The sequence below is a fragment of the Grus americana genome, chromosome 8, assembly GCF_028858705.1.
Source record: "Grus americana isolate bGruAme1 chromosome 8, bGruAme1.mat, whole genome shotgun sequence".
Classification (NCBI taxonomy): Eukaryota; Metazoa; Chordata; class Aves; order Gruiformes; family Gruidae; genus Grus; species Grus americana.
Genome location: NC_072859.1, coordinates 22103613 through 22165111, shown reverse-complemented (window position 1 = coordinate 22165111; position 61499 = coordinate 22103613). Strand labels below are relative to the sequence as shown.

Sequence of the window (61499 nt, the reverse complement as noted above, 5' to 3'; positions counted from 1 at the left end):
CTGTCTTACTCTTAAAAGCATTGAATAACTTTCTCACTTTTAAATTATTATAACCATACAGTTACGTTAAAGATTTCCAGAAATGTTTAGCAGCTTCTGCAACTACTTTATAGTGTATATAACTGTAGCCAAATAAGTTTTGGAATCTTTCTTAGAGCATTTCATAAAATGCTAGGCAAGAGAGTGTCATTCATACTGGACAGATGCAAGAAACAGAAATGTTTTCTGTGATACAAAACACTTCTTTTCATTACAGATTCATAAAGGTCCTTGGAATATAATAAGTTTCAACTGGTTCTTAATTTAGTAGAATATCAAACTAGTGAACTATTCATTGAGAAATTAGTATCCTACAAGCCACATCACAAGCTAACTGTAAGCCAGCTAGGTCAAGAAGAGACTAGAATTTGTAATGTAGCCAACTGGAGTGAGTATGAAATATTCTGTGAAAGTTTGGGAATTTTTCATGCACCATTACCCACTGGGATTAAATCAGAACCTTTTGAAATATTTTTCAAAATAAATGACAGCAATGAGGCCAAATTCAGAATAACTAAATTGTTAATCCCTTCAGATGTGGAAACTCCAGGTGAATTTCCAGCTATACTTCATAATGTAGTAGGTTACAAGGTATTCTGAGATGAATATTTCTCAGCATTTCCAGCTGGAACTGTTCCACTTCATATCAATAATTAAATGTTTATTGGAGCAAAGACTTGAACTACTGACTTCCTCTTTCCAAGTGAGTGCCTTGAATATTGGCTTTTGAATACTGCTGCTGTCTTTGTCCAATGAGTAAGTTACCAAAGATGGAATAGCACCAGGAAGAGCTGTTAAGAAAGTCTCACTCACACCGTCTCTCTCCAATGCTCTGGTAAAGCAAAGAGTGCACATTTAACCCTGCATGAATGTTCTGTTATGTATCAGTGAAAGTTCAAAATTATTTTAAATCTCAGAAATAAAACATCAGTTGTGATTTGAAATTCTCAACGCTTGGGATGCCTAGCTCGAAAACTCACATCTTTCTGAGATATTTTACAAAGAATAAGCATGCTACTTTATTAAGAAGGAAAAGTTTATCAATGGAAAATTCTTTTCTAGACTGCACCTAAAAGCCTACAGCAGGCCACTTTCCATTGCAGGGAACTAATTTGAAGACATCTGTATTCTATTTTAAAATAATACATTTGCTTGAAAACACTTAAGGACTGAACCAGATCTCTCTCTTCGTGCTCAGATCAACCTGGCTATGCAGAAGCCCTCTGAATTCACCTCTGAATTTGGTCCAGAGATTGGATGTACTGAATGCTTGGGAAAAGAGAATGGTCTATAGAAGCAACATTTAGAAGATAAACAGCAGGAGACTTTTAACAGCAAATTCAAGAAGTGGAAAAAATAAACCCAGAAACAACTGCTTGAGAAAGTTAAACAGTAGGAGACTTTTAACAGAAATCACAAATAGCAGTGAGACAAAAATAAGCCAGAAAAGCAACTGCTAGAAAAGCTAAGCAGCAGGAAACATAACAACAAAACAGGAGTAAAACAAGAATAAGTCAGGGAAACAGGAACTGAAGGAAGTTAACCAGTAAAAGATTTCAGACAATGAAAAGTAGCAGTTACACCAAAGTAAGCCAGAAAAAACAACAGCTAGGAGAAGATAAGGAAGATCATGGTGAAATGAAAGTAAAAAGCCTTTTCTAGAAGGAAAAAACCTTCAGTTGCTTTGGCATGGAATAGATGTATGTATTCTGTCAGCCTCCGATAGTGACAGAGAAGAAAATACTGTACAGAACTGCTTGCGTAGAAATGTCACTTTCAAAAGATAATGCTTTAGAACAGTTTCCAAGGTTACGAATGGAAAAAAAGAAGACATATACATAACATTTGTTTTATGTCTTCAGAAGATCCCCGCTCTACGTGTGGCTGGACTTTTAAATAAAACCAGCTTCCTCATACTCTACAAAGATTTCACAGAAGACCAGTATGTACTGGGAGAGCTCATTAACTTCCACTGTACACATCAAAGAAGCATCGCCATGAGAAAAATCAGCGTGGTTCCAAACAAGGAGACAGGCTGGAAGAACAGGCAGTGGAAACCCAGACATAGCATCAAAACCACGGAAATGAAGGAATCAGAAGTGGAAGATTAGAAGTAAAAAGTGGAAGGTATGAGTTTGTTTCCTTACATATTTTGGAAAAAAAAATATCACTATACCAAAACAAATTTGAGGAAGGTAGGACTGGAGTGTAGTAGGATGGCCAAGCAAAGCTACTGAAAGAATAATCAAAAAATATTTACATGAAGATGGTTTCTGTCATGATTCATCTAAGTTTTGAACAAGTTGTTTAAAATGTTACTGCAGGCCTGGGAAAAATGCAGAAACATACTCAAATTTCCCTTTCTGGAAGGGTAAACAGGTATCGATGCTGACATGCAGTGAGCATGTCAACACGGTGACAAGGTGCAAGTATTTGCATGGGAAGTATCTTGTACAGCTCATCTGCCTTGCTGTGCAGACAGAGCACTTTCAGCTCTGGATTCAAGTGGAATTGGGAGACACTACCTTGTACAATTGCAAACTACCACATATAGTCTGCTTGGACGTATCTTGCCTCTGTTGTGAAGAGGGTGGTTCTTTGTCACCAGATTCATATTTTTGATATTATCTTAATGACAGACAGACATGTGGAAAAGTCTTGAAAAATGAAAATACACAAACCAATAGAAGTAAAAAATACTTTTAATAATAATTTTGGTTCAGAAAAGTTCACTTATCCAAACCACGTTCCTGTCTCATTATATATACTTTTATGAATTTATGTGACATTATCTTTGATTATAAAAATGTGGTTTTGATTACAAGCAAGTATATTTCCCAATGGAGAAACCCAGTACCAGAGGGACCCTCACAATTAACTGAATGGAATTACTTGTTTAGAAACATCATTTAATTTTGAGAAGTTTTGTGACACACCACTTGAGAATAAAAAATGAAAAATTATGAAGGCAGCCTACACTTCTATAAAGAGGTTTTAGGGCTGCATTTTATAATCCTCCCTTAAAAAATTGTGTGATATTGTATAAATAAATATATGACACAAAATTGTTGGTCTCCAAATGATACTTCCTATCTGACACAAGTAGCAGGCCTGATGTTCTTGGCAGAAACACAATAACAAGCTGGCTTATTTAGACTTCATTCTGACTGTACACAGAATTCTTCAAAAGTACTTCGGGCCACAATTGCTAAGGGTCTTATGTCCTGCCTGTGTCACACGGCTAAATTACACACAGCCTCCCCTGGGAGAGACGACTTGCAACAGGTAGAAGAGTGTCCTGCAAAGCCCTGTTTCTACAATCTCCTTTGCAGATGGACAAAGACTAAGCCCTGGATTATTTTTTTTTCCTTTTAGAGCTCTAAAAAATACTAAACATATCTTTTAGCTTCTCTAAGATGCCTGTTTTCCACCTTTTCATTAATGGGTCAGAATTTGAACATCAAACTAAAAAGAATGAAACAGGTAAGAATTTGAACATCAATCTAGAAAATCTAGTTAAACTGAAAGAGTGTAAGCATTTGGGTAAAGGTGTAATGGTACTTATAGGAAATGGGACTGTTATTTGTGTAGGGGATTTCAGAATACAGCAGGGCAAAGTTTTCAATACAGTGCTTAAGACTGGGCAGCATTGAAGTGATTCCCATATGTGTGCTGATTTCACTTTTTGGTTGAAATAGTCAATTCAGCATTTTCTGAGTGATGGGTTTGGACATTATAATTATTTTTTTTATTTGAAAATTTTTTTATATCTTGTTTTAATTCCAAAAACTGTAAAAGCACTCATGATCAAAGAAGTAAACTTTATCAAATTCTACTGGCTTGAAATGTTGGATTATTTTTTTTTTTTTAACAATAATGTTTCTTCATTTCTCATTATTAAGCAGCGTGACTTGTCATTTGGTGTGAAGGGCCCAGTGAGGCAGAACAGGTGGCTTTGCTCAGCTATATGAACACAAGAGTACATAGGATAGAGAGTGAAGATTTGTTGCAGTGTAATTTTTCTATAGTTTGCCAACAGATAGAAGAAAGTTTATTTTCCATCTCACCTATTACGTGTGTGGGCGCTAGCAGGTTTTCAGCTGATCAGCTGGATAAATATGGATCTAATTCTGCATTACTGAAACCAAATGCAACCTTATTGTTAATTCAGTGAGAGCAACAGCATCTCTCCTTGTCTGAAACAGTTTCTTTTTTAGCTAGGTGATTTTTTAAAGGTTGAAGATGCAAGCTTACCTAATTGAGATTAAAAAGCATATGTATTTGGCAATCCATTCTCCTCTTTCACATGAATTATGACTTTTCTTTATAGAAAAACAAGTAACTAAACAAGCACACACACCACTCCCCCCAAAAAACACAACACAAGAAAAAACAACCTCTCATTTACTAAGTAATCAAACACAAGCCATAGTTTCAAAGTACTTGAGAAAAGACAGTTAAATCCATGGGCGGACAGACTTTGCTGCTCTTTGTGAGTCTAAAACCTCAGGGAAAATCAACATCCTAGGAACAGAAGAAATAGAACAATTTACTATTTCCTTTCTGGAGAGCAACCACTAAATAATTTTAAAGAGTTTTTAATTTGGGGTTTTGGGGGGGTTTGTTTGTTTGGGGGTTTTTGTTTGTTTTTGTTTGTTTTTTTAAGAGAAAAGTGTTGAAATCCTGACATAAAAGCATATTTTGTACATTCTGAAGGAAATCTCTACTAACTGATTTCTGTGGTCTGGGTCATCAGGGTACTAATTATAACACGCTTTGCAGAGCAATAGATATTTCACTGGTACCTAGTACAAGCAGACTATGCCTCTGGCTGCTCATAATTCTGCTTCTTAATAATAATGAGACTTACAGTCATATTATTTGTAGCAATCAGGATAGAAATGATTTGGCAGAACTGATGGAATAAATTTACGTCACATTACAACTTTACCCTTGAGTTACTAATTGGTCAGCGCTGTGTTCATTTCTATTGTTGCTTTTTGTTTCTGTCTTACTAATGTGCACTGACAGAAGAGAAGAGTGACTTCCCCAAAGGGTGGAAAGGGCAGTTTGGAGGAGGGAGCATGACTGCTGGATGACATTCATAAGCTCTCTCTATTGAAATACTGTAAGACTGGCTTCTGCATGCCTAGTCTCTTCCCCAAGAATGACAGCCAATTTAGGTATAAATCTTCATCTTGGTGTTTGTTCCCTGAAGTCTTCCATTCTATTTGCTGCTACACAAGACAAAATTGTCACAGAGATTCCTTTTAATCTGTTTTTGGAAATGCTTAAGAACATTTAAAGCAACACAACAATAGTGAATAAATGGCAATGAGTGAAATTTCCACAGTATCTGACATTATTAAATTGTATTAAAATGAAACTCCTTGGTGAAATTAGGACACTTTCTTTGATATTTTGTTTTCAAACAAGACTCCAAATCATGACAGTGTTGAAACATTGCTTTTGGACACTTACCAAATAGAATATCTGATTACTTTTTCTTAATTTTAAAATGACCTTTGAATTTGATTTTTAAACCTATGCCTATCTTTATATATGCAAACCCCCAAATGTACAGACCTCAAATATATCTGTATTTTTAAGTAAACTTAACTTTAATTTTGTCTTTCAATATGGACACACATTTTTAAATTATTTGCAAACAGAACTTTCATTTTAAGCACAGATATATTGATAATCAGACATTGGTTTGTATTTTATTGTGCTATTTTAAATCACCTTAACCAAGGAATATTAGCCACCTGAATTGAATTTTAATTTAATAGGTTTTCATTTTCTACTATGTTTCTACAAATGGTGTGGAAAATGGGCCCTAATATTTCTCAGTTTGGGCATCATTGTTTTAGCCTCCCATTTTCAAATAAGTCTTCTCTTATTCCCCTCAGCTTGGGAAGTTGCGATGTATTATTAAATTGTATCTTTTTTTGTCTTTTCTCAGGACGTGTGAAGTGTTTTGCTTTCTTTGTAGTGTATACTATGGAAAAATACACATATCAAAGTAATCTTTAAAATGATACAGAAAATGCACAAACACTAAAAACCACTTGGGTAAAAATTATAAATTCAAACAATATAATCAATAACATAATATTAAATTACATTCAAATGTAAAGAAAAACGTCTGTCTCCTGAAATCAGTTTCCTGGCCCTCTCTTGTCAGCACACCCAGAGATAGCTTCTCCCTTCTGACTCTCTTCTGTCTCTTTCTCCTCCCCGTAGGCCCTACCTTTCAAGCCCCAAACAGAAATCAGCTCCTCTGATATGCCTGTCTTATCATACTTCCCCACCAAGGTGTCTTTCCAGCTGTTCTGGCTTATAATATTGCACAATTCCTTCATTCCATAGTTCTTGGTGGGGAGATCCATAACTAGTTACAGTGGCAATTTTTTTCTTCTCAGCCTCAAGACAATTGTGTAATGTGAGGAAAAAGTTTGTTACTAATTCTTATTAATCATTCAATATTTCAATCAAGGAAATAGCTCCAGTTCAACAGATGTAGGAAAATAATGTGCAGACTTTCACAAAATATCCACAAAATATTCAGTATCCCTAGTGACCTGTATTAGCTGGTCACATTCAAAAGATTTCCTTATATTCCTCCACTTTACAAATCTAATTGTTTGAAATGCAGACACCAGGGTAAAGTTGATACTCATTTTAAGGCAAAGAATGGTGACAATGCAACTCACAAGCACACCTGTACAAATTCCAGCAAGCCACTTTTCAGGGTCATAGTTCCTCTTCTGTGGATTGGATAGAAGTCTCCTTCACTATCTTAAGTACAATACTAAAAGCAATTATTCTGTGTTTGCAATAGATATAGCTGTTACAGCAAAAAAGGGTGGATAAATTCCAAGTTATGTGGGCAGAATTTGGAAAGTCAACAAAGGTAAACACTGATTTCTAAGAATACCTAAGTTTTCACATAAGTGCTTTTAACTCATGAATGTCAACATTTTATATAGGAACAATTAATTTCTAATTAAAATATAGACAAATCTGTGATTCAGACCAATGAAGCCCTTTTGTTCAAAATCATTCATCTGTGATAAGCAATACTTGATCTACTACTTTTCAAACAACACTCAGTCTCAGTCATGGTGCAAGAGTCACCATTTGTTTTGCTCTAGTAAATTAGCTCTCCAACTCAAGAACATACTTACTTTATTAATACAGTTTTGAAGAGGGTAGTAGCTTTGCATGGTTCAACTTGTTTTGCTGGCCTGATCTCCTGAGTGCTTAGCACATACATAGCTTAGCAAATTGTGGGTGATCTCAACTTTCAATATCTTAAAAGCTATGGCTTATTTCGCTACCTCAGAGCAAATCAAATACATTTGGTTCAATAGGATATAGCCTCAAGTTTCTCCTACCAGATGTTCTATGTTCACTGGGTTGGATGCGTGCAGTTTCAAAGTGGATATCAATAGTAGGGACACCTTTAACCCTGTTCTCCTTTTGCTTCTGTTTAGATAGACTCCTGGCTGATTCAGGTGCCACAGTATAATTGACTTATTTGACTTCAGGATACAGATAAGTTCAACATGGACAGATTAAATATCTATCTCAATTTATTAGAAGGAAAAGTTATGACAAATTAAGCTGAAAGGCACTGCTGCTGTTTAAGAGAAAATTTTTTGTCTTATTCACAGTAATATTTAGTTTTTCTCCATGGTAGGTGACTTCACTTGACATTGCTATATTAAAAAGTGAGTACGTTATGTAAACTGAGCATTAACATGTAGCTACAAAGGAGTATTTTTGCCTTATGCTATATTTCTGCCAATGTTCAACATGTAAACTTCCAAGGACTCCAAATTCATACTTTTCGCACTTATAAAACAGAAGCATCCATAACACTGAGACCTGAAATCTCAGTGCTTTGCCAATATTACGTACCTTAGCAGCATGTTACTGTGTAATCCTTGCACCCCAAGACAGATTGGTCAGTAAAAGACACAGTTGTGTGGAGGATGCAAAAAATGAAGTAAGGGGTGTTTCAAATCCCCAAGTGCTAGTAAAGGCTAATTTATGTAGTCAGGTAATTCTAAGAGAATCTGATGAAATTTAACTTCCTTTCAACTCACTCTTCAAAAATCAAGACCCTAAATGTAGTTCCCTTCTTTCCTGATTTTTAGTTTTTATTCTGAGGCTGCAAACAAAACTAAAAAAAGCAGTTAATAAACTATTCTTCACAAATTATGTGAATTTTTCATTAATTTACTTTGGATGAAGTATGGAGGGCACTGGTTTTGAATAAAACATATGATCTAGTGATTAATCAAATCCCTTTTCTGATGGAAGCAATAATCTATCTGTCTGGAACCTGAAGGGTATACAAGGACAAAAGTGAATGCAGTGAAGAAAGTAGTATTCCCAGTCTGCAAGCATCTAACATTGACTTATTCGGGGGTGGGGGTGGGGGGGGAAAGGAGGCGGGAAGAAGATATTTTTGTCTTTAAAAAAAAGGATTCCTAAATTAAGGTTATCTTTGGAATAGATACCATTCTACGTGACCACTATAGTAAGTTAGAGAATGTAACTCTCTATCATTTCAATTGATCACCTGAAACAGTCAAACTCTTTCTACTAAGCGCAATATACCTTCCTTAATTTTAATTCATACCCTGATATGCTGTCCTTGGTGGTTTTTTTGTTCATTTTGTGTCAGTGTTAATTAGGTATGACCATATTTGAATCAAAGGGTTATGGCACTGTAAGGCTTGTGCAATTTCAGAATCGGATAAATTCCATAAATTCTGTAGAATTGTACAAAGATATTGTGGCAGTTTCTGTCAGCTGTTGTGGTGATTTTCAATGAATGCCATAAATGATGGGCAACTACCAGAAGAGAAAATGATACAAATATATTGTGTGTGTGTGTGTGTGTGTACATATATATGTGTCAACATGCACATGAATTTGAGTACAGGACAAAAAGGTAGTTCGTGGAGTGTTATACATTAGTATTTATTTTTTAAATACCTTGGCCCTCATTTCACAGTCACCCTAGTAGCAGTCTGTATAAGATTAAAAGGTAACGAAGTTTGCTTCCACTTAATGGTCAATAACATTGGCCTGTGTACACAAGTCGGAACTCCACAGTGTTTAATAACTGTATAACTCTGTTGAGGCACCTGAACACAGGCTGAGACGCTGCAGTTTTACTAATCTCTGTCTGACTAAGACAGAGTTTGTCCTTCTTCATGGCTTGGTATGAAGTCATATGGGATAGAATAGCATGAGTATAAAATGCCACAGTCATCAAATTCACAAACCAAGTAAACAGAAATGTAAACATGATGTAATTATGATGCAAAAAGCTTATATCATTTACAGGGCTATGTATTCCACGTACTTTACCCCTTCAGGTGCACACAATTAATAAAATTTAAATAAGGATTCGTAAATATTATTTAGTGTAATAGAATGCAGGAGGTAAATGGGTTTCTCATGAGTCATGGCTTTTAATCACATGCTTTATGCAAATTGTAGCTTGTACTATTAGTATGTCTACTACTTAAACCTCTATATGTCATATAATATACCTTTATAAACTAGAAATAAATGAAATCTTTAGTATTGTAGTATCAGCCAATGATCATCTGCATTTTACCATGTGCCTTATTCATCGTTTTTCCCTATTCTTAGAAAATTAGCAGTTTGAACATTAACACCAACAGGAAACCAGATTTTCCAATAGAAAGAAAACAGAATTACTACATTAAATCTATAATTTATAGAAAATGGGAAATAAATCACAATTAATTAGATTTACTTTAGCCACTTAATTAATAAATATTAATTTGCATAAGGATAAGAGGAGACTGTGTCTCCAGGACATTTCAACTTCCTTTAAAATTTTGATTCCACAGGAGATGGTCAACTAGATAAGCCATTTGAAGGAAGCATATTAATTTGTGAAATCAATGCCATGTAGATGTAGTTTAAGTTATTCACGTGCCTAAGTGACTTGCTGGATTCAAAATATTAAACCATATATATTTCATATAGTACTTATACAAAAAGAAATCTCTTATTCTATCCCTCTATTATCCAGATCAGTCCTCTTAAATGATTTTAGAACTGCTGTTATGATGTATTATATTTCTGGCTGAACTGATTTTGATTTGTACTGTTAGAGTCCTTACAATTGCTAAATTTGCTTTTAAATACCCTTTTAAAGCTGTAGTGAAAATACTGATTTCTGTTTAACACTTGCCAGTGAAAATTCAGACAGATTCTCTCAGCAGTGATGAAATAATTCCTTTGTCCAAGCAGCTCTGACGTCTCTTTTTTTTTTTTTTTTTTTTCCCTCTAGCATGGGGGTAAGTCAGTATGTTATAGTCATTATATCTTTTTAACTTTATTTATATCTGTCATTATTTAAGAAGGAATTTTACTACTGGACATTCTGTGGATAATAATCACCCTGTAGGTGACCTAAAGAGCATTAGTAATTTCTTACTTTTTTCATATTGCAGCAATGACTGGCAGATCTACAATGTATTTGCTAATGCCAATACCATGAGTAATTCCATGAAGACAAATAGAAACATCAGTTTAGTGTGAACTTCACAATAGATCTGCCTCAGAAAGGGCAACTAAAATGAGTTTCCATTATAGTCTATCATAATGTTGTCAGCTAATTACTAGCTTCACTACCTGAAAAAACTTTAACAGAAAAACATCTCTCCATCCTTTTGCAATGAACTCCAACTTTTCATATAGCATTAGTGATATAACAATACTACGTCAAACCCTAAATAAACAATTTAAAGCAGATATATTAAAGCATAATTACTAACATTTCAAATATTGGACATGAAAACTGTTCAGTAAAGTTATGCATAATAGTACAACACAGGACAAAGTATTTAATACTACAGTATGTCAGTCTAGGAGGAATAAATGTTGTTTTTCACAATCCATCATATTTCTCACAAAAAAATCTTTAGGTCTTGTAAAATGAAAAATAGGTATTAAGACCTGGAATACCATTTTCTCCAATTTCTTCCCTTCATAGTCAAAGTAGCCAGACTTCCTATTGAAAGCATTCTATTAAAAAAAAAAAATGCAAATGCTATATATATAGATACATACTCTGCATCCTAAAAGAAATAAACCACAGTTGTGATGATGGATTCATAAATCTGTTGAATTAAAACAATCACAAACTCAATAACCACATCTTAAAACTAGTATCAAGAATGACTTGATCTTTCTCTTTCTTACCTTCAACCTTTCAAAGAAGTAGCAGCCTCAAGTGCAAAAGTCAATCTGTACTCTCCCTTGTTCTGCTCCTGCAATTCAGTTCTTCAGGTACCCTCAGCCTCCCTGAGAACTTGCAGATACATTTGACATTGCATGTCTTTGTTCTACAAAGCTATGTAGTTGCACTCAGTGTTTTGAGGATGCAGTATATACACAATCTTTATAATGTTAGACAAATTTGTGATCTCTGTTAGCACTGAAACAGCTGGATTTTAAATATTAATCCAGTGAAAGTCAGTGGTCATTAGGTCAACTGCTAATTAATTACAGACAACTCAAAACATGATGTAAAAGTTAATCAAACTTTAAGGTGAAAGATGTCTCAAGCAATTGCTACTTCTAAAAGATCAAACCTTGAAACCTATAAGTATACATTTAAGCAATTAGGTTACTTTTTAACAGATTTTTTAAAGCTCTTGCCTTTCCCAAATTCTTATCAAATTTTTCAAGACTCAAAAGTAGCAACTCTGAAAAAACACGTATATCCTTCTTCAAGCTCTCGTTAACATGATGTACGCTACCCAACGATAAGAAAACTATGTATTATAGTGAAGAAATGTGCTTCTCATAGTCAACCAGCCTCAACAGGATTCATTATAAATACATGTCCTTGTCAAATATTAATTAACACTTACAGAATGAGCAGAAGATTAAAGTCACTTTAGTAAATGCTAGTTGTTACAAACATTACAGTTACAGTTGTTTTAGAAGCCTATTGTGAAGATTACCCTTCTAAATGACTTACAAAACATCCACTAGAGATGTTTTTTAGCCAAAGTCACCCCTGATACAGGACACTGCCGTAAATGCCAATGTTTACCCAAATATACTCTGTGCTATTAATATCAAATATAAGACTTTTAAGGAGGAAAAATATAACCAAAATCCTGTGCTGGTTTTCAATATTCTAATGGTTACTACGTTATTTCAGGTTATTTTAAGCTAAAGGACAATAGTATGTTCTATATAATCCATACACACTAAAGAATACTGTAAGAGCTCTTATTTCTCCTTAGGGTTTCTATCAACTAACCTTCTCAAGTTTACTTTTACAATTATGACATTATAGAAACCCTGGGAAAAAATAAATAGCAGCTTTAGAGTATCCCCTGACATTTACTTTTATTCTTTGTTATTCAGTTGCATTAGCTTGTTTAGCTACTGTGACATTTAATACAAGGAATATATCTTTTACATCTAGTTAGAAAGGTCTTCCACATACTTAAAGGGATGATGACTAGCTTCTGCTAATCTATATTTTAGAAGCTTTTTATTCACACCTCCAAAAAAGCTATCTCATGGTCCAGATTATAAAGGCATCTGCTGTAACTGAGGACTTGATGAAAAGTACCTGGCCTAGCTGATGCTATAATGGCTTTGGTGTAATACCATGTTTTTTTCCTGCGCTCCCTTTCATTCATTTTCCAAACAGCTGTATAATGTTTTTAGTTTTTTAGTGAGCAATGAAATTTCTTGATGTGGGGCAAAAGGAAGGAAATAGCTAAAATGTTACTATCCCTATGATACAAAAAGAAAATCCTTTCAGATTATAAAGCCTATCATTTCAACTCAGAATTCTTATGACCAAACTGCTTGAGTTGGCTCCTATAACATGACTTTACATGTGCCTTGGAAGGAATTACAATTCAATAATACCCATTGAGATTTAATATTATTCTTTCTGTTATCTGTGTTTATGTCTAAAATAACGTTCTGTGACCAGCACTTGATGGAAGAGCAGGTTGAGCAGTTGCCTCGAGTGCTTACAGCAATTTCAAGGAAAACTGTATGTTCACAAAAAAGTCTTTATATACCAAAGCAAGCTGAGCATTTGCAAACTCTGCAAATCTAGGATTTACTGTACGAGTAGGTGCTGCACCAGAAAATCACAAGTTTTGTCTCAGAACAAATTCAAACAGTTTTCTTAGGGAAAAGTTAAATCTGAGTGGTTTTTTATTATTCTCACCATTTGTAGCAGGAACCAATCCAGTTGTCATTTCACGTCATTCTTTATTAAACACTAAAGAGATCAGTGCCAAAATCACAGTTTTATAAAAAAAAAACCAAAAGAAAACAAAACAAATAAACCAAAAAACCAAAGGGAAGCTATTTCACACATCCAGCATTTTCTAAAGGTTCTACACTAAAACCCCCAAACCAAACACCTCCCCCCCCCAAAAAAAAAAAAACCCAAAAACCACCAACAGAAAAACCAAACCCAACCAACAACCCACAACCAAAAAACCCCAAACTAAACAGAAAAAGGCCCTTTGTGGATTCTGTATAAATTGTGGAAATATTAGCCATGAACTGGTGTGATTAATATTCTGAGATAGAGAACTAGAGAACTGATTGAAATATATTGGGAAAATAACGTTGAATCTATGTGCTAAGATCAGCAATATAATGCTACCAAACTCTGCATTTAGTAACATTAGCATGATTGCTATGAAAAAGTCTATTCAAAAATTTTTAAATAAAAATGAGGCATGCTGTCTCTCTCAGATTTGAGGCACCCCGACCCTAACCCTTGCTTCTCTGTGAGTTACATCTCTTATGTAATATTCCTGAATTATTGTGTTCTTTTTTAAGAGAGTGACACAGTTCACCGGTAATCAGTTTTCTCAAAGTTTTAGTACTCTTTTGAGTATTTTAATTCAAGAATCACTTCTGGCAGGTTACATTTGATGTGTGGGTGTTGGGGAAAGTGTGACTTTACTGACTTAATTCCTGAATGACAACCACAGTATTTCTAAGCATTCTTACCTTAAAGCCTGGTCCTTATTTCTTCAGTATGACATTAACGCAAGCAGAAAATATGTCATCACTTGCTGGGTAGAGACTGGTGCTCCAAATACATTAAAATAACACAACCTTTACAGAAAGAGAAAAGAGAGGAAAATCTTCTCCAGTTTAAGCAATTTTTGTTATTTTGGCAAGCATGACCTTAAAATAGCATTGCATGTATTCTTACCTGAAATCTCAGAAAGAATGAAACAGGTTTTTTACTCCAGGGAACAATTGGTCAGTATTCAGCCTGCAGGTGACAGAGAACATGTACATGGACTCTCTCCTATGCAGATACATCCATATTTTTCTATTATGTTTTTAATTTAATATTTTTGGTTAGTCTACAAGTCTGCCCACATCATTAGTTTATGGAATGCTAAAAACATGGTTTAATGTGCCTGCTGTTATCATACGGAAATTTAATGAAGGACAGGCAGCCTGGAACTGAAGAGCCTTCTTCAAGTACAGTGTTCTCCCCTGTTATGTGGTGCTGTTACAACTGTACACATTTTTCCCCATCTTTACTGGGCTGTATCTGCCCTGGCATAACTAAACAAACACTTTTAATCCATTTATACCTCTCTCTGCCACTCAAGCTCACTTCTTTTCCCCACTACCTCCCTTTTCAATTATAGCAACACAATGCTGTCTGTCACTAGAACATGTAGGCTATGTTTTCTGCATAACATTTTTAAGGCATGGCCTTTCCTTTCAATTTAAACAGGCAATACTCCCATTCAGATGTTCAACATTTTTCATCTCAATTACAGCAATATCCTTTTCCCTGGCCTCTTGAAAAATACAATCTTGTCCCACTCATATACTACTGAGATCATTTTAATGCTTTGCTACTTTGACCATTTCAGGTCTCTTTGCATCCTTCTACTAGCTCCCTTTCTCTGCTTAGCTTGCAGAGTCTGTCATCATTCATTTGATATCGAGGTACTGACTTCTTGCTCTCATCACAACATCCATCCCCATTTTTAATTTAAAAAAACCCCAACCACAAACAACCATTTTCAGGCTTTCTACCTTGCTACCTTTCTACTTTTCTGTTCCTCATTTTGTGGAGAAAAAAAAAAAAAAACACAAAAAAAAAAACAAAACCACAAAAAACCACAACAAAACCAAACCACCTCATGGTACTCTCTAAAGCTCTTCTTTTCTCCAAGACATCAAACATTGTCGGCAGCCTCTGATTAACAAGAACACTTTCTATCCTAGTGCTGAAGAGCTACAGCACTGTTTCATTAAGCTGTCTGTATGCAAGAAGATATTAATTTCTGGTTAGATTGGTATCCTTCTTAGCTGATGGTGTTTATAGCAACTCACACAGCCCCTTCCTCATGACTGTGGCTTATAGGTGTTACAATGTCTAGAAGAAAGGTCTCTGAGGATAAAGCACTTAAGCTTGTGGTTGCCTCAAAGTTGTTGATTACTGTCATGTCTACTTTCAGTGAAGAGTGAACTATATTGCATTATTCCATTTAAATGTTCATCTCCAGTATGTCTCTTAATGTAACAGTTGATATAAAATCTAAAGCCGAGTGAGACACTTCACCATGATTCATCAGGGGATGCAGGGATAGTACTGCTGCTCTTTGAGGCAAATGATAAATGATCAGTCAGATTCATGAGATGACAACTTGTCTAGCAAAATGATGTTTGCACCACCCAAGCAGTGAAAAGAGTGTTTATTTCAGTTGAGATAAGTTTCCAGACTATTACCTGAATAATAAAGAAATAAATAACTTCAGAGGAAAAAAATTAAATCCAGACTTCCTGGAGGAGTCCCAAAGGATCATTAGCTATAAAAGCCAAACTGTTCTCCAGGAGGTACCCTTCTTTAATGAATGCAGCATAAGTGGGCAAAAAGACAGAATACATGATCAAGTGTCCGGATTTTGCTGAAAAGTCAGCTTGACAAAGGGAGTAAAGAGTGATATAGATATAACTTAAGTAAATGGTAAAAGGAGGGTTGGTGTGATTTTTTATTTCTTCAATTGTCTTTCATAATTTTTTCTTACCATAAGGTTTATTTTACATATTATAAATAAATGCTTTATTTCCATTTTTTTATTTAAACAGAGGCTTGGTTCAAAGCAACTGGCTAACAACCTGACATTACTAACCAAGCTTCTGATGAACCTGTATTTAGGTGACTAAGGTGCTCAGTTCCTTTAACACATATACGAGGTGGTAACAGGATTTGTTCCCATACAAGCTTCGTTGCCTGTTTGGTAGCTAATATAATAGGGACAAATGGCAAACAAGCTGCAGCCCTCTGATCATCTTCGTGGCCTCCTCTGCACTTGCTCCAACAGGTCCTATGTATTTCTTGTACTGGGGACCCCAGAGGTGGACACAGTACTCCAGGTGGGGTCTCATCAGAGAGGAAGAATCACCTCCCTCCACCTGCTGGTCATGCTTCTTTGGATGCAGCCCAGAACATGGTCGGCTTTCTGGGCTGCAAGCACACACTGCTGGGTCATGTTGAGTTTCTCATCAAGCAACACCCCCAAGTCCTTCTCCTCAGGGCTGCTCTCAATCCATTCTCTGCCCGTGCTTTAGTTGTGCTTGGGATTGCCCCGATCCATGTGCAGAACCTTGCACTTGGCCTTGTTGAATTTCATGAGGTTTGCATGGGCCCACCTCTCAAGCCTGTCAAAGTCCCTCTGGATGGCATCCCTTCCCTCCAGTGTCTTGACAACACCACACAGCTTGGTGTCATCAGCAAACTTGCTGAGAGTGCAATCGATCCCACTGTCCATGTTGCCCAAGATGTTAAACAGCACTGGTCCCAATACCAACCCCTGAGGAATGCCACTTGTCACTGATCTCCACTTGGACATCAAATAATATGACATATAATAGAGGAACACTCAAAGGATTTGTTACAGTATCATCATGCAAACAATGATGAAAGATATTTTCAAGCACAAATAGGAACTATACTAATAGTCACATGATACTGAGAGAAATTAATGCATAAACTGCATTATTCACATAATCTTTTTTCCACTGAAATTCTACTACAAGATGAATTCTGCTAGGACCTCTCTGCTAAACCTGTTGCATATTTGTCACCTAAGTTGAAGATAATAAGATCCAAACCAAACAAGGTTTTTTCCCCCCTCACTGCTGCCAGGATGTATAAAAGATGACTTGGTTAAGAATTTGGTTGTATTTGGCAAATGCCACTTATTTCCTACCTAGTGGTACAGAAACCTGTGCGGGAGCTCTAAGACCCAGAACAGTTGCAAGAACAACATGGAAAAGAATATTCATTCCCAAGGACATACTATGTCACTTCATAAAGTTACAGAGATGGCTCCAATTTTAGCTAGTGCTGCTGTGATGTCACTAGTTGTCTCAAATATATTTAGAAGAAGGATAGTTCAGCACCAGCTATATACAGTGCCAGTCATTTAGAATTCCTTTTTGGAAATGTCTCTTGCAGCTGAAGAGAGAGAAGGAAAGAAGGTGCCAACAGACAATTTATTAAATACTATCTGAATATTTTTCTGTCAAAAATAGCCATACATTTGCTTTAGTATGTCACAGACTCAGGAAGACTGGTCAGCCATTTTGATTTTATGCAACTCATTTCTTACACTAAGTAGTCTTCATTTACCTGTTTACAATTAAATTGGAAAGTACAAGTACATATTATTTTTGGATTGTGGGCAACACCACTTTATCTCTAATCAAATACACTGGCAGTAATTCAGTCTGTGCATTGTTGTTGCTGCTGTTCATAAACCAACAAGCTCTTGTGGTTTATGTCATCAGCAGAAAACCAAAGCTGAATTATAGCCTTGCATTCAATCTCTCTGTTGTGCACAGAAATTGCCAGTTTTTCAGAAAGTGCAATTTAGAGACATGGGATCTAGAGACCCATAAAGTGTATTTCTTCCTGTCAGTACCAAAAGTCAAAGTCATGAGTATTCAAAAGAAAAACAAGATATAAAAACATTTCAAAGTATATCTAGAATTCCACAGATTACAGAATGCTTTCATTAGTTTTCCAAGAAATTTACAAAAGCAACATTCCACATGATCTCTCCAGAGACAATCTCAAAAGTTGATCAGATACTGGGTCACTTCAAAGAAGGGGAGCTGGAGTAGAGGAAAGAAAAACAAAGATGAGGAAAGGAGGACTTATCTCAATCCACATGTTAATGATCTGTGGAAAGATGAGTAGCAAACATGTGACAAACTGTGTTTTTAGAGATGGTGGAACAATTTACTTCATGAACTCACACAAGAAAGTATTCTTCCAGTAAGATTTCATTTCAAACTAAATTCAAGCATGCTGTCCAGAAGTTACAGCAGAAGGTTAGAATCACAGAATATGAAACATATGAAGGGCAGGTGTCTCTTCTAGTGTGGCTTTGATTGCGTTTTCCCAGAACAGAATACTTTTTTTTTTTTTAATAACACTTCTGTTCTTGTGCAGGTGAAAATCCTCCCCAAACCATAGGCTTTTTCAAATCCTAACTGTTGGGTGCTGTAGTTCTATATGTCCTTTGCTCTCTGGTGCAAATTTTGTTTGTCGTCTTTCTGTTAACTCTAGACCTTAGAGAAACTAGGGAGTTCCAGCAGAGTATGATGAGCACTGGAACCAGCAAAAGAGGAGGTGGCAAAAACATACAACTGGGATGAAAGATGGGACCTTCCAATTTTTAAGTCTATATGAAAACTCCAGGTGTTTTCAATCAAGCATTGAAAAGTTCATATTTTGAAAAGCCTTTGTATGTTTAAGAGAACCATAAAAGATGCTTTATGGTATTTCAAGTCACAGAGGTTCAGTCTCCTAGATTTCAAATGTATGAAAAACTGCAATGTTAAGAGGATAGCAGTATATTTAAACTTCAACAAATAAGATTTCAAAAGAGAAAATTAATTATATTTTTATAAATACAGAATATTTCAGTATTTTAACTCACTCAACTTTCTGAAGTATAAGACAGAATTTGCCTTCCAGTTGACAGTTTTAAATGGAGGTTATATTTTGAAAGTACTCAAAGAGTTACAACTGCTTGCAAAATAAATGGAAATATTTACATAAAAGCAATTTAAGTGCTTGTTGAAAGCAGGAATTAGAAATATTTATACATACAAGTACATGCTTATTAAAGAATTCAACTGCGCATTCTTACAAACAAACAATAACTTCTAAAAATATAAGAAAACTTCCAACATTCAAAGGTGGGTTTTTTAATTGATATGGAGGCAAAATGTTAATTGGCATGTATTATTAACCACTCATGTTTTCTCCAAAACCTTTTTTAAACAGAACTATGAAAAAGGTTTATCTCAATATGAAACATACATCAGAACAGTATAGGTTCAAATCTGACCTGTATTTCAAGTAAGAGATAATTAAGCCTTTAATGTGCATATTTTTTCCCCCCCTCTATTTGCATACCAGTTTGTAAGAGATGCTGACTGTCCTGCTTTTTATCTTCAAATCAACTGAATGCCTATATTGTGCAGATTAAATCACATCACTCTCATCCCTTTTTTAGTTTCGGCAAACCGATAGACTGCACAAATAATTGCAGCTTGATCTTTGCATAATTTAATTTGTATGAACTGTGTTCATTTGGAATAGAAGTTTTCAAACTCCAAGGCTTGAATAATCCATAAGAATTCCAGTAATGGTGACTAAAAAGACTGAAGGGTTCAAATCAAAATTGGTTGTCTTGAATATTTAAGATATAGCAGCAAATCCAAACTGTTCAAGAAACTTGAAATCACAGTTTAAGTCACAAAAGGTAGATTTTAATTTATGATTACTTTAAGATAGACTTAAGTACATTATGAGAAAAGGTCTTACATCTTTCAAGAAAAACTGCCATCAGTTTTCTGAGGCTTAAGTTTTTACTGGAAATTCTAGTAATGAAACAGCTCCTTATGCTTCAAAAGCTGACCTTAGAGGAAGTTTACAATGGAGAGTTTAACAGTGGAAATTTAGCAAGGTTTTCAGAGAAAGTCAGTCTGTTCAGCTAGGTCTTTTTCTTCACAACTGTTATTAAGTAGCTTGGTAAATCTGGCATCCAGACAACACAAACATAGTCATGTATTGGTATTACAATTTAAAAGTTGATAAGATGTTAGGTATGTACCAGGGCAAGAATAAGAATTCTTCTCCATGTCAGTAAGATTCCAAAAGATTAAATACTATTACGTAGTAATGATCCAAGAAAAGACATTCTCCAGTCTGTATGCTCTACTAACTTTAGACTCCTGAGAACAAGAATTTAGAGACATGGATGACCATAAAGACATTGCATTGATGAAGGACTAGTCTACAGATATCCAGGTCAAAGTTTTGTGCCAGATGATCGTTATCTGGGATATTTTTAAAATATATTATGTTTGTGAAGAATTGAACTATGAAATTACCATTTCAGTTCCAATTCACATGCTGTTTAGGGCTGACTCTGAGGCTATATATTACTGTAAAATCTGTTCTTCCACTGTCGTTTTATACTTGGAAACTTAGTCCAAATCCATTCAGTTTTCTCCATAGTTTTCTGAGAATGATCTGAATTCCTTTGCAAAGCCAAGTACAGAGAGTAGCCTTTGTGGTTTTGCTTCCATTTATATATAGCAGAGAAAAGCAGGATACAGAGTGACTGGGAAGTCAGGAATAGGGAACAGTGGGATTTCTGCTACCTGATATACCTCTTCCAGACAAGGTCCAAATACATGATACCCTTAAAAAGCGTATGCCTGGTTGTAAGTTGTGGCAAGGACAACCTCATACCCAGACATTCAGCAGAGCTTCACAGTCAAGATGCAAGTTAAACTGAGGTGTTTATAGTCTATAATCAATATAAGTTGCTTTGGGAATAACTTTATGGTTTATGCTATTAGTTTAGACACAGAACATCTCAGATGTATGACTGCATATGTCAGAGTAAAGTCAGGACAAGTAAGAGTTTTATATGCTCCTACCTCCCCCTAAAAACAGACTAGAAAATATACTACCACAAAGGAAGATTAATTCATCATTTCAAGTTTGCTGAGAAACTAAGACATAGTCTGAGACAAGATATTTTGAGCTGTACCCTCAATGACTACAACTTTCTGAAAAATGACAGTATTTTGGTGCCTTAAACCAGTTTACCAGCTGGCCTTTAATTCCAGAGTGTCAAATGTAAAATTTCAGCAGTTCGTGGAGGAAAAAAATTGAATACTTCTCAGGTTGGATTGAATCATAAGATGCTTATAGTCAATAAGAAAAATCTAAATGGCTTTACCATAAAGAGGCACTTCAGTGCTATGCGTGCTTTGTACCTTAGGAATTTCATATTAAACAACATTTTTCAAATTGGAATCCTACTTGGTTTACAATATTAGGGTATAATCAGTCCCTATTCTCCTTCTACAATACTATCTTCATTTCGTAAGCCTACAGGACATGCTTTCCCCTTTAATGTCACCTCTCTGCTTCATTATTTCTCAGACATCACTTATATAATACACTGGCACAGAAAAGATGCTTCACCGTGGTGCCATGTAAATGCCAGCTGTGTTCCATCCCCCTGTACACCCCTTGAGACCGTCTCGATTTGCAAAGAGCTGTTTCTCCTTGACTCAAAATTACGAAAGAAAAGGAAGAAGGTTCGAAATAACATCAGCAATTTGACAGTTTGAGATTTGCATTCTGAGAATTTGCATATATCCTATTAAAGCTTATTTGGCACAGGTTTAGATTGTATACATTGACAGTTAATTTACAGGGTTAAAACTGTAATTTTATAAATGCAAGCTTTCTTATAATTATTTCTCCCAAACTGACATCTGATATTCCTGATAGACAAAGACAAGCAGTTGCTTCAAGAAAACATCAATGGATACCATTTTGTAGGCAAATGTACTCCAGAAGGGACTGGTCTATTTTTGGACCATTAACAGCCAGTCCAGGTTTCAAACGCTAAATTTGATTAGAGTAGAGTTTACTAAGTGTTCTAAATGAGATGTCTTGCACGGGCAGTGAGCTCATAAAATGGTAAACTTTCCTCAGTTCATTTTGCAGGAGGCACAATTGATTACTTTGCAATTTAGGAGCCACAGTGGTCAAGACTGAATTAAATTTCAGTCACACTGATAAAATGAAGACACTTGAATTTTACAGGTTTTTAGCATTAAAATGAATGAGAAAAATGAAGACTATTTGGTGAGTAAAGGCATATTGTATTTTAATGTGAGAGGCTACATTCTAGGGAAATATTTCAACCTGCATCTGATTTCTTACAGCAAAGTCTTTTCTGTTAAAAGGTTGAAAGACATTTTGGTAACATTGAAAACTTAAAAACTCTACAGATTATTAGATGCCTACTGCATTAGCAAATCTGTATTCTGTTTAGGTTTCCATCAGAATCTGTAGGGTTTATATTGTGGAATTCCAAGTGACAGGTGCTATGCAAGCAGCCATATTAGTATTTTCTGTAAAATTCCGGTGCAGCGTACTAATAAGGAACATATACCACAAATGAAGGGCAGAATGCTTTGGCAAAACAGATTGTGATAATAAATTAACCAGAAGCAAAATCATTGAACAATTTTTCTTTTAAAAGAATGGAAGAGAAAGAAAACAGCACCAGGGCTACTACAGATTTTATCTGCAAGTATTTTAAATTAGATTAAATATGTTTAAAGGGAATCATTTACCTAATTTATTTGTGTTTAACATCCATGCTTTTTCTGCTAAAATTATAATTCTCTCAGTATATTTCATGCTTGCACCATGTTTTTCAGTTCTCAAGACTCATTGATAAGCAGGGAATAAAAAAGCAAGCTGTTGAACAAGTAGAAACCTCTTTGATGATGTTTACAGAAACACAATTATTTTAGATGAGGCAGATTACAGGGTTGTAACAGTATTTACCTCTTTCTAGATCTGTTGGTGAGACATTTGAATCCTAGCAGAAAAATAAAAGCCCTTTCTGTTTCTGGGGTTCAACTATATGCTTTTAGTGATAGTGTAAAATGTCTGGAAGCTTTGTCCTACACAAACCTCTCAGCATTACACCACAAAAAAAGATTTTCCTTGGGTTTTTCAAAAAGTAACCTTTGGCAGTGATTTAAAGTCTCCTAGGTTTCTGAAACCGATTTTATACAACTCTTGAAATCAAATTATTTTCTTTTTTTTATACCATAGGCTTGAAAAAAGCATCCTCCAAATATATTTATTGCACTGTAAAATATTTTACCAAAAGCCATTCAGAACAGGACACTCCTGGTCCTGTTTTCTCCTTTCCTATGACCACTACTCTGCTGGTCTGGGACTCATTCACCAAATGTTTCTAAGCATCCCTTGCCTGGGCCAGTTCCTGGTGGAGTCACAAGCCAGGGCTACAGTTCCCTGGAAGACTGGCTATTGGCACTCCTAGTAGTAATTAGTGGCCCAGGTAATTTGGGTCTCTATCTCATGAGACACTGCTTTTGCTCAAGGCTGTTTTCCTCAGCTTCACACTCAACAGGATTTTTAACTTATAGTTTAACCTTTCATGATAATCAAGTACATATGGCACAAGACTGCTGAAGAATTTCTTTACCAATCCAGTTTTCAGTTAGGAACTCATATCTTGCTATAGCAGTTGCCTTATGCGTTACTAGGGCAAACATCATCATTAAAAAGACAGAAAGATCCTTTTGCTGTGGTTTTCATTTTTCCAAGTTCAGATGATGTATGCTAAAATGACATCTATAATATTTCTCATAGAGCTGAGGGTGACAGTGGAGCTTGAGAGGGTCATTTAATAGAGAGAGAGAGAAATAATTTTTCAAATATTCAAATACTTGGCAGAGAGATTTAGGGGATCAGATGATCTACAGGCTTCAGCAGTCTTCAGAATTCTTTATTCAGGAAAGAAATGCAGTCTCAGAAAGAATGCTTCCAGGACTGAATCCATCCCACTTTCACCTTGATGGACAACACAGGTCTTTCATCATTATAAATCTTTCCATGTTGCTCTAGTATCTTCCTCATGGATATTTTTATTTTAATAAGTGATCATGGCTTACCTAGAAAACACAATATTCCTAGTTGTTGCAAGTAACTCACAATGAAGCAGATGCCCCAGGAAGCATCAAGCATTTGCTGAAAAATACCCATTACAGCTGTAGGTTCATTCCTAAAGGTATTACCAGCTTTTCCCTGATAACGGATGCTAAAACGAGCACCAACTTCATGGAATTTGATAGATTTAGACTTGACTCCTGATGGGAATAAAGAAGCTGCTAGGAGACTGTAATGAGAAAAGCAAGCTTAAAAAAATTGAGAACTGGAATATAAGCAATCATCTGCATCCCAGCTTTGCCTCAGGGGAGTGAGACCTGTCTTTTCTAGGTACAGACAAAGAAAGTGTCAGTATTATCCACATGCAAGCCTAGGAGAATTAAAATTACTGTTTGAGATTTGATATAGACCAAAGGAAAACAACTTGATACAGATTTTTTTTTTAATGTTTTACCTGTGTGCATCTTCTTTCCATTCTTTTTGTATCGTAACAGATGCATAATTAAGATGTAATACTTGTATCAGATGAAAGCAGGAAAAAAAATGTTGTCATTCTTTAGAGTTCAAAGTAGATCCAAGAACTCAAAATATACATAATATTTACAGTATTTAAAGTATTTACAATCTCATTAAAACCCCTCTCATATTCCTGTGACTCGCCTATGGAAAACCAACTCAGAATGAAATACGTTTTATAGAAAGCATTTTGATGTACTCACTTCATAACACAACAACCATCCAAATGGGAAAAAAAAGATGGAAGAAGCGTTAAAGTTCAAGAAATTTGGGCTTTGAAATGCCATAATGGAGTACAAGTTGAAAAATCAGGGAAGCTTATGAAAAATTCCTGATTCCAAATAATCTCTATTTTGCAATCAAAACACTAGATAAAGCAGCTTCTCAAATTTCAGCAAAAAAAAAAAGATTTCTGAGCTAGACAGTCTTGATCAATAGTCCACTAATGTAAGGTGGTTTATTCAAGTGTTTATTTGCCTGAAGCTAAAGTGCAATTCAAGACCAAGATCAAAATATTGACTGAGGTACCAGTTGCACAGATATCACCACCCTGCTGCTTAGAGGACAGCGCACTAGACAGGGATGCTCAGTTAGGCAAACCAAGACAGTAAGTTAAGTGGGCTTGTCACCACTCTGTTAACAGACATAAGCATTAGGAAACCAAATTGATGGTAGTAAACCAAGAGGTCAAGTGTCATTTAATGAACTTGTAACTCATTCTGTACTTATTGTAGGCTTCCAGTGAATTTAAAGTCCAGCATTGGATGGATGGTAGTAACTTTAACATAACATACCGAGAATTAAAAAATAAGAAAGAAAAAGATGTTACTGTTTCAACAGCTATATCTAGGGAAGAAAAAAGTGATAATTTCTAGCAAAGCACAAATGAAAAAGGTAACCTTGGCCTCATCTGCTACCTGGGCATCCTCAAGAAAAAGATCTAACAAGATTCCTGTTAAGCTTGTTTTGAACAGAGAAGCAGAAATACTGCTGCAAGGTGACTGTTAAGAAAAGATGGTGCCAAGGGGTGTCATAACCAGAAAGCTGAATCTGTTATCTAATGTTGAGAACAAGATCATTTCAGAGCTGACTCTCTGAAAGGAATTCTTCTGATCTTTCTCCCACTTTCTCCTTAAAAGAAAGAGATAAAATAACTAGAGATCTAGGCAGCATATTAAAATAATTAATAGATTAAAATAAAGGAAAAAAGGTATATCCCTCTGGTCTCTATTCTAAACATATATTTTCCTTTAACGATTCTATCATCTCTGAAATTTTATACTGCAGCAGCACATTATGGTACCTGTGTGAAAAAATATTTTATTTTTGTAGTGTAGAATGCAGCTTTTGAAATTGTAAAGCAATTTTCTATTTCTTCTGCTTTCCAGATTTTTTTCCTATCCAGTGCCTGTTACAGAATTCTGACATTATCTCTGGTAGTTACTACGATGAGCAGCAACATCTGGGCCTGCCAATCTTCAAAATCCATAAGTGGGCTACTGCCTGGAGGTATATTAACCTCAAATTTTTGAACTTCATATTACTGCTTGCCTGCATTGGGTATTTTGTTGATTTCTTTCTGTGTATCTTTGATCAAAAATGGATTTTCATCTCAATGTTGTTGTCATTAAGTTTGTTACCTTCTTCCCCTTTTGCAGCATAAATCTGCTTTGTATGTGGCATTTTGAACTAACAGAACACAACATTGCGAAAATAGACTGCATTGGAAATACTCCCTCAGAGAAGAAAGAATGCATTGCATGGCCTTCACATGCCTTTTACTGCAGATATAATGAATCTATAATAGCATCCTCTTCTTCACCCCCCAACCCAGCTAGCTAGGTAGCTGCAATTTACAAGCAATGGATTGATTTTAGCTCGGAAGTCTCAACTGACACAGGAAATGTTCACTGCTCTGTCTGCAAAGTCACTGAAAATTCTGTGTATAAACTGGGTAAGAGCTCATGCAAATATCCAGCTGGGGATTTAACAGACGGTCTCTGCACACTATGTCAAACAGTTGTATATTGTTCCCTAATGTTATATTCACCTAATACTAAGCATATGAAATTTTACTCATGTGCTTAAGTGTTTTGACCCAAAATAATTATATACTCCTGAAATAAGATCCCTGCTTTCAAGATTGTTCAAAAATGTTTAGTCATGAATTATGTCCTTGGTACCTGTATTTAAAACAACTTTATAGCAACAGTGACCTTTCTAGTAATCTCTGAAGGATGTATTGAGTATTTTTATTATCAGTTTTGTTAAACTGGACAGCTCTGTTCCTCATGGAATGTGCTGACAACATATGCACCTTATGTATGCTAGAATATTATTTTACTGTGAGCTTTTAAAATAAAACCATACATTGAGGTAGGTGAGTTTTCCTATGACAAGGCAATAAGCTGAAAAAGCCAAACACAGGAAAAATCATCCAGACTTCCTTTATCACCACTATGAAGCTGGTGAACACTGTAAAGTATAAACAATGCATGTAAATTTAACCTAACAAAAACCTCCCTTTAGTCCCTCCATCAGACTTTCAGAATTCACTGGCAAACTTATTTATTGCCAGGCCCAAATCATCTCAGAATAGTACTGAAGTGTCAGCTCACATTTAATTTTACACATCTAAATGTTTAACAAAGGCATAAAAGCAAAATCAGATGTCATTGTTTAACACAGCAGGCAGTTCCCCTTACCTGGCAGGGGAGACATCATAATAAGGCAGGCTGCTAAAACAACCACAGCCACTTGCTCACTCCCCACCCCCAGTGGGATGGGGAAGAGAACTGGGAAAAACTCATGAGCTGAGATAAAGACAGTTTAATATGACAGAAAAGAAAGAGAATAATAACCATAATAATGATAAAAATATACAAAAGTGATGCACAGCACAACTGCTCACCACCCACAGACCACCAATGCCGAGCTAGTTCCCAAGCCACAGTCTAAACCCCCAGCCAGTTTCCCCCACGTTATATATTGAGCATGACATCACATGGTATGGAATATCCCTTTAGCCAGTTTGGGTCAGCTGTTTCGGCCATGTCCCCTCCCAGCTTCTTGTGCACTGCCAGCCTCCTGGCTGGCAGGGCAGTATGAGAAGCTGAAAATTCCCTGACTCCGTGTAAACATTGCCTAACAACAACCAAAACATCAGTGTGTTATCAACATTATTCTCATCCTAAATCCAAAATATAGCTAAAACACTGTACCCACTACTAGGAAGAAAATTAACTCTATCCCAGCCAAAAATCAGGACACACATACACAGTTATTTAATGAGCGGCAACGTAAACAGCCCTGCCATCAAAGCAATCTTGTTTGCCAAGAATAAACACTTGGAAAGCAGGACGCTTCCCATTGATTCATTTCTCAAGATAGCCCTTTGATAGCTGATTGTCAGCTTCCTTAAGGTACTGGCACAACTATTGAGTTCTGTGTAGTTAACAAAGCTTTTGCTGTTTGGTATCCAGTTCATCCCAGGTGAGTTCAGTGACAGATCTAGAGGCTAGGGATGCAACTCGTGAACACACCACTCTGTTCCTTTCTAGTTTAAAAACCCTTTCAGTCTGCATGACTGTTCTGATCATCATGCCATAGGGAGAGAAAACCGGACCAGGGAGATTCCAGCATGATAGAAGAATCTACACCTAGAAAACACTATGATATTTCTCTAAACACTTGTTTGCTAATTCCCATCTGTGCTGCTCCTAAAGTACATTCAAACTCCATTTCTTGATGTATTTAAACTGATAAAAACGATACATCACTCAGGCACACACACTATTCCAGCATCAGCTGCACCATTTGTGATAAAAACCAAAGAGATTGTGTTTATCATAACTTTCCCAAGCTGCACTGATCTAATAATTATGAAAATTGCATGACATTCCTACAAACCTGGCTTCTTAAATTCAGATGGAGTCTAAGATGTATAAACATGCATGCATATAACACACATACACAAGCATCAAACAGAAACAAGACACAGTTTCTTTAAATCTGAAGATATAAAACAATTTAAATATTTAAATGAAATGTAAATTCTTGTAACTTTGGTTTCTTTTCAGAAAGGTCTTGTTAAACATTTCTGCACTGTCATAGGACCCCCCCAAAAAAGAAAAATGATACAGAAGTTAGACAAGAAAGTAATAAGACAGTGAAAACATTTTTTTAAGAATCCTTGAGAGCAAATATGCCTGACGAAAGTAGAGTCCAGGGATAATCTCAAAGCTTTGTAAACTCTTTACTGCTCTTGTGCAGGACAGCTCAAAAACATAGGAATCAAAAGAGATTCGGTAGATGTTTGTCAGTAACATTTACAAAGTACCATGAAATAAATTATAATACTGGAAAATTCTGAAGAGCTTTAAATTAAAATATCAAAATCCCAGTATTGAGGAGAACATAATATTTCCTCTTAACCCACAGTATGGGCTTAAATGGTACCTGAAGTAACACCTACAATTCAGTTGGACCTTGGCTAGTGTAAATTTTACTTCTCTACTTCTAATGCTGCACAGCTGGCAAAAAATGCTTTCTCATACTTATTATGACATGGCCTGTTTGTGAAGGACTTCTACAGCACTGGACTTGAGCAGAGACTCCAAGCTCATGGTATCTACTTCATCAATACTGACTGCAACATCAGTTGGGTAACAGTATTTATGGATGTAAAGCGGTACAAAGCCAATGAATTCCAGATAGAGAATAGAGCTCGAGGACTTGTATCAGTATACTAAAAAAATTATTTATGATCTTACCTCTTACTGGGCAGGTTTGCATCTATTTAAACATACAAACTTTTTATTCCTTAAAAAACCACACTTGGATTTTCCAAATTCTCTATCAACTTCACCAATAATTGTTTTCCTAGAGCTACCAAAAGCCTGCTGCCCAAGAACTCTGCAAGGATCCCAAGACCAAGATACAGGAAAAACCTCAAATCATCAGCAAAAACTCAGTTGTGACTTTTGTTTTAAAACCACAGGTTCTAAACAGTTAAATCAGATGAATTCATTTACTCTAGAAGCAGCAATCTGTAACCTGGGATTATAAAGCTTCTGAAAGTAATCAATCCATCTTCTGTATGTTTTTATGGAAAAATAAAAATGAAAATAATAGAAAATGAATATACTTTTGAATTCTTCCTAAAACATTTGTATTTGTTTTTATAGATATCAAGCAATTATATCCTGGACAGGTATAAGTAGATGTCCATGTAGCAGCTACTGCATTCACTGATAAAACATTAGCCAATCTGATCTGTAATTCAACTAAAGACTTGAGCAACACACGTAGAAAAGACAATTGTTGTTCCATCTTTTCTCCAGCAAACAGAAGTTGAGGGGTTTTTTGCCAGAAATGAAATTATGATTTAGTTTCTCCTTCAAGCATGTAAGCATTTTCAGTTGATTCTGTTTTTTGAAATGGCTGAATGCATCTTTGTCAGTGACATGGACAGTCAGATTGAGTGCACCCTCAGCAAGTTGCCAACAACACCAAGCTGTGTGGTGTGGCCGACACACTGAAGGGGAGGGATGCCATCCAGAGGGACGCCATCCAGAGGGACCTTGACAGGCAGGCCCATGCAAACTTCATGAAGTTCAACAAGGCCAAGTGCAAGGTCCTGCACATGTGTCGGGGCAATCCCAAGCACAACTAAAGGATGGGCAGAGAATGGATTGAGAGCAGCCCTGAGAAGGGCTTGGGGGTGTTGGTGGATGAGAAGCTCAATATGACCTGGCAATGTACACTTGCAGCCCAGAAAGCCAACCATGTTCTGGGCTGCATCCAAACAAGCATGACCAGTAGGTCAAGGGAGGCGATTCTCCTCTTCTACTCTGCTCTTATGAGACTCCTGGAGTACTGCATCCAGCTCTGGGATCCCCAACATAAAGATGACATGGAACTGTTGGAGCAAGTCCAGAGAAGGGCCAGGAAGATGATCAGAGGGCTGGAGCACCTCTCCTGTGAAGACAGGCTGAGAGAGTTGGGGTGGTTCAGCCTGGAGAAGAGAAGGCTCCGGGGATACCTTAGAGCAGCCTTCTAGTACCTGAAGGAGGCCTACAAGAAAGCTGGAGAGGGACTGTTTACAAGGGCATATAGTGTTAAGACAATGGGTAGTGGACTTAAACTGAAGGAGGGTAGATTTAGATTAGATATTAAGAAGAAATTCTTTACTGTGAGGGTGGCGAGGCACTACAACAGGGTGCCCAGGGAAGTTGTGGATGCCCCATCTCTGGAAGTGTTCAAGGCCAGGTTGGGTGGGGCTTTGAGCAATCTGGTCTAGTAGAGGGTTTCCCTGCCCATGGCAGAGGGGTTGGAAGTAGATGGTCCATTGCAACCCAAACCATTCTATGATTCTATGATTGTGCTACTTTTATTATTCCCTCTCAGCCATGTTTGTGCAAATTCATATAGCAAAAAAAATACTTCCATTTGGGCACACTAGTACAAATTTAAAAAATGCTTTGACATAAAACAACTGTAATGTAACTAAAAGAATGTCAGATAGAAGATTGTTCCATTATCACTAACAGTTTAGCATTCTGCATTTCATGTACATTATCTGTAATAGCACACAACTATGTGCTTTACAGTTTAGAATTTATATTTTTCTGTAATATCCACAAAGTACTTTTACAAACTAAGAACTCAGATTTTCCTGTATAGTAACTATTTCAAATTAGGTGCTGAAAACATTTAACTTTGCATGCTTCCAGAATTGTGCCCTAAATGTAGCTGTATTAGGCCTCATGATGAAGAAAGCATACCTTACTCAAGCAGACACTCAACACCAAAGCCAAGGGATTTGGGACCCTAATACTTAGTGCTTTTCCAATGACACACTGCACAACTAGGTAATGGAAGGAAACCCTTTGTTGCTCACTTGTTTTTTATTCTTTGCCCCTTGTTACAGAACCTACTGTTATGATTCTATGGACTTCATCTCAATAAGAGGGCAGTTAGGGTTAGAGCATTGTATAATTTTCCAATTTATGTGCTTTTTAATTCCTAAATGCTGTCACCAACTGAAAGAAATATTCTTGCAAAAGGAGTTCTGAGCAATAAAATGTGATATTTAGAAAATGAATCAATCTTAGAACACAAATTGTTTTTCCATTTAGTTTCCTGCTTTAGTGTGCAGACCCTCCAGTGCAACAGAGGTAAGTACACAACTTTCAAGGCAAAAGGAATTCCATTCAGCTAGTCCTGCATAAGAACACCTTGACACTGGGACTCCTAAGAGGTAAATTCTTCAGAAAATCAAATGAATCTAATAATATATCCCATAATTCAAGCATTTTTTCTGCTTGTAACAGCTTCATATTCATAGCTCAAGATCTGAAACATTGCTGAAAAGTTAGTATTTAACTATTGTTTCATATTTAAATTGAATTAATTAATTTTGATTAGTTAAAATAAGTCTGGTGACTCATTGGGGTCTATGTTTAATCTTGTCAATATTTATGGTAAACAAATGCCAATGGGAAGGAGATCATATTAAATCACTATTACATACTTGTAAAAATTAAAGATTTTGAAATTTACATGAATATCCCTAGATGCAAAGGTAGATGTTGATCAGCTCTTTCCAAATCTCCTCCAGGATTTTGTACCATGGACACACTGTGGAAAGGAAGAGCTGTAGATATCTGAGTATACCAGTGGAAATGCACTGCTTCATGCTTTCTATGAAATAACATGCACTGTTTTAAGTACCCTATTTCCCTTGGGAACAACAGTAATTACATGCTAATTCATTTTAATGCTACCACATTATCATCTGATAATCATGCAATTAACTGAAGTCACCACCAAAGAGTGTGAAGAGGTCAGAGAATCAGAACATACTCTGGTAAGTAACAAGATCTTTAAATCAATGGAGTGTTTTAACAAGAGCCAATAGAGAGATTTAAGGGGTGGTGAAATAATGATATAGATTGACACCAAAATTAGAGTGTAAATGGACACAAAGCACTGTAGGAATAAAGCAGATCAACCAAGGTAGCTAAACTGAAATGAAGAGAAAAACCAAACCACCAAAAATACCAGTACCTTAAAATTTCAATTTATCAGATGAAAAGCCAAATATATTTGAAAAGATTACTAGAAAGTATGACTATCCAAATCATGGAGAATTGACAGAAAACTGTACAAGAGAAAGAATTTTCCTTTTCTTGTACTTAGGTCCATCAGGATAATATTCTTTATGAGAAATTGTTAACAAGAAAAATTGTTAATGCAATATTGATCAATTGAAAACACCACCAGAAACCTGGTATTACAGCTGTCCATGTTGCTCAGAAGTGTTGAGTAAATACTGTGATGAATATCACTTATTTTTGTAACTTGTGTTCGATTCACACAGATTCTTTGAATATGCACAGATGAAGAATTATGTGTGTTGTTTACCTATTGCAAACATTTGAAATTCAGGCTGTGTTGGTTAGCTTTGATTAGATACATGAATTACACAGGATGTTTGTTCTCTGATTGGAGCCCTTAAAAATCAGGTTTTCAGGATGAATATTTACATTTACAAGCTCAGAATTTGATCATCATGAGTATCTTCTAGTAGTCCATGAAAATTGCTAATTTTCTAAAACATTTTTGCCACAAAATTCTTGTGCTTAACATGTATAGGAGGGAACACACAAAAAAAGAATGTGTGTTGTCAAACCAAATAATTTAACTTTAAAGTGTTGGTGGTGGCCTGATATAACAGTATTCCAACATCATAAAGAAAGTGTTTTTCCAAAGTATTGAAGCAATTCAAGTAGCAAAAGTACTTAGGAGAAAACAATTGCAACATATGATCTGAAATCAATTAAGCCCTCTAAAACTACATCATTTTAAATTCTGACTATGTTTTGCCTTTCTTCTTATGTGCTGCTCACCATAGAATCTCTATTTTATTTTCCAGACAAACTTCATTGTTCACATTTCCAAAGTTGAAAGAGTTGAGTTTCTGGAAATTAAGATTAGCTTGAGCTTCCTAATTATTCTGCTAATGCAAAAATATTTCAAATTACTATTATAGAAGAAATAGTCAAGAACAAGATTTTTAGAATTTTAGTTTAGGAAGTATTATGCAGAGAAAGAACAGGATGCATTCAGAAAAAAATGTAAATTGAATGGCATAGTGAAATACAAAGACCTGATCAGATAGAAACATGAGCAGAAACACTTGGGAGAGAAGTGACAGTTAGGAATCAAATCAGGTTTAAAGCCGTATGACAGAGGATCAGAAAAGACTGATCAGGAAGGATCACTTAATTGAGAGCATCAAATGTCACTGAAAGACCCAGCTAGATGAAAAGCAATATCAAGCTAGAACTAGTCAAAGCTGATTTGTTGGAAACTTAAAAATTAAATATAAATTTTGACATATGATACTATCTAAATCCTAACATTTTTCATAGAATGACTTTTGTGTTGGACCTTTCATATTACCCTGAATACTAAACAAGAGCTTTTAGTTTCATAGCAGTTCTAAATAAAATTAACAATGAAGTTAACAAATGGTATTTGGAAGTATCTTTTTAAGGAAAAATGTTGCAGTTATCATAAAGACTAGTCTGCTTACTGAAGCAGTCCCTAAATATTCTGGAGCTATTACATGTTTCCTGCTCACAGAAATTGTATGACTGTTTACAAAGTGCTTTTATTTAAAATTTTGTATATGTATACAGCCACAAAGGTTTTAACATGAGTACCTAAAATTTGAAAATATTTTCAGATAATTTTAAAAATATTTCATATGTCCAGATATTGTAATGTTCTTTAAGCCTTTTCTTTTAATGAAATGCTATTCAGCTGACACGTCTCTGATTAGGCAAACTCAGGAAACAATATTTTTGGATTTGGTACCCAGCATTCTGGAATCTTCAATACAGTTATTATCAGGTACCCATCTAGGGCACATGAAAAATAGGTAAAACATTCAGTAACATTAATGTAATTGAAAAGATAATGAATATAGCTTTTCTGACAGTGTGTTCTGTAAATGTAAAGAACGAATATCTCAACAGCAATACCATCATAGTAACAAGGGATGAGGTTAGATATTAGCTATATGCTTTCATGAAGGTAAGTTTTCCAGGTTCATTTGTAAAATGCGTATATATTTATTAATAATGTCTAACTCCTAAAGCAAAAACTGTTTTACTTTTACACGGAAGTATTATTCCTCTCTTCACTATTTTTATTGTTTGTATGTGCATGCATACCAGGTAAGACTAACACAAATGTCTAGTCAAAGTAATTAATCTTCAATTACAGCAGAAATCCAATTGAAGCACTTGTGACATCTGCATTAATACCAAATGAGTTCATGGTGATTAATACTGTTTAAAAGATATCCAAGGAACTAGTATTGATTGGGCAATTATTTTGATGCATTAAATTTTACTGTAATTTATATCAACTTCAGTTTTTGAACAATTTCATTGCACATCAAGCCTCAACATTGTCTAATCTAGGAGTCATGACTGGGACACAAAACATACCTTCTATGACAATACAGGACAGCTTGTTCCTGACTCAGAAGACTGTTAAACAACTGTTTTTACAATAGTTATTTTTCCCCGAGAACAGTTTCATCAAAAATCAGTATCCTCTCAAGCTCTTCCCCAAAGCAAGTTCATCTAGCTAGTTCTCAAGGGGGATTAATATGAAATCCAAAGACTATTTGTGTTAATAAGGAGAGAAATTGGCTCTTAGCCAGCATGCCACATGGTTGACCATCTAGGCCTCCTTTATTGATTATTCCGTTGGAGTCTAGTGCAACATCTCCCGGCTGATTAGTTAAAATAAGCAAAAGCAGATGGTGGAATCTGTTTGCCACAAGATTTTCAAATGAGAGGAAAAAAAAGGAAAAAAAACCAAAAATCCCTTAGGGCATGGACACAATTTGACTTTCCCTTCATAATGAAATAAATGTAAGGTTAACATAACAGTCTGGACTGTAGGCTACCTAGATTATTGCTGTGTACCCTGTTGGCTCAGGATATGAGATGGACCTTGCAAGAATATAGACATCATAAAACAAGTCTCCTAATCAGTCTGTGATTTCTCTCATTGTGTGTGTACTGGGAGGAAGGCTAGAGAACTTGTCTTCTCTGCCATCACTTTTATTTTCAGAAGACAAAGGATCTTAATGTCTTTGAGACCTCTACCTCACTGGTAAATATTGTGGAAGTGTATTAAAAAATAAAAAACCCAAGAAAACATTAAAATTACATCAATGCATGATTTCAGAGAAACATCCAAGACAAGAGCAGCATTGCAGCTATTGATTTTACCACATGACTGAGTGATATGGCAAATCTCCCAACCAGCCACTTCGGTTGCACCAATAAAATGCTGCTATATTATCATTAATATTAATTTAGTTAATATTAATTATTTGGGAGTCATTCAAAGCTGCATCAGGGAATGCTCAAACTTTATATCAGGAAGCATTTGCTTACAGAGAGAGTGGTCAAACACTGGAATAGGTTTCCTAGAGACGTAGTCAACACCCCATGCCTGTCAGTCTTTTAGAGGCATATGGACTATGGCCTTAATATGCTCTAACTTTTAGTCAGCCCTGAAGCAGTCAGCCAGTTAGACTAGATGATCATTGTAGGCCCCTTCCAACTGAAATATTTTAAGAATATTTCTCTTACAGAGAGAAGAAAAAGTAGTAAAGAAATGTCGGTGGCACTTGGATTCCTTGCAAACAGAGACCAGTCAGAAAAAACTAGCCATAACTTAGAATCTCTTTAATTGCTACCCAACACCTTCCAGCACTGTCCTTTGAATACACCATTTGCCCTGACCCCTTAGCATCACCAGCTCTGCTCTGCTTGCATAGCTGGGGGCTGTGCCCCATCAGGCCAGCACAGTCCCTCCTGTGCTCTCGGGCCCAGTTTGGCTTCTCTACAGGACCAGACCTAGTCTTGCCATTTGATGACACCTTCCCTTGCTATGAATTTAAAGTTCTACAGCAGGAGTGGAAAGAAAACAATATTCTGTTGCCTTCCTAGAAAGCTCTGATAATACAGTATCCTTTAAATATTGCCATTACATGTAAAAACAAACCAAAATAATCACTGGAAACATGACTACTGCAACAGTATAGGGAATATAGCAGGTACCTTTGCCATCACAGTTACAATAAAATTATCAGCCAATGTTTACTCTTTTATGCATCTGACATGCAACCCAGAAATATAATCTCCCTGATCTGATCAAGAGTAAGCTGACTAAAATTTAAATAAGATATAGATAATAAGTTTAAGCAGCCAAATTAAAAACCCTGATCTCATTCCTCAGATGGTGCTTTCAGGAGCATACATCTTTAGTTCACAACATTCAGATAAACTTGAAGAAATCAACTTATGATTTCTGTATTCACAAATAATATTCACTGTAATGATAGTCCCAGAAAATTCTCCTCCCAGAAGTTATCAAGCATTACAAAGCATACAAAGAATACAATCTTATGGCTGTGTTGGATTTTAAGTAAGCTGCCTGGAGTGATGAAAGATGTCTACAGGCACATTAACCTGATCCTCTGACTACACAGTAGTGCAGATCATGAGAAGACACAGTCTGGTAACTATAAACCCATATTTTTATAGCAATAAATTCAACTGTCTTAATCAATGAAATAAAGCATTTATGCAGACTTTGATCTATTAACAATAAATATAAATGGTGCTTTCATGTAAGGGTACAAGATTTAGTCTCTTAAGAACACTGCAGGCAGAAAAAAGGACTTATTAAAGTAACACTACTTAAATCATTGCCTCATGATAGTCCAAACTCACATTTAGATAAACCCAACTGCTCACTTCTTCATAAGAACTAAAGTCACTCAAGGGAAATTACTCTTTGTGCAAAATCCCTGAGCTCAGAGATGAGTGACTCAAAGGGAACTCTCAAAGCATTGTCACAACCACGGAAGTACCTGCCTTGGACTGTTGGGTTAAAGCTGTTGAGCACAGCAGGGTCTCTGCAGCAACTGTGTTACCGGGATTGTAGGCACCCTGCTGAGAGCAGGGGGTTTGATAGGAGTGAGTGCAAGGCCCCAGCTCAGGCAATTAACTCTGGCCAACTCAGCCTGGCTGAGCACGATCTCAGCTGGCATCAGCACATGGAAATAGAAGGGGGATGATCCCAAACCAGGGTCTCAAACTTCACCAGCCCCTGCATGAGATTTGAGGATCATGGTAGTTTTTGGGTACTCTGATTTCAAGTGTTGATGTTAGAAATATTCATAGATGAAAGAAACAACTTTCCTAAAAATCTCTCTCCTTCACTACAGTGAGAAAAAACCTGCAAGTCTCAAAGTATTAACATCCTGAAGATATGGCTGCATAGAGGCCTAGCCTATGTTTCCAGCATGACTAAAATAATACATTCTGGGGAAAGACAAAATGAAAACAAAAACCATGTCCTGAAACAGAATCTCTTTCCTCAAAGCTTTCTGTCTCATTTAAGTCTTCACACATATATTAAGTTCAGAGGCTACCGCTGCAGCAGATCCCCCAGCCTACCTGTCTCTTCTGTTCTGAGTTTCAGAATGTAGCAAGTTACATCGGTGTTCCTAAAACAGTAACTATTTCTCCACTTTGTTGCAGTTTGAGATAGAATTGACGTGTAGGCAAAAAGGGCTCAGAAAACCAGAACACTTACAGTCATAAAAATATTTGGTGTTGATGAGTGTTACAACTTCTCTGCTCCATGGGAAAAGCCAGGCAGGTCAGAACCACAGCAGGCAGGGGAGGCTGAGGCAGCCATCCTAGCAGACTAGCCCTGCTGTTAGCCCCCAGTAGTGCCACAGCCCCTCACAGTGCCTCTACTAGGCCTTCCCTGCTGTGGCCACAGCCCATTTATAGGACTGGGCACTAAATGCTGGATTCTGATTGGCTCCCATCCCACCTGGTGATTGGCTGATAGAGATTGCCACCTCTGCTGCTCTGGTAGGTGGAGGCTGTGCTTCTGGAAGGTTCTCTGTGGTGTCCTCAGGGCTGGGGGGATGTGGGTATAGAGGCTTTTCTGCCCCTGTGAGTGCCTGACTCAGCCTACAGCTGCCTGCTTTGCTGGTAAGAAAATGTATCAAACAAAGTAATGGTGATTTTTTTTTTTTTTTATTATTATTTATTTTGGGCTATGTTCAAGAAAAAAAATTTAGTAGTATCATTGATGAAGGAGGGATTTTATTTTTTTATCCAAATAACATGCTAATGTTCTTCTATTGAATGGGGTGAAAAAATAGTTTTGGAAATTATATCCAGAATATTGGAGATTTGGTTTTCCAAAGTAGCCTGTTAGATGCTTTAAGCCTGTAAATAGTGGCACACAGGAGTAAATGAGCAGTTTATATTTTAAAAGAATGAAAAAGAAAAAAAACCCCAAAAACCTAGGTTCCCTCTGGCTCTAGTGCCATTTTGGAAAATTTTGCAGGTGAAGGAACTGAGCTTACACTTGACTTCCATCTGTCTGGCAAAGCTTGTAATTTCACAGGACTTTATTTATAGTTTCTACTCTATGTATCTGCCTGAACCTCCCACCCTCATCCCCTCCACCCCCCTGCTTTCTTTTAATACTGTAGTCTGATATGTAGAGGTAAATTTTCATAAATGGGGGAATTCAAGTGGGGAAAAAAACCCCAATTCTAAATGTGTTGCATCTGAGGATGTACACATATTTTGTGAATCTACAGGCTTTTTGCCTTTTAAATAGTAGCTCAGTTAACTATCAATTTAAAGTATCATTACCAGCAGTATAGAACAACTGGAGATGATGATAACATTTATTTCAGGGCAGGCAGGTAAGTTTTATATCAGCAATTAATATTTTATCAGCTATTTATTTTATAAATTTATAAATGTTATAAACATTAGAACCTTATAAATCCTTCAGTCATCGGTATTTCCAAGGATGAGCAGAGATGATCTGAAGTTAAAGCTGGGGTTGGTTTTTTTCATTCAGAATTTACACATTTGCCTATATATGATGAAATTTGTGTAATGTCTGTTTTTTATTACTGACTTCTCTGGGTTAGCATCAATGGAAGCATGTAATTGGATCTTGATTATGGTTACACTAAAATCCCCTTCTTTTTTTAAAATAAAACCTTTTCCTTTTTTATTCATCAGATCAAGCAAACATTATCCACACTTGTCAATTATCAGACTTTGTAACACTGAAACTTGTAGTTCCACCTGGACATAGTCACATTAAAATTCAGAGAGTGGGAAATAATACCCAATGCTGCCAGTCAAGTAGGAATCCTTTCCTCTGTTCAGCAGGAGCTTCTAGGTCTTAAAGTATAAGATGCCTGTGGAATGCTTTGGGATCTTTTTATGTATGAAGGAATGTAAAGGCAAGATAGAGCTGTTGCTGGAAGACAATGAAGAGAAAATATTAATCTTAGCCCAAAACAAAGCTAGCAGACCTTGTTTGGAAGGTATATTTGCTTATATAGCATATTGGAGCTTATGATAAGGAAAAGTTATTATTCAAATGTTTCAATATGACTATAGCATGAAAATATTTTTAGTGATTTACCCAGAGTTTCTGAAACCATCAAGGCTACACTTAACCTGGGGTAAGTTAAAAATATTTTTATTTCATTTATAGTTGATACAAACCTGACATACTGAGCAGTGATAGTGCACTGGAATTAGAAACCCTTTCAAAATGTTGTCTGTCCCAGCAGTTATACATACCTGCCAAACAATAGCGACAGCATAAGGGAATAATGGCGACCTCTATACTTTGCTGTCAATTGCTATTTCTTTCTATCATGTATAATAAGGATTCATTTTCAAATGAATGATTATTTCAGGAAATTCTACCTGAGAACAAGTACTGAGCTCTGGAACTTGACAAAATGATACTTTGCTCATATCTCATTGGGTGTTTTTGAGTAATGGATATGAAGCTTTCATGCTCATCTACACATGCCTGAAATGAATAATTTATTACAGCAGACTTACACTCTGAGCCTAAAATTCAGAGAAGGTAATAGTCAAAGTCATAGATGATAAACTGGGCCATAAAACATGTTCATTCTTCTGCTGTCTTCATGAAATGATGTGATCTTGAATGAATATAACTCTCTCTTTCTTTTTCTCTGTAGAATATAGATTAATTAAAATAAATGAGAGACTTTTGTTCTCCATACTGGGAACATGAAAAGTGTCTTAGGATCTTTATGTGGATGACTGGGAAATAAATTCTTTTAGATGTCTTAACAAAATATATGGAATCACGAAGCATCTCTGCTACCTTCTAGCCTCTGACCTGGTCAGTCAGTTGAATCTCCTCAAAGAGGAGAATGAAATGTGATTTATTCATGACCAAGAGCAAAGAGAAGATCTATCATCTTATTGTAACATGAGACTCACTTTGTCTCTAGAGAAGAATCCTCAACTGTTTGTAACAACCTACAGTTGATGAAGTTTCATTGCTGATTCTGTGGTCAGAAAATTTAGGCTTTTTATATGTGACTATTTGTAGTTATCTAGATCTTTCACTTGTAATCATCAATATTTTTAATGATTTGCTACCTTTGTCCAACCTCAGTCTGATGGATGATTATGGTTTTGGCAGTGGCAATTTTAAACAATTCCTTGCAGTTGGGAGGTCACCAAGTTACTGTGCTACCCCAGTTAACCAGTAACTCAAAGATCTGGTTAAATTGCTGTCTTCGAGATGCAAACCCAAGATATTAAACAGGCTAGGAGCCATCAGAGCCTGGCCTGGCAGATTTTTCAAATATCCACAAATTTCACATGAGAGGTGGATGCCCAGCACTTTGGAAACAGAATCAAAACGCAAGGCTTAAGTCTCTGATTCATTTAACTGTGAAATTGCCTTTAAAATGGAAATTGATCATAGAAGTTGTTTGTCACAATTATTCCCCTAAAATGATAGAGGAAAACCCAGAAGCCTCTAGATTTCTCTTATAATACCCATGACTACAGATTATGAAAAGAATGCAAGAATCTTAGACTGATGCCTTTCTATTTTGTTGTATTTACTGTTCTTCTTAGAGAAAGTGACAATCAATCTGGCTTGATTAAGGATGTGCAGGAAATCAGGGAGACAGCTGGGAATAGAAGTCCAGTAGTCCACTTCCTTACTGAAAGACCATTTTTCTGTCTTTAAACTGTAGCGTTCTTTATAATTTTTCTGCTGATGCTTGATATAAATCAAAGTCTTAACTTCAGCGTAAAGCTTTGTGTTTAGAAATTCTATAGCATCCAGGAAAAAAATACCATATAAAATATATTGTGAGATCATAAGACTTTGCCATTCACTGAGTTTTGAATTTTTTTAAATTTCAAGAGTATTGATAATTCTATTGTAAATAACCTCTCATAGTTCAGGTCACTAGTGTAGACACAAGGTTTGGGGAAATTGAATAAGAAAAGCTAATAGAAGATGAACACAGCTTTATCCTTTCTAGCTATGAAATCATTAACAATGAAATGTCCTTCCTTATAAAATCTCCCATTTCTTTCCTAAGAAAAAACATTATTACAATTTTAAGTCTAAAATTTAATTTACTGTTTTTAATAAAAAACCTCTAAGTTGCAGGATAATAAACATTAGAATTTTAAATAAGATTAAGATTTCTAAAAAATTTATAATTAAATGAATGCTTGTGAGATTAAATTTATTGTAATGATGTTGAGCACGTGCTAATACCTGAAAGACTATAGCATCTTTGGGCTAATTAGAGAGTGATAAAACCTTACTTATTGTACCACTTATCACATGATAAATGGTAAAGCAAATGAAATATTGTAGTTACATGTGGAAGAGAGGAAAAGGTTTTTATAATGTCAAAAGGAGGGCAGTTTTGGATTTTTTTCCTCAAGATTGCAGTGCAATATTTTAATTGTTCCTCATAATTTTTCTTAGAAGTCAATATTTAAAACCATGCAGTGATGTAGCATCAAGAAATTGAACAATATGGAAAAAAGTCCAGAATAGACTGCTCTGGAATTTGTCAGAAAGTATAGAAAAAAAGACACATCTTTAAGATTTATTCTGACTAGATTATAATATCCAAGATGGCTCCTATGAAAAAAATTTCTAACAAATTATTACTCCATTGTCACTTTTGATTGAAATTTTAAATATCTCAGACCAACAATCCTTGGGAGATGAAAGAAATTATACTGAAAACAATGGAACTTCTGAGGAGAAAGAGTTTTTTGTGATAAGACAAATTTTAACAGATTTTGCTAGAGTGAAACAAAGTTTTGTCTCTGTTTTCAGACCCTGGAGACGTTGCCATTGATTCTATTCAATGGACTCTTTCTCCATCCCTCCCCCTCTTCCCTGCCCCAACGTTTATTTTTGTTTCCATAAGGGCTACAATGTAATAAGGCATCTGATTCAGATCATAAGAATGTGTCAGTCAGTGCATTACTGCATATATAGTAATAGTTTCTGTAAGGAGAAATCTTAGCAGATTTTTGCAGAAACATTGAGATTCCCTGAGATGGTTGTGATAGTCAGTTTCCTGGACTCTTCATCTTAGTTTAGTGGTTGGAGACTTCACTGTGAACATGTGCATATGTGAGAATAAGTAAGTACCTAAGTGGAGTAAACTGATTGGCTTTGAGAGAGTAATTAGCCAAATAAGTATTTCTTAATACAGTTCTTTTGTTTAAGTTCATGTAGACTGTTATTTATTTTTTTAATAAAATAACTAGCAAATTCTCTGTGGTAGAGGAATAGGACAATATGGTTAAAGCAAAAGTTTCCACAGAAACAAAGATAAAGTCTAGTTATGCTTGACTTTATGGAAATCTGTGAACTAGTGATAATCTGAATTGAACTACAGTTTAGATCAATTACATCCAGATGAATAATCTCAGGTCCATATAGTGTGGAATGGCGATTAAATCGGGTGAGATGAATCATAATTGAGTTAAAAAAAAAAAAGAGTTGGCTCTTGGAAAGTAATGTTTAGTGTTTATTCTACACTGAAATAAATAAAATTGTGATCCTCTCATGAGGTTTTTTAAAGTCTCTCCATTCTTTTGTATCCTTCTATGTTGATGTGCACATCAAGTTTATTTGATGAATTGTTGCTTATTGAAGTCATAAACTCCAATTAGAAAGGCTGTCTTCATACCTGTTTTTATCTCAATGGTCTAATCCACAGAAGAGATAGATTAACAATACATTTTTGAAGAGGGCTATTGTTTTGTTTTAAGATAATATTCTTTCTTTTCATTACATAATTAGTATTATGAATGATTTGCATTATTTAACTCTGCTGTGAGAGGATTTGATTCAGAATGTTCTCAATCTTAATACTTTTAAGAGCAAATTATTTTTATCAGGGACCAGTACTCTTTGCACAGCATTCTGCTCTTCATTAACTTGTTTGTTACCAGGTTATCCCACACTGCTATAATTTCTGATATTCAATATTAGTTGCAATAATGAGTTTATTCAACAAATACAAAAGAAGATTACAGAGAGGGGTTCAGCTTTGGTGGATTGCCAAGAAATCACAATGAACTTCAGCAATGAACTTACCTATTTCAGTGTAGTATTTTAGCTCTTTAAATGGAGAAGAATGACTAAGTTGAGAGCAATGTGTCAGCTTTTGTAATTTCACTTTGGAGGCAGGTGGGGGATACCTGAGGTCAGAACAAAATGTAACAACTTAACTCCATAAAAATAATACTAAACCAGTTTTCCTAACATTTCTATTCAACAATTATGGATTAGTAGTTTGTAATGACGTTGCAGAACCTTTATCGTAAAGCATGACATTACTTAAACTTTATCCTTATTTTCTGTTTAATATCAGGTAATTCTGACCATCTTTTCCACTCTAATTCCCCTCCACTAATATTATTACTTAATAAGTTTAACAATTATTTTTCCTGTTTTCTGGTAGCTTAGAGTCTCTTATGTCCCTTAGTAACCCTGTTCTAAAAACACTTCACCTAACATAACTTTAATCCTGTTTTATAAAACAGGATTCCTGTATGCCTGAGAGCCTGTGCTGATGACTCCTTTGAATACACACAAAGTCATAGTCAAATAAAGCTTGTACCACTGCCCATAAACCTGATTTTTATCTACTTTTCTAATTGCCTGTCTTTTCATGGCATATGAAAACTTATCTGATTTTCAGTGAGGAGAACATGGCGTTAATGTGGCATTTCCACTTGGTGAGGTGTTTTTTTGCTGTTTGTACTCCAACTGAACAAAAATCAGAAAATGCTGTTAATTTTTAATGAAACTGTTAAGATGATTATGAATAGTTTTGCAATGAATATAAGATCTGATTAATTTAGAATGACTGTTAAAATATTACATACAATCCTAAAAAACTTATTTTTCACTTTAGTTACAAAAAGAAACTAGTTCCATAAATGGACTTTAATTTTTGCCAGACAAGTATCTTTAGGTGTTTTCCTTGATTGGAAATTTCAGCGTGGGTTTTGTTCAAACAACCTACTTGTAGATTTCACAGAATAACTTCTCATCAAACTAGATTTAAGATGTTAAGTATCGTTATATCCCTCCATGGCAAAAAGAATTTTAAAACTGGGGAAAACAGTTGTTGCTCAGGCAAATATCCATCTGTCATTTCAAAATAGCATGAGGCTGCTGCTATTCTGCAGTTCCAGTATGCCATATCCTGTACTTGATAAGTTTTGCTGGAGATCAGTAAGCTGCATCTGAGACCTTTGGCTGCATCCTCTCTGGTATAGTTTGATATATAGTCTTTTTGGGTTTTTTATACCTTCAGGAAGGTAGAACCTCATTCTGCAGCTGCCCTATGTCTTGAACATCACAAATGACTCCATGAGATACCTCAATAACTTAAACATATCTTTTTCAAAGTTCTGACCTGAGGCCGTTTTTTATTTTCCTCCTCAAAAAAAACACCTGACACAGAAATTGGAGTTACCCTTCAAAAATTCCAACACTGCTTAGTTCTTGGAACAAGAAGTATAAAGGTTGGAAAAACAATAAAAGCACTTGTAGTCTTTTAGTGCCAACTTTCCTTGCCACATCCCCTATCTTTTGTGGTAAATATGGAGCTTCTTTCCTATCTCTGCAACCTGTGCTCAACCAAGCTTTCCAACTCCTTTTGCTGTTCCTGTGATTTGGAGCCAAAAATCAACATCTTTCTTTATGGATATGAACACTTCTTCAAATCTCATCCTCACTGAGAAAGTGTCATACACTAGTTTTAGTGTGATGAGGGTTTTCGTTTTATTTTTTCCTTCATTTTTTGTTTATTTGGTTGGGTTTTTGAATTTCTGCCCCCTCTTCCTGCCCCCCCCCCCCCCCCCCCCATAAGCTGACTATGAGATTGGCTTAAATTATTCTGTTAAACACTATTGTCTGAAAAAGGTGAATATGATTCTTCTGGTCACTACAAACAAAGTTAACTTGCATTTCTTGGAGTAATTTTAGATTGTAAAAATAAATCTTAAGGTTAATGAAAAATTCAAATTGAAAGCAGTTTTAATATCTTTTCAAAGGATAATCTAATCCTTCTTTCCCTCAAATCAACTAATCTCATACTCCAAAAACATTCTTTGAGCAAAGTTTCATTTAACTAAAAAAAAAAAATTGAAAAAAAAATTATGTTTTTAAAGTTTTTACATTTTCTTCTTTCTTTTCACGATAATGGGAGTAAAAAAAAACAATACTGCTGGATATCACACAGTACAGTGTTCTGGCCCTTCTGTCTAGAGAAATGAGAAGAGGGTAAAATACTATGTATTTAAAAAAAAAAAAAGCAGTGAACTCTGTTCATATGCCTGTATCAAGAGCATTACCAGACTGGCTTTTTTCTGTCCTCTCACTTCCCCTTCATTATGACTTTGCTCCTCATTACTCCATATTCTCTTTTTTATCTCATCTTTTTCACTTCTCTTTCCAGTAGAAGTCAGCAAAGGCAAAATTAGTTCTTATCACACTGTTCATTCTGCTTGTTGGCTGCATCTCCTACTACATCCCGTATCTCATTGCTGAATCTATTGGTTTCATGGGTATTTCTGCACTACCATTTTGGCCTGGTCCCTGTATTGCACCTGGCCCCCAATGCGCTTCCTACTTCTACTACTAATAATCCCCATTACACATAAACTAAGTAATTATTGGATTTCCTTTTGGAGTGAGTCAACTGGTTGCCAGTTTTGGAGAGAAAACCTAGGCATTTTTTTACCTTTTTAATCAGCTCTTAACAGGTGGTATGGGTACAGGATATGCCAGGATTACACCCATGACAAGCCTCTGCCTCTATCTCAGCAGGTCTGATGGCCCCAAGCATCCTCAAATGTAACACCTCAGGGCATATACTGTTATATTAGACCTGTATGTAACTTCAGAAATTTTGTCAGAGATGTATTTTCCATTTTTACTTTGTCACCTTCCTGGTTCCTCTGCATCCTGCTCTTTTGTTGCCTCAGACATGCAGCCCTGTCATTCAAACATCCATCAGCACCAAATAAGACTCAAATTTATTTGTTTTAATTTGTTGCTTATAACCTACCTTTGCTTATACAGTTTCTGGAAAATTCAAATCCTATCAGTATCATAAACAATGACAATTAAAGAGAGTATTTGCCATTATCATGACTACTCTTGTGTCAGAAGTAAGCCATCCTATCAACCTTATTAAGAAGTAAAAATCATGGGATATTACAATTCTCAGGAGATGTCACTTTTAGATCCAAAAATAATTACTTCTTTCATGATAAGAGAAGGATGTACTCTAGAACCAAGGCAGGGGATCACATATCCAAGAACCCTTGAAAACTTCCTGTGGTATGTGGGAATTCTCTCTAGTCATTAAAAGCTTTTCTTTCCTCATCCTTTGTCCATAGCCAGTATCTGGAAAGCCAGTATCGTGTATTCATCTGCTGATGGATTACCACCTTAAACAATGGCCTGAAATTATAAACTCTGGCATATCTCTCTATTAGTTGGAGAACTCTTAGCAACAAGAAGGTGTGAGACTGGCTGTGGATTTCAACATACTTTTCCAATCCATCACCAGACTAAAACATCATAATTTGTAACCACAGGAAGAGCAGTTATGTAGGTGGCACAAGCAGACAAACAAAATTAGGCTATACCCTCTGCAATCCTACAAAGTGTAGTATATTCTTTCTTCCACAGCCACATCAAGAGGACAAATAGCACTTTGTGCAAGACTGAAAAAGCAATTTACACTCCATGGAAACATTCTTATTCTATTTACTTTTTTCCTATTCTGTATCTCATGCAGCAGAAAGTGAATAATAGTGCGCCATCTTTTTCTCATTTTTAATCCTGCAGTGGTGTTTTGCCACCATGAGCTGGGAAATTGAAGATATTCTTAATTCTAACTTTTTAGCACTTCAAATCATTTACCATGTATGATATGCAATGGCAAATATATATTTTCTATAATATTCTTATCTCTAGAACTTTGCTGTTAATATTTTTTGTCACTGAAAAGGGAGCATAATAGCTTGAATCCGTAGTTATAGGCAGCTAAGTTATGGATAGCTCACAATTTTTTATGATCTGAAATCACCTGTTAAGAGTTAATATGGGCCAGACAGATACAATTTTATAATTATTTATCAATTATTTATTTCACACAGCAAGTCTTTGGGTTGTGGGAAATAGATGTCATGATCTATCAGAAACTATGACCTGTAAATCTTTTCCTACTTCATACACTATCCTTTATTTTCTAAGCATCATTAAGATGTACTTATTTTCTTTATGTTGTGGAAAACCCAATTCAATAGGATCCAACTTTTTGTTTAAGTTATATTTTTAAAGTTATTATAATCTTTTATCGATGCTATTCTTGGTGCTGTGAATGAGATTTTAGTTTTGGGTGAAAAATTGAAACCAGGATTAAAATTAATTTTTTTCTTGGTTTACTTTTAGCTTGTGATTTTGATACACGCTGAACTAAATGTATATCTACAAAACAGCGATAAGATCCATCATATGTATAGAAATACAAAATCAGTTTACTTCAGAATAGTTTTTCATTGCTGGTGAATCTCTTTTGATCTTATTTTTGAGTGTAACATTTTGAATGAAGAATATGCCAGAAGGTTTATTATTCTTTAACTGCATAGTGCTTAAACAGTCATTTTCCTCTTTAAATACCAAACAGTCACATGTTTATAATTAAATTACCAGGAATATTATGTACTAGTATGACAGCCATTATATACTCATTGGATTATATATGCATGTCCTAATACTTTTTTAGTTCTAAATATGTAATTTAGAAAACTAGCTGGTGTTGTCTTGAACCTGGGTCATTTTCACTTGTCAACAAATTAGATTAAAAGCATAGAGTGTTGAGTTTATGGAGCTGTGAACAGAAAAATAAAGGCTTGATAGAATAATAAGTGAATGCGGAGGTTTCACATTACAGAAACTGGAAATGGAATATTGACTTCACATAGCCTTCCTGTGTTTTCAGTGTGATAAACCTGCCTACTTGCCTATATACAGTTGAAAACTCCAGTGATCTAAACTGAAGCTCTCCTACTGACTTTCTGATGATTTGGCAAACTAGTAACAGTTTCCCAATTACATCCCAAGATGTAAAAGCAGTGGTATTGATGAGATGAATTTATAAGATAAAAGAACATACTCTCAAATTTGCCAAATTTTTTGTGACCTAAGAAAAATACATGCTTAAAGATGCCCTTCCTGTTTCTATTCCCTCATCAATGTGTCAAGTTAAAATAGCTTTTGTGCCTTGAATCTTTCAAATATTATTGTCAATTCTTGTTAATACAAAGATTATTACACTTTGGGGGATCTCTAAATAAAATTAATATAATTTTACTTAGAAATAAAACAAAGATTGATTGAGAAGGCAGTGACTTATTAGAACTTCGTTTCACCCCTATCACAGCATGAAAGAATTAACCACTGATTTGACCTGCCTGGTGCCTTGGAGGTATGATCTGCCTTTGAAGTCCACTTGAGGGCAAACTTGTTCCTTGTGCTACTTTGCACGCTGCAAAAAAATGTATTTTAAATTTGATTTAGTTCATATTGAAAGTGATACATCATCTACTGAAATGAATTAATCTCTCACTAAAAAGACCAATCATCTTCAGCTGCAGATACAGTGCATCCTCTATTAAATCAGATGCATTATTCACTGCATCAAATATATCACTTGTTAATTAAGACTCTACATTTGTATCAAAGCCTTGAATCAAATACATCATCCATTAAATCTTATCAATATTGAATAAAATAAATTGCATGTTAAGTGGAAGCATCACCCAATTATAACGTGAAGCCTAATAATGCTATAAAGTTTTGCAGTGCTTTCCATTAGTCAGAAGTATCCTGACTTGTGTTTAGTATTTTGACAGCTTGAGATCTCAGAGAAAATCTCATCATGTGAGTAACAAGTCTCGATGCCTTTTTCCTTAAAGGTAATATAAATCATTCTTAGATTGTTTGAATGGTCCCATAAGCTGCGAGGGGTGGTGTTCCTCTCAGGAGATTATCAATAAAATTAGATCAAAATAAGAAAAATTATGACCTCGCAAGTGTTACTGAAGTATTCTGCAAGATGTTCCATCAATGACATGAAATGAGTTATGATAACTGTGATTGATAGCAACCATGCTGAATGGAGGTCCTGGGAGGGTCTTTCTAAGGGCAGATATACATGACCAGTAAAGATGTGTGCATAAACATTTGAGTTATCTTTAACTGCACAACGTAGGTACTATGAGAAATAAAACGCAGCTCTATCCAGACTAATATGATGTGGCTAAATGGTCCACTATAATGTGACTATACTTCTAGTTTGTGAACCCGATCACTTAAAATGAGTGTTTCCATATCTCTGCAGCTTATGCTGATTGTCATCTTGAAGATTTAGCCTAAATCTCTCAGGTGAAGGAAGAGCTGAGTCTATGCACAGAAGCAAAATAATGCTTAGCAATAAGAAATAAATTTTCAGCAATAGCTCTCAAAGGCACTTTCTAAATGCATTTCTTTAAAGTTCTGCCTGACTTTGAATTTACCTTCATGTCAATATTTTTGACCCTCTTTCTGTGCTCAGACTGGGGCAAGTTTACATGCTGTTTAGATTAATCAATTGTATTGGTTATATCTGCATTGTGGTTTAACCTGGCAGGCAGCTAAAACAACCACACAGCTGTTTGCTCAATCCCCTCTCCCAGTGGGATGGGGAAGAGAATTGGGGCGAAAAAAAAAAAGGCAAAACTTGTGGGTTGAGATAAAGACAGTTTAATAGGACAGAAAATGAAGATAATAATAGAATATACCAAACAAGTGATGCACAGCACAACTGCTTACCACCTGGAGCTAATGCTCAGCTAGTTCCTGAGACACACACTCCTAGCTAACTCCCCCAGTTATATGCTGAGCATGACATCATAGGGAATATCCTTTTGGCCAGTTTGGGTCAGCTGTTGTGGCTGTGTCCCCCCGTCCAGCTTCTTGGGCACCCCCTCGCCTTCTCATTGGCAGGCCAGTATGAGAAGCTGAAAAGTCTTTGCTTGGCAACAATTAAAGTATTAGTGTATCAACATTATTCTCATCCTAGATCCAAAACACAGCACTATACCAGCTGCTAGTAAGAAAACCTAACTCTATCCCAGACAAAACCAGGACAATCTGGTATGAAAATTTGTGTTTTTCTCCTGTATGTCTGCTGAAATTTTACGTTAATTTTTTGTTTGTTTTCTACCTTCACCCCCCCCCATGCTTTTTGTAAAGGGAAAAGAGAACATTGCCAGAAATGCAGTTTAATTCTTGGCTCTTTTTCTGAGCCCCAACTGCCCATACCTACTTAAACTCATCTATTTCTTTCCTGTGTATGTATTTTTATGGTTTTCCTCTCTCTTTTTTTTGTCTTAACTTTTTTTTTCCCATGAGCTTCATTTACTTGCACTACCAAATGCAAATATTAGAGACCTGAGCCATCCCAATTATAAGATTATTTTAAGATTAATTACATTTTTAAACAAGTATATCTAGGATTGTTTAATTTATTGGGTTAAGAGGGTTTTTTCTGTTTTATTTATATTTATTTTTACTTAGAGTCAAGAAGTGTGGAAAGTGAAAGGGTTGGTAAGAGGAGACTGGGTTTAAAGAAGAGCATCTGGTATCAGAAGTATGGCAGCAAAAATAGCAGGTTGTCAAATCTGGTCCCTAGTACCTTATCTTTAAGTCCTAGTCCTGATTCCTTATCTTCACTGACCCTTTTTATAAAGGGAATCATATTTCTTGTGTCCAGTTTATGGATTGTGGTAGACCTTCACAGTTTATCACTACTATGTAGAAAATGCCCACATTCTCTTACACAGATTTTCTGTGTAGATACTCTTACAGCTTCCCCTGACTCACCATACTTTGGTAATCTGATTCTTATACAGAACTCATTATTCCTTGTCAGTGTGGCAATTTTCTAGTTAAATTTCTTTGATGCGGCAGCATTTAGTATGTTGAAAAATTTGTCCATAGAAAAGGAAAAAAAAAATTGAATGAAGTTGGAAAAGTCAAAAAACCACAAATTCTGCAACATTTATAGACATGTCTTTATCTAAAGACAGACATTTTTAAAGAACTGTACTTAACCTCTATAGGCCTGTTCCGTTCAGAAACCAAATCAACTGGAGTTACACAGTCTTAGCACAATCCATTCAAGTCAATCAAATGTTTTCCAAAAGTAGTTTTGATAAAGACAGGAGGTTATGGAGAATTTCACCTGTATTTCAAATGTAGGTAAAAAGCTGTAAGGAACTACTGCCTCATCATATCCTTACCACTTCATGAGCAGACTTAATTAATGTAGCCATCCAACCTCCAACATACCTGCAGTTGGAGATACCCAGTATTTTCAAGACTGATTCTGTTCATCTCCAGAGCAAGATCCATTAAACTTAATTACAATAAGAAGCTTATTTCTGTTACACAAATAATATTCTCATGTAACCTAATTTAAAGTAATTGCCTACATTGTTTTTGTTCAGAAGGGAAAACAAAAACTAAAAGAAGTGCTGACTTACTGAAAATGGCTTTAATTGCATTATTATGTTATATTTTGCTTAGAGCTTTTCTGGTACTCTGGGTTACATTTTAAATGAGAAATCTGTGGAATATGTGGTGGATTCACTGGTACTAGAGAAACACCTGTATAAAACCTAATTGAAAATTCACAGTTCTGGGTTGAGTAGACATTAATTCACAGAAAAATCACCAAAGGTTCTTAATTTTACGTAAATAAATCTATGTAGACAACTTTTATTTCAAAGGAGAGAAAAGAAAATGTAAAGCGTTGAACCAAATGGTCATTCTATGTTAAAACAGCAACAAAATACCTGTTTTCACCATGATACTTCAGTGACACTGAAAGACCTAAAATTAAAATAAAAAGAGTTCTGACATAAAAGAATTACCACTTCTATGCTGAATCATGGAAGAATAGAAGTGGATAAAGTTATTAGATTATCTGAGACAGCAAATACGAAATGAATGGGCTGTCATGACTAATCTCTTGCTGAGGCCATTCCATTCTATCAGAAGTAATACAATAATATTAACCAAACCTGTTTACTTGATATCCATCAAGTCTTCATTCAAATTTCTTGTTAAGGAAACAAACCAACACAGTGAATTGCATAGCGTTCCTTTATTCAACATCTCTCAATGCAAAACATTCTTGTTAGTAAAGCTATTTGAAGGTCTAGTTCTGGGGAGCAGTTTTCAGAATCTTTCTGTAATTTATATTTTGATAACAACAATAATGATAGCATGAAGATCCTTATATTATCAAAGATATATAGTAAACATTGAAACAGGCTTTGCAAAGTAGTACTGTAACTTAATACATCAATCAAAATGGTCTTTCTAATGGTCAGATACTTTGAGTGATATTGCACAGGAAAAAAAAGTGTGGACGCCAAGGAAGAAGTGAAAATTTGATGGATAATGCGTGAAGAGATCAAGATACTCGAGTTAAATTCTTTCTAAAAACATTCTTACAACTTCCCACTAAAAGTCAGCTGAGAGAAAAGATCTGTCCCCAAAATTCATGTTACTTCTTCAAGGTTTTGTCACTGCCTGCTCCCTGATAGTCTCCTGGAAACCCTTTTCAAGTTTCTATCTAAACTTTTCTATTAGTATTGCTTCATCTGCCTTTCATCCATGTTTCCCCAAAACCTATTACAGTAAGATTTTTTCATATTTTTTAATACACTTTGGTAAATTATTGTTCAGGTAATTAGTCTACCATTAAATTGAGATCTTAATACATGTACTGGAAGCCAATTGGATATTAACATTTTTTTAAATAATGTCATCCTTATTTTGCTCTGTAATTTACGTTGTATGTCCGTTCTCATACTCATTTCCACAAAGTAAACCGAACAAGTCCTTTCCAATTCCTTGATCAACAGAATATTATTTTGATGAAGTCAATGAGAACAATTGTCTATTCCGTGCAATTTTCTGATTAATATTGCATAGATTAATTTAATTGATCATTTTTAGTTGTTTTATCTATGGCAGTCCAAACAAAATAATATCTTCAGTAATACCAGTCTCCTCAGTAAGCATGAATGCCAGCTGATTGATGAATAAAAACATAGTTTCCAGAACTGGATATGTTTTGGTTGCTGTTGCATTTATAGCTAAATGATCTAAAATTATCTAAGTGTCAATTAGTTCAATTTAATTTGAATGCAAAGTCTGAGTTTAAAAATGGAGCAGGACAAACTCAGGATGGAAGTCTATTCTTGCTGCAACTGTGAAGTTTCTGTTGATAAGATCCAGGTCTAAAAGCGTAATCTGAATTTTTAGTTTTTTCAAAAGTCCACTCACTGAAGTTTTGAGATTGCTTCCTTTAAGATCAACTCTGTATGTGTAGTCTTTCCAATCACAGCATCAAGTCTTAATACAGAGAATACTTTGTCTTCTGCAATAAAAGCAAATAGATCAGGCAAACATGATAACTGAGTAGAAACGAAGTGAACTGAGGCTGAAAGGGGAGGAAATCAGGGGAGCTATAAAAAGACAAAATACATATTTAAGATAATAGTCTTGTGTGTTTAAGTTTTTTCAAGATATAGGTATTAAGAATTTTTTATTTTCTTATCTTATGAGATCCTATTTTGCAGACCTTTGAGATGGAAAAATAGCTTTAGAATAGGACAGAAATACCAAGAAATATGGATATTATATTAATATAAAAAGAGAATTACCAAACAGGAAAGGCTGTGATCAGTATGAGGAAGCAGAAGCTGACAGGGCTGCAGTGCCAGGCAACTATCCTGCATGTACATGGCTACATTGCATAATGCAAAAGATCACTTTGTGCCAGCTGGATCTAGTGGAGATAGGATGGTTAAATTCTCCTTATTTTATAGTATGGTTAAAGTCTCCTTATTATATTGATAGGTTCAAACCTGAAATACATCTGCATTCAAACCAACATATAAGATTCTGTCAAGCTCTTATATGAATATGAATGATGTTAAATTATAATATTCTGTCAAGTCTGAATTTGCTGCAGAAGTCACAGGGAGTCCTGTATCAGAGACATACTCTGTTTTCATAAGTTTTCAGCTTTAATTAATACTGGAGTCTGTAAAGGAAGCTATTTTCAGCATCTTGGGATTTATGGCATGGCTGACCAATATAAAAGTTTCTTATTTAAGATTTTCTTTGTTTTTTTTTTTCTTCCATTTCTTTTTCCTGATGCAGTATGGTACGAACTATGCCAAAAAGTCAGTTTTCTTACTCCAGTTCTTTTACACCTCTGCACTCCAGCTGTCAAGCACACAAACAAACTAAGCTAGCGTTGTGTAGCGTTAGAATATTTCTCACTAGCACAACACCAGTGCAAAACCCAATCCATTACTAAATATCTATGTGTGCGCATATAAACATATAGATACATCGGCAGTAAGGCAGCCTGATCTGCTCCCTGTATAACAACCAGCGCAACTAAGAAAAGGCAAGGGGTGATAGTAGAAGGCGACTCTCTTCTGAGAGGTACGGAAGTACCCATTTGTTGATCTGACTCACTCTCTAGAGAGGTGTGCTGCTTATTGGGGAATTGGATCAGGGATGTCACTGAGAGACTGCCAAGCCTTGTACAGTACAGTGACCATTATCCGCTGCTGTTGTTTCATGTGGGCACCAGTGATGCAGCCAGAAGCAGTCTGAGGAGTATCAAGAAGGATTACAGAGCCCTGGGAGTGGCGACAAGGGGTAATGGCTTTAAACTGAAAGATGGTGGATTTAGGTTAGATATGAGGAAGAAATTCTATACTGTGAGGGTGGTGAGGCACTGGAACAGGTTGTCCAGGGAAGTTGTGAATGCCCCATCTCTGGAAGTGTTCAAGGCAACCTGTTCTAGTGGAGGGTGTCCCTGCCCATGGCAGGGGGGTTGGAACTAGATGATCTCTAAAATCCCTTCCAACCCAAACCATTCTAGAAGGACAGAGAAGTGTTTATGTTGCAGTTATAGTATCATTTGTACAACGTCAACCTTGCCATCTAGCCAACTATCTTCATCTAGGTACAGGAGGTTTGAGTTTGAACATGTCCGGCATTATTTATGGTAGTATGATTTCATTATTTTAAAGGAAATTCACTATACTATTTGAACATTTCTTGAGGGCTGGTTCCTTTTTGCTGGTTCCTTTTACTGACTAGGCACAGTTACTTGAGGAAACTAGTTTAATAAAAACTGACCACAGGAATAATAGCCAGTCATTAGATTATCATGTCCTTAATTTTTAATTTTATAGGAAATTAGATGAGTTCGTGGTCAACTCAGGAGAGATATTCTTACTTAAATTTTTGGATGTGCTAGTAGCAGAAGCTTTTTTCTGTCCATATTACAGCAAACTCTTGGCAATACCTAGCTCAATTTTTAAAAGCGAAGTTTGTGAAAGTTGACAGGCAGTTCTGGAGACAGAAATCCTCCACTGATTTACTAGACACTTACAGAATGAGCAACAGGCATTTCTTCAGCTTTCTCTTCAATGTTCTTCAAATCTAAACAGGTGGGGTTTTTTTTTTCAATTTCTCTGTTTACTGCTGACACTTTTTTTATTTCTTGAATGATCCTGAAAGGTATTAGTTAGCCCAGAGTGCCTCATAAGAAGCAGATTGCAATCAGCAAAACTGTTTTCTATGGGAAACTGAACCTCGCTTGGGTAGCAATGCCTTTTAGTCACTTAGTACTGGATTTGCATAACTTTGTAAGTTATCGAGATAATACAAATAAATGTGAGCCAGTACTAGGAAAAAAAAGAACAATTATCAAGTTTCAGTTGTTATTGTTACTAATTACTGGTAACTGTATTCTATAATTGACTAAAGAAATGAGCAAATCAAAACCACAACCAAAAAGAACATCTTTGCTTTGAAGTGACATCTATGAAAGAAGGCATTCCTCAGAGAAAATGGGAGAGATATTTTTAAACTTAACATGGTACGTAGCCAAATTAATACTAAATCTGTACTATAAGAAAAGACTTCAACCATAATGTCAATAATTCCATTAAAAACACTGCATATGAAACAGAAGACCTACATGAAATCTGAACATCATATAAGTACATATAAGGAAGTCATCTGATTTAGATGCTAAAGAAAAAAGATGATGCAGTAGGTCTTCACTCTGTAGTAAGAATACACCTTGATTTTGTGTTGCCTGTCTGTTCTGGTTCAATAATTATATGCACTCAAGTAACTAGCAAAATGAAGTATGCCACTTTTCAAAGCGGGTTGGTACTGGGTGGAAGAAGTAGAAATGTGATCGGCCTTGATAAAACAACCCGGCATTTCCTGTAGAAGGGTGTGCCCTAGGAGCAACCTTGAACAAGTATTCCTTGCAGCATGAGGTGAGTAAATATGATCAGGATAAAATACTAGTTCTACTACTACCCTGATGACCTAGTTACAAAGAGCAGAAAGAGAAACCAAAGAATAGTGCAGAGTAATATCTAGAAAAGAAATCAGATACAGATGACCCTCCAGTTCCCACTTCCTCTATAGGCGGCAGCAAAGCCAAGGCAAAGTGGAGAGAAGCTATTTCATTATCTCGTCTATTGCGACAAACTGTCTGATTTGCCAGTAATCTGTTTCAAGTACACCAGTCTATGGAAATGTTGCCTGTTCTTTCAAAATAACGAACAACAACTTATTCTGTATGAGAGTACTCCAGAGACATCCTTTACCATGCTATTTACATTTCAATAGCTGGGATCAAAAAAGAAGCTCTGGGACTAGATCTTTACTGATACAGCTCCAGGTAAAGCCCAAAGACCTGCAGGCTTGCTGCATGACAAACATGTCTAAGATGCTCTCCAGGAAATAGAGAGAATGGTGTAATGCCATTATGTAACCTTAATGCAATGGATCAATTCATCTTTTTGTTCAATTCTCACCATCATCATTACTCCAAGTACTTTGTCTGAAGATAACAGAACTCTACAAATTGTTTTATACGCATTGAGTTACAAGCAAGACAATTAGAATAAAATAAAAAAAAAACCTCTGAAAAAACCTAGACCATTTGGACTTACTTTGTCTATATCGCTAGTGATTTTTAACTTTCTTGTTCTTGTCCCAGTAAGATTTCCCAATAGTGCATTAGGCTTAGAACATTATACAAGCCACATGTTTACAGGAAACTGTCTCAAATTTGTATACTTCATGCCTATGTTACTAGAATATCTTGTAATGAATAATTACAAAATAAATCTATAGATAGACTGGATAAACGGATTAAGTGCATTAGTACCAGAGACAAATATTGTATTGCAGCTACAGAGAACAGTTAATCAACTGACGGAAATATCTATATTGCATTTACCTGTTAATCTATCACCTTGAAAGGGGGCTGAATTGAGTTTTCAGTCAAAACCATTCCCTAATATTCAAATTCTTGCTGGTGTTATCTTTATTTTAAAAGTGAGAGTATACTAATAAATGTTAGTAATTTTGTTTACTCAGAGCTATGTTCTTCATAGACTGAACCTTTTAAGCATTTCAGCATTCTCACAAAATTTGGCTGAACTTTACACTTTTATTTTGAGTAAGAGAGAAGCTATTTTTATGAAACTAGCAAAATTACAACTTTTTTTTTAAGTTTTTAATGTGTGAGATGTTTTCCAGATACATAAAAGGAGAGCTCTAGTGGAGATATATCATGTATCTAGTAATGACGAGATGTATTTGAGTTACCTACAGAGTGGGCAGTCTGAATGATTTTTCTGGACTTCCGTGCATATTTTTCAGATGCTATTTCAAAATTCTTGCTGAATTCTCAGTCATTTAAAATTGAGATGCTTATCACAAGCGCAGTCTTGAGAACTTTTATATATAATCATACTGCAAGCATGATTAGAAGCATGTTTCATGCTTGTAATACTTTAGAAGAAATGAAAGATGTTAACATGTATTTCAGTGGACATATATACCTTTGCTGTAAATATTTCAAGTCATATGACATATTACATTTTAGTTGAAGTTTCTAGGAGTTCTATAGCTTTGACATGTTTTGTTGCCCTGTTTTAACATGATACCAGTTCTGTTGGCACCTAATTATCAATAACCTGTGAGTAGGCAGACCTTAGAGAGCTGCAAGTTAGGCGATACTCTGTAAGAAGAGATCTTAAACGTGGGGCAGAAGGGATGAAACCAGGAAAAACTTCCTTGAAAGTGTCAGAAAGTTTAGTAAAAGACCGGGACTGGAATTACTGTAGTTTTCTTGTATTTTTCACCACAGGATATGCGATTTCTAGAGGGAATTAAATTATTCTACATTATACAACAAGGAGTCAAGTGATAGCATGGAGATGATATGGGATTAGTAGATCTTTGATTTTAAATTGTTACTGAACAGTTAGAGACCAAAAGATTTTGCTATTTATTGCAGCCTCAACTCAGAGATGCCACAGCACTGCATGTCTCTATTACAGAATTCCTATCACAGTGAAGCAGACTTGCCTTGCTGCTCTGGAGGTGGCCCCTTCTGACTCAGAGTTAAGGTAAAACTGCTAAACTGCATGGATGTATTTGAATTCCTATACACATAGGCCTGAATTCATAAAGGTATCTGTTACCTACTTGCAATGAATTTAGAATCTTTAAAGTCACAATGATCTGTTTTACATAAATAAGGAATATCAGTCTTTAGATCTGCCAAGTCACTGCCTTTCACAAGCATTATTTCACTTTTCTGAAAAGCAGATTTTTTTTTTTCCCTTTTCCCCCATGACTACAAATCTTGGTTTAGGACACGTATAGCAGCAAAAAGTAGCAGGAAAGTTTTTCTTGTGATCCAGCTTCAGTTAGGAGATACTCCTAACAATAGAGTAGAGTTTTGTTAGGAGATTTGCAGTCTAATTTCAAGCCCAAAGATGTAGAGTTGTTTTGGAATAACCTTAATAGCTGCAGGCTCAGCTGAAAGTTTGAGGTAGGCCCATTTATAGATATGTACTACAGTTATGTTCACTATATTTCAAAGCAAATTATATACTTTATTTGTTTACAATGCTGACAGCTGTTTAGGAATGCCCTTTTTCCTGGGTGTACATGTTTACTGTTGGCAGTGGCTAGTAAAATACCAGTGACATAAATTAGCTGATTATAGTAAAAAGAAAAGGGGTGATTCAGTAATATGTTTCCAAAGGTCAGTGAAAATCTTCACTTTCAAAATACCTTCAGTCCTCATTGACACTATTTGATACTGCCGTATTATACTACCTGCTTAAACTGTCTGTCTTTAGAAATGTATCTAGTGTACTAACAGCTCAGTGAAAATTTAACATACAGGGTTTGGGAGTCCATCTCTAATCCCACAACCCCCTTGATATGCCTAACTCACACAGATATGGCACAAGCTAATTAAGAGAAATAAAGTAAAGATAGTACCAGCAGTACTGGTCTTAATAAACACTTTGGATGATACTTTCTAATCTGTCAAGAGAAAAAAAATGGGAGCTTGGAGTACCTGGTATGAATCCACCCGCTTTTCATTCTTTTGGTAATTTTGTCTCATGGAGAAATTCTGCCTTCAGATACATACTTGCTCGTGTTACACTTGTTGATGTCAATGGAATTGCACCTGTTCCCTAAAGCTCCCTTTCAGTTGTGTAGATGGTTATGAGGTCAGAATATTTCCCTTAATCCTTAAATTGGTCTCCCTGATATATACAATCCATGAAGATTCTTCTAGAAGTTTCTTCTTTCAGGCAGTTTCAGGAATAACTCCCCCTGTCTCCCCCCACCCACCCATTTTCATTATAAAATGTAGTCAGTTGAAAAAGAACTATATGGCAACTCTGATTTTTGAAGCCCTTAACAGCTTGTTATCAGGCTGAAAGATTTTGTTTCTAAATGCATCATACTATGAAGATGGGAATACTTAAGCTGTTAGTTAAGTTCTAGTTTCTATAATTTAAATATGAGGGAGGTCTTGTCAGAAGTGTCTCTTGACTAAGATTTACTTGCCCAACTGCTTCAAAAAAAATTGTACTTGTAAATCTTCCAGGAGTACTATAAAGCTGATCTTCTCTCTGACATTTGGAGAGGACATAGAAGGATGGGATGAATAAGTTTTAATGAGATTTCCTTGTGGGATGCATTTATGATTCTGGTATTTATTAGTGGGCATTTATTTGAATATGAAAAGCAACCCATTATAAGACTGAGGTGATTGAATATATATCCTTTGCTCCACATGCTGTCATTCAAAGTTGTTGTCAGTTATGTA

General features: G+C 35.6%; 1 long non-coding RNA gene across 1 annotated transcript; it reads left to right on the top strand.

Annotated features, from left to right (window-relative positions):
* The first annotated feature begins 2001 nt into the window (after nt 1-2001).
* On the top strand, nt 2002-26696 carry LOC129209582 (uncharacterized). Its single transcript, XR_008578116.1, has 3 exons — nt 2002-2166; nt 26071-26191; nt 26341-26696. It is a non-coding gene; the product is annotated as an uncharacterized LOC129209582 (long non-coding RNA).
* Nucleotides 26697-61499: the final 34803 nt, after the last annotated feature.